The sequence below is a fragment of the Oncorhynchus mykiss genome, chromosome 25 (genome assembly GCF_057628025.1).
Source record: "Oncorhynchus mykiss isolate SJ-2025 chromosome 25, ASM5762802v1, whole genome shotgun sequence".
In the NCBI taxonomy this organism is placed as follows: domain Eukaryota; kingdom Metazoa; phylum Chordata; class Actinopteri; order Salmoniformes; family Salmonidae; genus Oncorhynchus; species Oncorhynchus mykiss.
Window position 1 is genome coordinate 78485911 of NC_143046.1, and position 72089 is coordinate 78557999.

A 72089-nucleotide genomic window follows, 5' to 3' on the forward strand; every position below is an offset into this window, starting at 1 on the left:
ATGAATGCATGTGTGCATGCGAGAGTGCATGTCTGTGCATACGCATTTTCCTGCATTTGTGCATGCCTCTTTGTGTGTGCGCATGTTTTTGTATTACTGCTGATGGGATGTGAAGACAGCCAGACTTGCTCGCAAACAAACTGCGATGATGAAACTGTTAGCGTGTACCATGAAACTGTAAGCGTGTACCATGAAACTGTTAGTGTGTACCATGAAACTGTTAGCGTGTACCATGAAACTGTTAGCCTGTACCATGAAATTGTTAGCGTGTACCATGAAACTGTTCGCGTGTACCATGAAACTGTTAGCGTGTACCATGAAACTGTTAGCGTGTACCATGAAACTGTTAGCATGTACCATGAAACTGTTAGCCTGTACCATGAAATTGTTAGCGTGTACCATGAAACTGTTAGCGTGTACCATGAAACTGTTAGCGTGTACCATGAAACTGTTAGCGTGTACCATGAAACTGTTAGCCTGTACCATGAAATTGTTAGCGTGTACCATGAAACTGTTAGCGTGTACCATGAAACTGTTAGCGTGTACCATGAAACTGTTAGCGTGTACCATGAAACTGTTAGCCTGTACCATGAAATTGTTAGCGTGTACCATGAAACTGTTAGCGTGTACCATGAAACTGTTAGCGTGTACCATGAAACTGTAAGCGTGTACCATGAAACTGTTAGCGTGTACCATGAAACTGTTAGCGTGTACCATGAAACTGTTAGCGTGTACCATGAAACTGTTAGCGTGTACCATGAAACTGTTAGCATGTACCATGAAACTGTTAGCGTGTACCATGAAACACTTAGCGTGTACCATGAAACTGTTAGCGTGTACCATGAAACTGTTAGCGTGTACAGACTCCTGAAACCAATGCTAAATGTAGACAACATGTCTCTAGTTACAACACGGCTCTCAATTTACACCGATCACTGTTGATCGATGTTTTGGGGTCAAGGAACTCCATAGACTATGGGTATCTGTGGCATAATGTGGTGACCGATCTGAATGAACCTTTTCATTACTGTCTATGTCCGCATGTGACACCTGGATGAATGTAATGTGTCTGATAGTAAATAGTGGAGAGATTGATGCTAGATTAATTAAAGGAGTATTGTTATCCCACACGTCTTTCTTCCCTGGTTTCTGTGGGTGTAGGAGACACATCTTCATGTCTGTATCTCATCAACCTCTTGCTTGAACATTTCACGATTCTCTACCTTCCTGTAGTTGTCATTGTCTGACGACAGCGTGTTGTGACACGAGAGAGTCATTTCCCCCCAACACAATCATCCTGAGGGACCATGTGCATTCTTCAGTCAAATCAAGAGGAGAGCAATTAACTAAGAGTATCTTACAGATTTGATTCAATGGCATGCCCCATTTTTTTCCTGAGATCAGGTTTCAGACCAATCTGCAAGCCTGAACAAAGACAAAATATTTACTTTGGGTACCTTATAGACTCTTCAACATTAAATAAATACAAACAACATTAAATTACAATAAATGACATCACAAATCGACAAAGTACAGCTTAGGATAGTAAATGCTGATTCCTAGCGTCATCAATCCTGGGATGAGAAGATTCAAACTTGCTCAAGCCAATCCCCAGGGTTTCTCCACATGTGACAGACAGTTATTGATGGTATGTTGTTCTGGAGGCTTGGGAGTGTTGGACTGAAGACCAGACCCCCCACGGTAGAACCAGGGTTGGACTGAACCAAAGCTGGATGGGCTGGGCTGGGTAGGACAAGGCTGAGAGGCCTGAATATACTCAGCTGGGCTAAACTGGGAGGGCCTGGGTTAGATTCCACTGAACCTAGATTCATGCGGGTGGACTTGGCTGGTGGAGACCAGCCCCTATTGATTTCCTCTCTGAATTCCACAGTGACACTCTCCCCAATCTGGATCCCATCACAACTGTAGCCCACCAGGCTCCTCACAGATGAAACCAGGGACATGTTCTGGAGTCTTCAGCCTGCCCTTGTGGCCCTTCCCCTGGGTATAGAGTCAGCAATCCTCCCCTCTCTCCTCATCTCCATTCCATATGTCTGGATAATCACTGGGGCTGAAAGATGATTCTGACTTTGGCTTCCAAGATGCATATGTGAAATGTCAAGAGTGTATCTAGATTGCTTGGAAATGACAAAAAGAGGCTGTTCAGGCAGAGATCAACAAAGCGTTAACCAAGCCACCTCTGTACATGTCAGAAGTTCTCTGAAGGACAGAGATCACATCTTTACATCACGCTCACCAACACATCGACCACATGACTACATGACCACATCAACCACATGACCACATGACTACATGACCACATAACCACATGACCACATCGACCGCATAACCACATTGCCATCCCCCCCAAACCACTTCAGGGGCAGACAGCTCCAAAGTTGCACTCGTAGAACCACCTAATCACCACGTGTCTTTTTTGGGGGAGAGAGGGACCTGAGGATGAGGGGTTAGGGAGTAGGTCAAGGTCCACTCTCCTCCTCTCTCTCTCTCTCTCCCTCTGTTCCTCCCTCTCTCTCGGTCCCTCTGAGCTCTTATCTGTGATTGGTAATGTCCAGTGAGTGACGTCTTCCTATGTGGCTGGCGAGGTCTGGCAGCCATGCCGACGGGACGCCACCTGACACACAGCAAAACAACCAAGGGAACTAGAAGGCGCCCAAACCAATAATCCTCTCTCTGATATAATTTGTGAATCCCAAATGGCACCCTATTCCCTATATAGTGCACTACTTTTGAACAGTGGGCCTTGTTTTAAAGTACTGGACTTAAAAGGGACAGGGTTCCATTTTGGACAAAGTTATTTTCTCTCTCTCTCTCTCTCTCTCTCTCTCTCTCTCTGCATCTCTCTCTGCCTCTATCTCTCTCTCTGTCGCTCTGGCTCTCTCTCTGCCTCTCTCCCCCTCTGGCTCTCTCCGCCTCTCTCTTTCTCTGCAACTCTCTCTCTCTTGCTCACTCTCTTGCTCTCTCTCTCTTTCTCTCTCTTTCTGTCTACCCAATGACTGACTTTATCTGGTCACTTCTCACCAGCTGCAGTATGGACAGCTGTCCCTCTCCTCTCTTGGTTTGTTTGTTTCAGAGGGAGAGGAGGAGAGGGGGAATACTGTAGGCTTGAGTCGTCAGAGAAGTCCCATTGACGAAGGTTTCCGTAGCTATGACACAGTCCTGTTTAATTTAAATGGAGTAAGTGAGGGGATTGATGGAAGAACCGCCATATTTGTTTATTTTTGTTGCTTTTACGTGTTCAGTGTAAATACTTCACTCTACTTACATTGACAACAAATGACACAGTTATGTCCTCTACTGTCTCTATGTGATTCTCTGACAACGAAAGCAAGGTTATGTCCCAAATGTAACACTGGTACCCTATGGGCCCTGGTCAAAAGTAATGCACTAAATAGGGACTAGGGTAACATTAAGTATGCAGTCTCTGAGACCAAAAGCAATTCTGCAAGGTCTTTTAGATCAGAGCAGGACATCTCCACTACTGTGCATTCTCTTTAATGCTGTCAGCCTCAGCCCAGAGAGATGCTGAAGAGGACATTTGAAGAGGAAAAGTGTTTGCTAATCAGTGTATGGGTCAGCATGTAACAGAATATTTATCCACTGGTTTATTTGGGCAGCTGTATTTTGACCAGTGGGATGGATGGATGACGGATGTGGCTTTGATCAAGAGGACAGATTCTGTTTGAACGAGTCATTTGGCTAAGGACACATGCCGATGCAGGGGGACGCAGGCAGGAGGCAGCAGCCATGGTATGCGTCCCAAATTGCACCCTATTCCATATATAGTGCACTACTTTTGACCAAAAGTAGTGGATACAGTCTCTCGCACAGCTAGATCTGGCACCTGTGGGACTAATGTTGCGATCTACATTTAAGGGGGTTAGTTTGATGTGCAGTCAACGCCTGCCAAGTGCCCGGTATATGTTTTATATATGTTTTATAAGCAAACAATACTGAACAAAAATATATACGCAACATGCATCAATTTCAAATATTTTATTGAGTTACAGTTCATATAAGGAAATCAGTCAATTGGAATGAATTCATTAGGCCCTAATCTACAGTACCATTCAAGAGTTTGGACACACCTACTCATTCAAGGGTCTTTCTTTATTTTACTATTTTCTACATTGTATAAATAATAATGAAGACATCAAAACAATGAAATAAGTCATGTAGTAACCAAAAAAGTGTTAAACAAATCAGAATACGTTTCATATTTCAAATTCTTCAAAGTAGTCACCCTTTGCCTTGATGACAGCTTTACACACTCTTGGCACTCCTGGGCTGGTGTGATTACACGTGATCTGCAGTTGTGAAGTCGGTTGGATGCACTGCCAAATTCTCTAAAATGACGTTGGAGGCGGCTTATGGTAGAGAAATTAACATGACATTTTCTGACAACAGCTCTGGTAGACATTACTGCAGTCAGCATGCCCATTGCAAGCTCCATCAACATTTGACACATCTGTGGTATTGTGTTGAGTGAATACATAGGGAACTCAGAACAAGAACAAATGCTCACAAACAGGTATCTAAACAAATTTGTGCAAAACATTTGAGAGAAATAAGCTTTTTGTGGGTGTGGAACATTTCTGGGATCTTTTATTTCATCTAATGAAACATGGGACCAACACTACATGTTGCATTTATAGTTTTGTTCAGTGTAAATAAACACATGATAAACAAAATATTTTTAATAGCTCCAGAAGTCTACATGCTTTCAACGGTCCCAAGCCATTTAATATATCAAAGAGTCAACAGCACATTGACCCCAGTCTAGGCCCTGGCAACCAATCAAAACGAAAGATTCAGGGCTGGATAGAGGCCACCTGACACAAGTAGAGATTTCTCATTGGTTGGGGAGTTGAGTTAGAACCTCATGTGAACTTCCTTGGTCTGTGTCCCAAATGGCACCCTATATAGTGTACTACTTTTGACCAGGGCCTATCGGTTTCTTGTAAAAAGTTATGCTCTGTGTTGGCAATAGGGTGCCATTGGGGATGTACACTTCCAGGCTGGAACAGAACAGAGCAGCTACTGTCTGAAAATGAGAATTATCTCTGAATGAACCAGCTCCCGTTTCACCCACAAATGTTCAATTTCTTATTTTTTCTTCCACAAAAAGAGAGAGCAATTCTAACAGGTTGTCACTGGTCATTCCAACCATCAGTGTAATTTCAGGTTTCATGAAAGGGTTTTCATTATTAGTCTATTAGCTGCAACAGAAGTTCGTCGTAATCCTGCTGGACACTGATGAACAATTACGTACTCCATTCATTAGATCACTGTGCTACACTCTACCTCACCTCAAAATTAGCCTTTTGCTATTTGTGTATGACACACACACACACAGACAGACACACACTGTCACTGCTTTGCCTGTATGCCTGCCCCCCACTCGGGGAATGAGCAGGAGCATGCAGTCTTTCCCATTAATACGCCACTCATTGAAATGCTACGACAGTTTCTTGGCTGTGGCTCGGGCGAGCCTGACAGTCGTGGTCACCCCATACCAGACCTCACCTCTACTCAGGGCACAGATAAATCCTGCGTGATTGATTGGAGTGGCTTTCTACTCATTCGTTAGCTGGGGCCCTGTCAGGCAGGCCCTGGCAGGTACCTTCATGTAGGCAGCCTTTTCATCCCCATGTGGTCTCGGGCACTCTCTCTCTTTCAGCAGCTTATTAACAATATTTTAGACATTTATATTGCAGGGATTAGGGCTATCCCTTCTCCTTTGTTCTCCTGACAAACCCTAAAGTGTTTTAGAGGATCGCTGTCTCCACTCTTTTTGTGCAAAATCACACAGATTGAATTATCTTCTTTCTGCATTTTTTTGTATACATTTTATTTTTTTCTTCATATTTACACGTCTCCCCCCTCCCTTTCCTCTATTATAACACATCACAGGAGTTGCATCTCTCCCACTTACATTCTATCATTGGTAGTCCTTACATTCCACACCAGACAGGCTAATCTACATTTCCCAATCCAGTGGTGTAGACTAGACAAATGGGTAAGGAGACAGATCAGAACTACAAGTGTGTTACCCATAGATAACCCCAGGTGCCCTCTAAACTTCTCTCTCTCATCCACTCTCCTTCCCCCTACCCCAACCTCTCACCCTTTTTCTCTCCCTTTCTCTCTATCCCTCCTCTCTCCACACTGGCCTGTCGGTTATAGGCATGATGCATTCTCATTTTGAGGCTCCTGTAGTCGGGAGAGCTGTCTGATCCTCCAGGCGTCCGAGGGGAGAATGACAGAGAGAACAACGTAGGACCAGGGACTCTGGAGAGGGAAACAACCCCTGGGTCTGATGCTGACAATTCTGAGACAGGAGAGCAGAGGAGAGGAGCAGATGAGAGCTGATTGGAGGAGCAGAGGAGAGGAGCAGAGGAGATGAGCAGAATAAATGAGCAGTGGAGATGAGCAGAGGAGATGAGCAGAGGTGATGAGCAGTGGAGAGGAACAGAGGAGGAGAGAACCAGAGGTGTGGAGAGGAGGAAAAGAGAGGTGCAGAGGAGAGGTGCAGAGGAAAGGAGCAGAGGAGAGGAGAGGAGAGGAGAGGAGAGGAGAGGAGAGGAGAGGAGAGGAGAGGAGAGGAGAGGAGAGGAGAGGAGAGGAGAGGAGAGGAGAGGAGGATAATAGAGCAGAGGACAGGAGGTGGTTGGAGAAGAGGAGAGGAGAAGAAGAAAGCAGAGGAGAGGAGAGGAGGAGAGGAGGAGAGGAGCAGAGGAGCGGAGGAGGAGAGGAGGAGAGGAGCAGAGGAGAGGAGAAGAAGAAAGCAGAGGAGAGGAGGAGAGGAGCAGAGGAGGAGAGGGGCAGAGGAGAGAAGAGACGAGGAGAGGAGAGGAACAGAGGAGAGGAGCAGAAGAGAGGAGGAGCAGAGAGGAGCAGAGGAGAGAAGATGCCTGATCTGATTCTGTCTTATTGAAAGACAGGGTGGTGATTGGAGGCAGTGTTGAGGCCCTGATCTGTCTCTCAGAGACACATTGCCCAATACAGTTACACCTCACAGTAAAACAATGTGCTGATGCACGTTTTTATGCAAATGTACTAATTTGGTTAGGTGAAACACGCTATACACCTGATACGGTTAACCACGTTCGCCTGGGACCATAAGACTTGCATTAGCTCCCTGAGTGAATGCCTAGTCCTTTAGTTCAGTGGAGTAACACAGTGTAGTGGCATGTGTGTGTGTCTGTATGAAAGCACAATGATGCAGTAGATGTTGTTGGCATGAGTAGTGTGTGTGTGTGTGTGTGTGTGTGTGTGTGTGTGTGTGTGTGTGTGTGTGTGTGTGTGTGTGTTTGTGTGTGTGTGTGTTTACTTGTGTGTGTGAAGTCTTGACACAACAGCCAGTCTGCACGTCTCCTCCACAGTGCTCAGCAAACCTCACTTGAAAACACAGCCTCCGTCTTGAGGAAAGACAGGCCTTTTGTACTGTAGAGCTGATGCCTTCCTAATGCCAACAACTCACCAGCTCTTCGCCGCTCTTCGGGTTACAAACTCCTTAGCCAAAGATTAGTGGCTCTGTTCCAGGTATTCTTCCTTCATAAGGAAATCTTCTCTTTGAGCCAGCACCCCCTCTCCTCCCTCCTCCCTCCTCCCCTCCACCTCTCCTCTCCTCGCTTCTCCTCACTCCCTTTATAGATTACCGGCATGGCAACTTCAAACTGGCGTTAGATCCTCTAGCCATAGTGGGGTTGTGGGGCTGGAATGCGTGTGTCGTTGGCGTGCTGTGGCCCAGGCAGACACCAGAAAATCCAGCCACACACTCAGCAGGTGGTCACAAAGGTACGAGAGATAGGGAGAGATAGAGGAGGAGAGAAGGAGCGAGAGAGAAGGGGAGAAAGAAAAGGATGGAAAGGAGGAAGAAAGAAAGGGATAGAAGGAGGGAGAGAGGGATAGGAATAAAGGGAACCAAAGAGAGAGGAAGAGAAGGAGGTGAACAATCTCACCATCATCTGAAGCCGTTGAACGTGTTCACAAAAACAGGGATACATACAGTAACTCATAATCTTGTACGTGGGGCCTAGGAATTATCTGGCCTGTGTTGCAGCATGGGCCTGCATCCTACAGACCTGTGCCTGTATTTGGGCCTTAGTCAGATGAGGCCTCCCCTTTGAGCAGACCTGGATGCTGGAGCCTCCCCTCAGCCGGCTCCATAGAGCCTAGGTCTATTTAATCCATTGGTACTGTTTTAATGGACTCTTCCTCTGGGGGACTGAGGCCTAGCCTGGCTAAGCTCAGAAATATTATTACACTCTTACATGGTAAACAACACTCCTCCCACGGGACGGGACGGAACAGGAGGATGGAAAGAGTGTGATAATGGGAGGAATGGAGGTATATAGTGGGAGGGATGGAGAGATATGAATGGAAGGAAGGATGGAGGGATATAGAGAGAGGGATGGAGAGATATATAAAGGGAAGGATGGAGGGCTACAGAGGGAGGGATGCAGGGATATATAGAGAGAGGGACTAAGGGTTATAGATGGAAGGATGGAGGGATATAGAGGGAGGGATGAGAGATATATAGAGGGAAGGATGGAGGGCTACAGAGGGAGGGATGGAGGGATATATAGAGGGAGGGACAGAGGGATATAGAGGGAAGGATGGAGGGATATAGAGGGAGGGATGCAGATATATATAGAAGGGGATGTAGGGCTATAAAGAGGGAGAGATAGAGGGATATAGAGAGGAATGGATGAGAGATGGAGTGATATATAGAAGGAGGGATATAGGGATATATAGAGGCAGGGAAATAGGGATATATAGAGGGAGGGATGAGGGATATATACAGGGAGGGATATAGGGATATACAGTGGGACTGTTGGGATATACAGGGAGGGATGTTCGGATATACAGAGGGGATGTGGGGATATACAGGGAGCAATGTGGGGATATACAGGGGGCGTGTGGGGATATACAGGGAGGGATGTGGGGATGTACAGGGAGCGATGTGGGGATATACAGGGAGGGATGTGGGGATATACAGGGAAGGATGTTAGGATGTGGGGATATACAGGGGGGATGTGGGGATATACAGGGAGGGATGTTGGGATATACAGGGGGGATGTGGGGATATATAGATGGGATGTGGGGATATACAGTGGGAATGTGGGGATATACAGGGAGGGATGTGGGGATATACAGGGGGGATGTGGGGATATACAGGGAGGGATGTGGGGATATACAGGGAAGGATGTTAGGATGTGGGGATATACAGGGGGGATGTGGGGATATACAGGGAGGGATGTGGGGATATACAGGGAGGGATGTGGGGATATACAGGGAGGGATATTGGGATATACTGTGGGAATGTGGGTATATACAGGGAGGGATATTGGGATATACCTGGAGGGATGTTGGGATATACAGGGGGGATGTGGGGATAAACAGGGAGGGAAGTTGGGATGTGGGGATATACAGGGGGGATATGGGGAAATACAGGGAGGGATGTGGGGATGTGGGGATATACAGGGAGGGATGTGGGGATGAGGGGATATACAGAGAGGGATTTGGGGATCTAGGGATATACCAGCAGAGATGTTGGGATATACAGGGGGGATGTGGGGATGTGGGGATATACAGGGAGGGAAGTTGGGATGTGGGGATATACAGGGGGGATATGGGGAAATACAGGGAGGGATGTGGGGATGTGGGGATATACAGGGAGGGATGTGGGGATGAGGGGATATACAGAGAGGGATTTGGGGATCTAGGGATATACCAGCAGGGATGTTGGGATATACAGGGGGGATGTGGGGATATACAGTGGGAATGTGGGGATATACAGGGAGGGATGTGGGGATATACAGGGAGGGATATTGGGGTCATACTGTGGGAATGTGGGTATATACAGGGAGGGATGTGGGGATATACAGTGAGGGATGTTGGGATATACAGAGGGGATGTGGGGATATACAGGGAAGGATGTGGGGATAAACAGGGAGGGATGTTGGGATGTGGGATATACAGGGGGGATATGGGGAAATACTTGGAGGGATGAGGGGTTATACAGGGAGGGATGTGGGGATGTGGGGATATACAGGGAGGGATGTGGGGATGAGGGGATATACAGAGAGGGATTTGGGGATCTAGGGATATACCAGGAGGGATTTTGGGATATACAGGGGGGATGTGGGGATATACAGGGAGGGATGTTGGGATATATAGGGGGGATGTGGGGATATACAGTGGGAATGTGGGGATATGCAGTGGGATTGTGGGCATATACAGGGAGGGATGTTGGGATATACAGGGGGGATGTGGGTATATACAGGGGGGATGTGGGGATAAACAGGGGGGATGTGGGGATATACAGGGAGCGATGTGGGGATATACAGGGAGGGATGTTGGGATATACAGGGGGGATGTGGGGATATACCTGGAGGGATGTTGGGATATACGGGGGGGGGGGTGTGGGGATAAACAGGGAGGGATGTGGGGATATACAGGGAGGGATGTTGGGATATACAGTGGGACTGTTGGGATATACAGGGAGGGATGTTCGGATATACAGGGGGGATGTGGGGATATACAGCGAGCAATGTGGGGATATACAGGGGGCGTGTGGGGATATACAGGGAGGGATGTGGGGATATACAGGGAGGGATGTTGGGATATGCAGAGGGGATGTCGGGATATATAGATGGGATGTGGGGATAAACAGGGTGGATGTGGGGATATACAGGGAGCAATGTGGGGATATACAGGGAGGGATGTGGGGATATATAGGGGGGATGTGGGGATATACAGTGGGAATGCGGGGATATACAGGGAGGGATGTGGGGATATACAGGGGGGATGTGGGGATATACAGGGAGGGATGTTGGGATATACTGTGTGAATGTGGGTATATACAGTGGGAATGTGGGGAGATACAGGGAGGGATGTGGGGATATACAGGGAAGGATGTTGGAATGTGGGGATATACAGCGGGGATGTAGGGATATACAGGGGGGATGTGGGGATATACAGGGAGGGATGTGGGGATATACAGGGGGGATGTGGGGATATACAGGGAGGGATGTGGGGATATACAGGGAGGGATGTGGGGATATACAGGGAGGGATATTGGGATATACTGTGGGAATGTGGGTATATACAGGGAGGGATGTGAGGATATATCTGGAGGGATGTTGGGATATACAGGGGGATGTGGGGATATACAGGGAGGGATGTTGGGATGTGGGGATATACAGGGGGGATATGGGGAAATACAAGGAGGGATGTGGGGATGTGGGGATATACAGGGAGGGAAGTTGGGATGTGGGGATATACAGGGGGGATATGGGTAAATACAGGGAGGGATGTGGGGATGTGGGGATATACAGGGAGGGATGTGGGGATGAGGGGATATACAGAGAGGGATTTGGGGATCTAGGGATATACCAGCAGGGATGTTGGGATATACAGGGGGGATGTGGGGATATACAGTGGGAATGTGGGGATATACAGGGAGGGATGTGGGGATATACAGGGAGGGATATTGGGATATACTGTGGGAATGTGGGTATATACAGGGACGGACGTGAGGATATATCTGGACGGATGTTGGGATATACAGGGGGATGTGGGGATATACAGGGAAGGATGTGGGGATAAACAGGGAGGGATGTTGGGATGTGGGGATATACAGGGGGGATATGGGGAAATACAGGGAGGGATGTGGGGTTATACAGGGAGGGATGTGGGGATGTGGGGATATACAGGGAGGGATGTGGGGATGAGGGGATATACAGAGAGGGATTTGTGGATCTAGGGATATACCAGCAGGGATGTTGGGATATACAGGGGGGATGAAGGGAATATACAGTGGGAATGTGGGGATATACAGGGAGGGATGTTGGGATATATAGGGGGGATGTGGGGATATACAGTGGGATTGTGGGGATATACAGGGAGGGATGTTGGGATATACAGGGGGGGTGTGGGTATATACAGGGGGGATGTGGGGATAAACAGGGGGGATGTGGGGATATACAGGGAGCGATGTGGGGATATACAGGGAGGGATGTTGGGATATACAGGGGGGATGAGGGGATATACCTGGAGGGATGTTGGGATATACGGGGGGGGGGGGGGTAAACAGGGGGGATGTGGGGATATACAGGGAGCGATGTGGGGATATACAGGGGGGGTGTGGGTATATACAGGGGGGATGTGGGGATAAACAGGGGGGATGTGGGGATATACAGGGAGCGATGTGGGGATATACAGGGAGGGTTGTTGGGATATACAGGGGGGATGTGGGGATATACAGGGAGGGATGTTGGGATGTGGGGATATACAGGAGGGATGTGGGGATATACGGTGGGAATGTGGGGATATACAGGAAGGGATGTGTGGATATACAGGGGGATGTTGGGATGTGGGGATATACAGGGAGGGATGTGGGGATATATGGGGGGAATGTGGGGATATACGGGGGGATGTGGGGATATACAGGGGGATGTGGGGATATACAGGGAGGGATGTGGGGATATATGGGGGGAATGTGGGGATATACGGGGGGATGTGGGGATATAAAGGGAGGGCTGTGTGGATATATGGGGGGAATGTGGGGATATTCGGGGGGGATGTGGGGATATACAGGGAGGGCTGTGGGGATATACAGGGAGGGATGTGGGGATATACAGGGAGGGATGTGGGGATATACAAGGAGGGATGTGGGGATATACAGGGGGGATGTTTAGATATACAGGGAGGGATGTGGGGATATCCGGGGGGATGTGGGGATATCCAGGGAGGGATGTTGGGATGTTTGGATATACAGGGAGGGATGTGGGGATATACAGGGGGGATGTGGGGATATCCAGGGAGGGATGTTGGGATGTTTGGATATACAGGGAGGGATGTGGGGATATACAGGGGGGATTTGGGGATATACAGGGAGGGATGTGGGGATGTGGGGATATACAGTGAGGGATGGGGGATATACAGGGGGATGTGGGGATATACAGTGGGAATGTGGGGATATACAGGGAGGGATGTGGGGATATACCTGGAGGGATGTTGGGATATACAGGGGGGATGTGGGGATATACAGGGAGGGATGTGGGGATATACAGGGAGGGAAGTTGGGATGTGGGGATATACAGGGGGGATGTGGGTATATACAGGGAGGGATGTGGGAATGTGGGTATATACAGGGAGTGATGTGGGGATACACAGGGGGGATGTGGGGATATGCCGTGGGAATGTGGGGATATACAGGTGGGATGTGGGTATATACAGGGAGGGATGTGGGAATGTGGGTATATACAGGGAGGGATGCGGGGATATACAGGGAGGGATATTGGGATATACTGTGGGAATGTGGGTATATACAGGGAGGGATGTTGGGATATACGGGGGGATGTGAGGATATACAGGGAGGGATGCGGGGATATACAGGGAGGGATATTGGGATATACTGTGGGAATGTGGGTATATACAGGGAGGGATGTTGGGATATACGGGGGGATGTGAGGATATACAGGGAGGGATGTGTGGATATACAGGGAGGGATGTTGGGATATACAGGGAGGGATATTGGGATATACTTTGGGAATGTGGGTATATACCTGGAGGGATGTTGGGATATACAGGGAGGGATGTGGGGATATACAGGGGGAAGTGGGGATATACGGGGGGGATGTGGGGATATACAGGGAGGGATGTGGGGATATACAGGGGGGATGTGGGGGAAATACAGGGAGGGATGTGGGGATATACAGGGAGGGATGTTGGGATGTGGGGATATACAGGGGGGATGTGGGTATATACAGGAAGGGATGTGGGAATGTGGGGATATACAGGGAGTGATGTGGGGATACACAGGGGGGATGTGGGGATATACAGTAGGAATGTGGGGATATACAGGGAGAGTTATTGGGATATACTGTGGGAATGTGGGTATATACAGGGAGGGATGTGGGGATATACCTGGAGGGATGTTGGGATATACGGGGTGGGATGTGGGGATATACAGGTAGGGAAGTGGGGATATACGGGGGGATGTGGGGATATAAAGGGAGGGCTGTGGGGATATACAGGGAGGGCTGTGGGGAAATATGGGGGGAATGTGGGGATATACAGGGGGGATGTGGGGATATACAGGGAGGGCTGTGGGGATATACAGGGAGGGATGTGGGGATATACAGGGAGGGATGTGGGGATATACAAGGAGGGATGTGGGGATATACAGGGGGATGTGGGGATATCCAGGGAGGGATGTTGGGATGTGGGGATATACAGGGGGGATGTGGGGATATACAGTGGGAATGTGGGGATATACAGGGAGGGATGTGGGGTATACCTGGAGGGATGTTGGGATATACAGGGAGGATGTGGGGATATACAGGGAGGGATGTGGGGATATACAGGGAGGGAAGTTGGGATGTGGGGATATACAGGGGGGATGTGGGTATATACAGGGAGGGATGTGGGAATGTGGGTATATACAGGGAGGGATGTGGGGATGTGGGGATATACAGGGAGTGATGTGGGGATACACAGGGGGGATGTGGGGATATGCCCGTGGGAATGTGGGGATATACAGGTGGGATGTGGGTATATACAGGGAGGGATGTGGGAATGTGGGTATATACAGGGAGGGATGCGGGGATATACAGGGAGGGATATTGGGATATACTGTGGGAATGTGGGTATATACAGGGAGGGATGTTGGGATATACGGGGGGATGTGGGGATATACAGGGAGGGATGTGTGAATATACAGGGAGGGATGTTGGGATATACAGGGAGGGATATTGGGATATACTCTGGGAATGTGGGTATATACCTGGAGGGATGTTGGGATATACAGGGAGGGATGTGGGGATATACGGGGGGGATGTGGGGATATACGGGGGGGATGTGGGGATATACAGGGAGGGATGTGGGGATATACAGGGGGGATGTGGGGGAAATACAGGGAGGGATGTGGGGATATACAGGGAGGGATGTTGGGATGTGGGGATATACAGGGGGGATGTGGGTATATACAGGGAGGGATGTGGGAATGTGGGGATATACAGGGAGTGATGTGGGGATACACAGGGGGGATGTGGGGATATACAGTAGGAATGTGGGGATATACAGGGAGAGTTATTGGGATATACTGTGGGAATGTGGGTATATACAGGGAGGGATGTGGGGATATACCTGGAGGGATGTTGGGATATACGGGGTGGGATGTGGGGATATACAGGGAGGGAAGTGGGGATATACGGGGGGATGTGGGGATATAAAGGGAGGGCTGTGGGGATATACAGGGAGGGCTGTGGGGAAATATGGGGGGATGTGGGGATATACAGGGGGGATGTGGGGATATACAGGGAGGGCTGTGGGGATATACAGGGAGGGATGTGGGGATATACAGGGAGGGATGTGGGGATATACAAGGAGGGATGTGGGGATATACAGGGGGATGTGGGGATATCCAGGGAGGGATGTTGGGATGTGGGGATATACAGGGGGGATGTGGGGATATACAGGGAGGGATGTGGAGATATACAGGGAGGATTTGGGGATATACAGGGAGGGATATTGGGATATACTGTGGGAATGTGGGTATATACAGGGAGGGATGTGGGGATATACCTGGAGGGATGTTGGGATATACGGGGGGGATGTGGGGATATACAGGGAGGGATGTTGGGATGTGGGGATATACAGGGAGGGATGCGGGGATATACAGGGAGGGCTGTGGGGAAATATGGGGGGAATGTGGGGATATACTGGGGGGATGTGGGGATATACAGGGAGGGCTGTGGGGATATACAGGGAGGGATGTGGGGATATACAGGGAGGGATGTGGGGATATACAAGGAGGGATGTGGGGATATACTGGGGGGATGTGGGGATATCCAGGGAGGGATGTTGGGATGTGGGGATATACAGGGGGGATGTGGGTATATACAGGGAGGGATGTGGGAATGTGAGGATATACAGGGAGTGATGTGGGGATACACAGGGGGGATGTGGGGATATACAGTAGGAATGTGGGGATATACAGGGAGAGTTATTGGGATATACTGTGGGAATGTGGGTATATACAGGGAGGGATGTGGGGATATACCTGGAGGGATGTTGGGATATACGGGGTGGGATGTGGGGATATACAGGGAGGGAAGTGGGGATATACGGGGGGATGTGGGGATATAAAGGGAGGGCTGTGGGGATATACAGGGAGGGCTGTGGGGAAATATGGGGGGATGTGGGGATATAAAGGGAGGGCTGTGGGGATATACAGGGAGGGCTGTGGGGAAATATGGGGGGAATGTGGGGATATACAGGGGGGATGTGGGGATATACAGGGAGGGCTGTGGGGATATACAGGGAGGGATGTGGGGATATACAGGGAGGGATGTGGGGATATACAAGGAGGGATGTGGGGATATACAGGGGGATGTGGGGATATCCAGGGAGGGATGTTGGGATGTGGGGATATACAGGGGGGATGTGGGGATATACAGTGGGAATGTGGGGATATACAGGGAGGGATGTGGGGATATACCTGGAGGGATGTTGGGATATACAGGGGGGATGTGGGGATATACAGGGAGGGATGTGGGGATATACAGGGAGGGAAGTTGGGATGTGGGGATATACAGGGGGGATGTGGGTATATACAGGGAGGGATGTGGGAATGTGGGTATATACAGGGAGGGATGTGGGGATGTGGGGATATACAGGGAGTGATGTGGGGATACACAGGGGGGATGTGGGGATATGCCCGTGGGAATGTGGGGATATACAGGTGGGATGTGGGTATATACAGGGAGGGATGTGGGAATGTGGGTATATACAGGGAGGGATGCGGGGATATACAGGGAGGGATATTGGGATATACTGTGGGAATGTGGGTATATACAGGGAGGGATGTTGGGATATACGGGGGGATGTGGGGATATACAGGGAGGGATGTGTGAATATACAGGGAGGGATGTTGGGATATACAGGGAGGGATATTGGGATATACTCTGGGAATGTGGGTATATACCTGGAGGGATGTTGGGATATACAGGGAGGGATGTGGGGATATACGGGGGGGATGTGGGGATATACGGGGGGGATGTGGGGATATACAGGGAGGGATGTGGGGATATACAGGGGGGATGTGGGGGAAATACAGGGAGGGATGTGGGGATATACAGGGAGGGATGTTGGGATGTGGGGATATACAGGGGGGATGTGGGTATATACAGGGAGGGATGTGGGAATGTGGGGATATACAGGGAGTGATGTGGGGATACACAGGGGGGATGTGGGGATATACAGTAGGAATGTGGGGATATACAGGGAGAGTTATTGGGATATACTGTGGGAATGTGGGTATATACAGGGAGGGATGTGGGGATATACCTGGAGGGATGTTGGGATATACGGGGTGGGATGTGGGGATATACAGGGAGGGAAGTGGGGATATACGGGGGGATGTGGGGATATAAAGGGAGGGCTGTGGGGATATACAGGGGGGGCTGTGGGGAAATATGGGGGGGATGTGGGGATATACAGGGGGGATGTGGGGATATACAGGGAGGGCTGTGGGGATATACAGGGAGGGATGTGGGGATATACAGGGAGGGATGTGGGGATATACAAGGAGGGATGTGGGGATATACAGGGGGATGTGGGGATATCCAGGGAGGGATGTTGGGATGTGGGGATATACAGGGGGGATGTGGGGATATACAGGGAGGGATGTGGAGATATACAGGGAGGATTTGGGGATATACAGGGAGGGATATTGGGATATACTGTGGGAATGTGGGTATATACAGGGAGGGATGTGGGGATATACCTGGAGGGATGTTGGGATATACGGGGGGGATGTGGGGATATACAGGGAGGGATGTTGGGATGTGGGGATATACAGGGAGGGATGCGGGGATATACAGGGAGGGCTGTGGGGAAATATGGGGGGAATGTGGGGATATACTGGGGGGATGTGGGGATATACAGGGAGGGCTGTGGGGATATACAGGGAGGGATGTGGGGATATACAGGGAGGGATGTGGGGATATACAAGGAGGGATGTGGGGATATACTGGGGGGATGTGGGGATATCCAGGGAGGGATGTTGGGATGTGGGGATATACAGGGGGGATGTGGGTATATACAGGGAGGGATGTGGGAATGTGAGGATATACAGGGAGTGATGTGGGGATACACAGGGGGGATGTGGGGATATACAGTAGGAATGTGGGGATATACAGGGAGAGTTATTGGGATATACTGTGGGAATGTGGGTATATACAGGGAGGGATGTGGGGATATACCTGGAGGGATGTTGGGATATACGGGGTGGGATGTGGGGATATACAGGGAGGGAAGTGGGGATATACGGGGGGATGTGGGGATATAAAGGGAGGGCTGTGGGGATATACAGGGAGGGCTGTGGGGAAATATGGGGGGATGTGGGGATATACAGGGGGGATGTGGGGATATACAGGGAGGGCTGTGGGGATATACAGGGAGGGATGTGGGGATATACAGGGAGGGATGTGGGGATATACAAGGAGGGATGTGGGGATATACAGGGGGATGTGGGGATATCCAGGGAGGGATGTTGGGATGTGGGGATATACAGGGGGGATGTGGGGATATACAGGGAGGGATGTGGAGATATACAGGGAGGATTTGGGGATATACAGGGAGGGATATTGGGATATACTGTGGGAATGTGGGTATATACAGGGAGGGATGTGGGGATATACCTGGAGGGATGTTGGGATATACGGGGGGGATGTGGGGATATACAGGGAGGGATGTTGGGATGTGGGGATATACAGGGAGGGATGCGGGGATATACAGGGAGGGCTGTGGGGAAATATGGGGGGAATGTGGGGATATACTGGGGGGATGTGGGGATATACAGGGAGGGCTGTGGGGATATACAGGGAGGGATGTGGGGATATACAGGGAGGGATGTGGGGATATACAAGGAGGGATGTGGGGATATACAAGGGGGATGTGGGGATATCCAGGGAGGGATGTTGGGATGTGGGGATATACAGGGGGGATGTGGGGATATACAGGGAGGGATGTTGGGATGTGGGGATATACAGGGAGGGATGTGGAGATATACAGGGGGGATTTGGGGATATACAGGGAGGGATATTGGGATATACTGTGGGAATGTGGGTATATACCTGGAGGGATGTTGGGATATACAGGGGGGATGTGGGGATATACAGGTAGGGATGTGGGGATATACGGTTTGGATGTGGGGATATACAGGGAGGGATGTGGGGATATACAGGGAGGGATGTTGGGATGTGGGGATATACAGGGGGGATGTGGGGATATACAGGGAGGGATGTGGGGATATACAGGGAGGGATGTGGGGATATACAGGGAGGGATGTGGGGATGAGGGATATACAGAAAGGGATGTGGGGATGTGGGGATATACCGGGGGGGATGTGTGGATATAGAGGGAGGGATGTTGGGATATAGAGGGAGGGATGTTGGGACATACAGGGGGGATGTGGGGATATACAGGGAGGGATGTTGGGATATATAGGGGGGATGTGGGGATGTGGGGATATACCGGGGGGGATGTGTGGATATAGAGGGAGGGATGTTGGGATATACAGGGGGGATGTGGGGATATACAGGGAGGGATGTTGGGATATATAGGGGGATGTGGGGATATATAGGGGGATGTGGGGATATACAGGGAGCGATGTGGGGATATACAGGGAGGGATGTTGGGATATACAGGGGGGATGTGGGGATATACCTGGAGGGATGTTGGGATATACGGGGGGGTGTGGGGATAAACAGTGAGGGATGTGGGGATATACAGGGAGGGATGTTGGGATATACAGTGGGACTGTTGGGATATACAGGGAGGGATGTTCGGATATACAGGGGGGATGTGGGGATATACAGGGAGCAATGTGGGGATATACAGGGGGCGTGTGGGGATATACAGGGAGGGATGTGGGGATATACAGGGAGGGATGTAGGGATATACAGAGGGGATGTCGGGATATATAGATGGGATGTTGGGATGTGGGGATGTTGGGATATACGGGGGGATGTGGGGATATACAGGGAGGGATGTTGGGATGTGGGGATGTTGGGATATACGGGGGGATGTGGGGATATACAGGGAGGGATGTGGGGATATACAGGGGGGATGTGGGGATATACAGGGAGGGATGTTGGGATATACAGGGAGGGATGTTGGGATATACATGGAGGGATGTGGGGATACACAGGAAGCGATGTTGGGAAATACAGGAATGGATGTTGGGATGTGGGGATATACAGGGGGGATGTAGGGATATACAGGGAGGGATGTGGGGATATACAGGGAGGGATGTGGGGATATACAGGGAGGGATGTGGTGATATACAGGGGGGATGTGGGGATATACAGGGAGGGATGTGGGGATATACAGGGAGGGATGTGGGGATATACAGGGAGGGATATTGGGATATACTGTGGGAATGTGGGTATATACAGGGAGGGATGTGAGGATATATCTGGAGGGATGTTGGGATATACAGGGGGATGTGGGGATATACAGGGAGGGATGTTGGGATGTGGGGATATACAGGGGGGATATGGGGAAATACAAGGAGGGATGTGGGGATGTGGGGATATACAGGGAGGGAAGTTGGGATGTGGGGATATACAGGGGGGATATGGGGAAATACAGGGAGGGATGTGGGGATGTGGGGATATACAGGGAGGGATGTGGGGATGAGGGGATATACAGAGAGGGATTTGGGGATCTAGGGATATACCAGCAGGGATGTTGGGATATACAGGGGGGATGTGGGGATATACAGTGGGAATGTGGGGATATACAGGGAGGGATGTGGGGATATACAGGGAGGGATATTGGGATATACTGTGGGAATGTGGGTATATACAGGGACGGACGTGAGGATATATCTGGACGGATGTTGGGATATACAGGGGGATGTGGGGATATACAGGGAAGGATGTGGGGATAAACAGGGAGGGATGTTGGGATGTAGGGATATACAGGGGGGATGTGGGATATACAGGGACGGATGTTGGGATATACATGGAGGGATGTGGGGATATACAGGAAGGGATGTTGGGATATATGATGGGGGATGTTGTGATGTGGGAATATACAGGGAGGGATGTGGGAATATACGGGGGGATGTGGGGATATACAGGGAGGGATTTTGGGATATACGATGGGGGATGTTGGGATATACAGGAAGGGATGTGGGGATATACAGGAAGGGATGTGGGGATGTACAGGAAGGGATATGGGGATCTACAGGAAGGGATGTGGGGATATACAGGAAGGGATGTGGGGATATACAGGAAAGGATGTGGGAATATACAGGAAGGAATGTGGGGATATACAGGAAGGGATATGGGGATATACAGGAAGGGATGTAGGGATATACATGAAGGGATGTGAGGATATACGGGGGGGGGGGGGGGGTAAACAGGGAGGGATGTGGGGATATACAGGGAGGGATGTTGGGATGTGGGGATATACAGGAGGGATGTGGGGATATACGGTGGGAATGTGGGGATATACAGGAAGGGATGTGTGGATATACAGGGGGATGTTGGGATGTGGGGATATACAGGGAGGGATGTGGGGATATATGGGGGGAATGTGGGGATATACGGGGGGGATGTGGGGATATACAGGGGGATTTGGGGATATACGGGGGGGATGTGGGGATATACATGGAGGGATGTTGGGATGTGGGGATGTTTGGATATACGGGGTGGATGTGGGGATTTACATGGAGGGATGTTGGGATGTGGGGATGTTGGGATATACGGGGGGATGTGGGGATATACAGGGAGGGATGTTGGGATATACAGGGAGGGATGTGGGGATATACAGGGAGGGATGTGGGGATATACAGGGAGGGATGTGGGGATATACAGGGGGGATGTGGGGATATACAGGAAGCGATGTTTGGAAATACAGGAATGGATGTTGGGATATATGATGGGGGATGTTGGGATGTGGGGATATACAGGGGGGATGTGGGGATATCCAGGGAGGGATGTTGGGATGTTTGGATATACAGGGAGGGATGTGGGGATATACAGGGGGGATTTGGGGATATACAGGGAGGGATGTGGGGATGTGGGGATATACAGTGAGGGATGGGGGATATACAGGGGGGATGTGGGGATATACAGGGGGGATGTGGGGATATACAGGGAGGGATGTGGGGATATACCTGGAGGGATGTTGGGATATACAGGGGGGATGTGGGGATATACAGGGAGGGATGTGGGGATATACAGGGAGGGAAGTTGGGATGTGGGGATATACAGGGGGGATGTGGGTATATACAGGGAGGGATGTGGGAATGTGGGTATATACAGGGAGGGATGTGGGGATGTGGGGATATACAGGGAGTGATGTGGGGATACACAGGGGGGATGTGGGGATATGCCGTGGGAATGTGGGGATATACAGGTGGGATGTGGGTATATACAGGAAGGGATGTGGGGATATACAGGGAGGGATGCGGGGATATACAGGGAGGGATATTGGGATATACTGTGGGAATGTGGGTATATACAGGGAGGGATGTTGGGATATACGGGGGGATGTGAGGATATACAGGGAGGGATGTGTGGATATACAGGGAGTGATGTTGGGATATACAGGGAGGGATATTGGGATATACTCTGGGAATGTGGGTATATACCTGGAGGGATGTTGGGATATACAGGGAGGGATGTGGGGATATACGGGGGGATGTGGGGATATACGGGGGGGATGTGGGGATATACAGGGAGGGATGTGGGGATATACAGGGGGGATGTGGGGGAAATACAGGGAGGGATGTGGGGATATACAGGGAGGGATGTTGGGATTTGGGGATATACAGGGGGGATGTGGGTATATACAGGGAGGGATGTGGGAATGTGGGGATATACAGGGAGTGATGTGGGGATACACAGGGGGGATGTGGGGATATACAGTAGGAATGTGGGGATATACAGGGAGAGTTATTGGGATATACTGTGGGAATGTGGGTATATACAGGGAGGGATGTGGGGATATACCTGGAGGGATGTTGGGATATACGGGGTGGGATGTGGGGATATACAGGGAGGGAAGTGGGGATATACGGGGGGATGTGGGGATATAAAGGGAGGGCTGTGGGGATATACAGGGAGGGCTGTGGGGAAATATGGGGGGAATGTGGGGATATACAGGGGGGATGTGGGGATATACAGGGAGGGATGCTGTGATATACGTGGAGGGATGTGGGGATATACAGGGAGGGATGTGGGGATATACAAGGAGGGATGTGGGGATATACAGGGGGATGTGGGGATATCCAGGGAGGGATGTTGGGATGTGGGGATATACAGGGGGATGTGGGGATATACAGGGAGGGATGTGGGGATATACAGGAAGGGATGTGGGGATATACAGGAAAGGGTGTGGGTATATACAGGAAGGAATGTGGGGATATACAGGGAGGGATGTGGGGATATACCTGGAGGGATGTTGGGATATACGGGGGGGGATGTGGGTATATACAGGGAGGGATGTTGGGATGTGGGGATATACAGGGAGGGATGCGGGGATATACAGGGAGGGCTGTGGGGAAATATGGGGGGAATGTGGGGATATACAGGGGGGATGTGGGGATATACAGGGAGGGCTGTGGGGATATACAGGGAGGGATGTGGGGATATACAGGGAGGGATGTGGGGATATACAGGGAGGGATGTGGGGATATACAGGGGGGATGTGGGGATATCCAGGGAGGGATGTTGGGATGTGGGGATATACAGGGGGGATGTGGGGATATACAGGGAGGGATGTTGGGATGTGGGGATATACAGGGAGGGATGTGGAGATATACAGGGGGGATTTGGGGATATACAGGGAGGGATATTGGGATATACTGTGGGAATGTGGGTATATACCTGGAGGGATGTTGGGATATACAGGGGGGATGTGGGGATATACAGGTAGGGATGTGGGGATATACGGGGGGGATGTGGGGATATACAGGGAGGGATGTGGGGATATACAGGGAGGGATGTGGGGATATACAGGGGGGATGTGGGGATATACAGGGAGGGATGTGGGGATATACAGGGAGGGATGTGGGGATATACAGGGAGGGATGTGGGGATGAGGGATATACAGAAAGGGATGTGGGGATGTGGGGATATACCGGGGGGGATGTGTGGATATAGAGGGAGGGATGTTGGGATTTACAGGGGATGTGGGGATATACAGTGGGAATGTGGGGATATACAGGGAGGGATGTTAGGATATACAGGGGGGATGTGGGGATATACAGTGGGAATATGGGAATATACAGTGAGAATGTGAGGCTATACAGTGGGAATGTGGGGATAGACAGGGAGGGATGTTGAGATATACAGGGGGGATGTGGGGATATACAGGGGGCGTGTGGGGATATACAGGGAGGAATGTGGGGATATACAGGGAGCGATGTGGGGATATACAGGGAGGGATGTTGGGATATACAGGGGGGATGTGGGGATATATGGTGGGAATGTGGGGATATATGAGGGGGATGTGGGGATATACATGGAGGGCTGTGGGGATATACAGGAGGGATGTTGGGATATACAGGGAGGGATGTGGGGATATACAGGAAGGGATGTGGGGATGTACAGGAAGGGATATGGGGATCTACAGGAAGGGATGTGGGGATATACAGGGAGGGATGTGGGGATATACAGGGGGGATTTGGGGAGATACAGGGAGGGCTGTGGGGATATACAGGGAGGGATTTGGGGATATACAGGGAGGGAGTTGGGATATACATGGAGGGATGTGGGGATATACAGGAAGGGATGTTGGGATATACAGGAAGGGATGTGAGGATATACAGGAATGGAAGTGGGGATGTACAGGAAGGGATGTGGGGATGTACAGGAAGGGATGTGGGGATATACGGTGGGAATGTGGGGATATACAGGAAGGGATGATGGGATATACGGTGGGAATGTGGGGATATACAGGGAGGGATGTTGGGATGTGGGGATATACATGGTGGATGTGGGGATATACAGGAGGGATGTGGGGATATACAGGGAGGGATTTTGGGATATACGGGGGGGATGTGTGGATATACATGGAGGGATGTTGGGATGTGGGGATGTTGGGATATACGGGGGGGATGTGGGGATTTACATGGAGGGATGTTGGGATGTGGGGATGTTGGGATATACGGGGGGATGTGGGGATATACAGGGAGGGATGTTGGGATATGCATGGAGGTATGTGTGGAAATACAGGAAGGGATGTTGGGATATACAGGGAGGGATGTTGGGATATACATGGAGGGATGTGGGGATACACAGGAAGCGATGTTGGGAAATACAGGAATGGATGTTGGGATATATGATGGGGGATGTTGGGATGTGGGAATATACGGGGGGAATGTGGGGATATACAGGGAGGGATGCTGTGATATACGTGGAGGGATGTGGGGATATACAGGAAGGGATGTTGGGATATATTATTGGGGATGTTGTGATGTGGGAATATACATGGAGGGATGTGGGAATTTTCAAGGAGGGAAGTGGGAATATACGGGGGGATGTGGGGATATACAGGGAGGGATGTTGGGATATACGATGGGGGATGTTGGGATATACAGGAAGGGATGTGGGGATATACAGGAAGGGATGTGGGGATGTACAGGAAGGGATATGAGGATACATAGGAAGGGATGTGGGGGATATACAGGAAAGGGTGTGGGTATATACAGGAAGGAATGTGGGGATATACAGGGAGGGTTGTGGGGATATACATGGAGGGATGTGGGGAAATACAGGAAGGGATGTTGGGATATACAGGGAGGGATGTTGGGATATGCATGGAGGGAAGTGAGGATATACAGAAAGGGATGTGGGTATATACAGGAAGGGATGTGGGGATATACAGGAAGTGGTGTTGGTATATACATGGAGGGATGTGGGGATATACAGGAAGGGATGTTGGGATACACAGGAACGGATGTTGGGATATACAGGAAGGGATGCTGGGATATACATGGAGGGATGTGGGGATATACAGGAAGGGATGTTGGGATATACAGGAAGGGATGTGAGGATATACAGGAAGGGATGTGGGGATATACAGGAAGGGATGTTGGGATATACAGGGAGGGATGTTGGGATATACATGGAGGGAAGTGGGGATATACAGGAAGGGATGTTGGAATATATGATGTGGGATGTTGGGATGTGGGAATATACAGGGAGGGATGTGGGAATTTTCAGGGAGGGATGTGGGAATATACGGGGGGAATATTACAGGGACGGATGTTGGGATATACGTGGAAGGATGTGGTGATATACAGGAAGGGATGTTGGGATATATGATGGGGGATTTTGGGATGTGGGAATATACAGGGAGGGATGTGGGAATTTTCAGGGAGGGTCCTGGGAATATACAGGGGGGATGTGGGATATACAGGGACGGATGTTGGGATATACATGGAGGGATGTGGGGATATACAGGAAGGGATGTTGGGATATATGATGGGGGATGTTGTGATGTGGGAATATACAGGGAGGGATGTGGGAATATACGGGGGGATGTGGGGATATACAGGGAGGGATTTTGGGATATACGATGGGGGATGTTGGGATATACAGGAAGGGATGTGGGGATATACAGGAAGGGATGTGGGGATGTACAGGAAGGGATATGGGGATCTACAGGAAGGGATGTGGGGATATACAGGAAGGGATGTGGGGATATACAGGAAAGGATGTGGGAATATACAGGAAGGAATGTGGGGATATACAGGAAGGGATATGGGGATATACAGGAAGGGATGTAGGGATATACATGAAGGGATGTGAGGATATACAGGAAGGGATCTGGGAATATACAGGAAGGGATGTGAGGATATACAGGAATGGAAGTGGGGATGTACAGGAAGGGATGTGGGGATGTACAGGAAGGGATGTGGGGATATACGGTGGGAATGTGGGGATATACAGGAAGGGATGATGGGATATACGGTGGGAATGTGGGGATATACAGGGAGGGATGTTGGGATGTGGGGATATACATGGTGGATGTGGGGATATACAGGAGGGGTGTGGGGATATACAGGTAGTGATTTGGGGATATACGGGGGGGATGTGTGGATATACATGGAGGGATGTTGGGATGTGGGGATGTTGGGATATACGGGGGGGATGTGGGGATTTACATGGAGGGATGTTGGGATGTGGGGATGTTGGGATATACGGGGGGATGTGGGGATATACAGGGAGGGATGTTGGGATATGCATGGAGGTATGTGTGGAAATACAGGAAGGGATGTTGGGATATACAGGGAGGGATGTTGGGATATACATGGAGGGATGTGGGGATATACAGGAAGCGATGTTTGGAAATACAGGAATGGATGTTGGGATATATGATGGGGGATGTTGGGATGTGGGAATATACGGGGGGAATGTGGGGATATACAGGGAGGGATGCGGTGATATACGTGGAGGGATGTGGGGATATACAGGAAGGGATGTTGGGATATATGATGGGGGATTTTGGGATGTGGGAATATACAGGGAGGGATGTGGGAATTTTCAGGGAGGGTCCTGGGAATATACAGGGGGGATGTGGGGATATACAGGGACGGATGTTGGGATATACATGGAGGGATGTGGGGATATACAGGAAGGGATGTTGGGATATATGATGGGGGATGTTGTGATGTGGGAATATACAGGGAGGGATGTGGGAATATACGGGGGGATGTGGGGATATACAGGGAGGGATTTTGGGATATACGATGGGGGATGTTGGGATATACAGGAAGGGATGTGGGGATATACAGGAAGGGATGTGGGGATGTACAGGAAGGGATATGGGGATCTACAGGAAGGGATGTGGGGATATACAGGAAGGGATGTGGGGATATACAGGAAAGGATGTGGGAATATACAGGAAGGAATGTGGGGATATACAGGAAGGGATATGGGGATATACAGGAAGGGATGTGGGGATATACATGAAGGGATGTGAGGATATACAGGAAGGGATCTGGGAATATACAGGAAGGGATGTGAGGATATACAGGAATGGAAGTGGGGATGTACAGGAAGGGATGTGGGGATGTACAGGAAGGGATGTGGGGATATACGGTGGGAATGTGGGGATATACAGGAAGGGATGATGGGATATACGGTGGGAATGTGGGGATATACAGGGAGGGATGTTGGGATGTGGGGATATACATGGTGGATGTGGGGATATACAGGAGGGATGTGGGGATATACAGGGAGGGATTTGGGGATATACGGGGGGGATGTGTGGATATACATGGAGGGATGTTGGGATGTGGGGATGTTGGGATATACGGGGGGGATGTGGGGATTTACATGGAGGGATGTTGGGATGTGGGGATGATGGGATATACGGGGGGATGTGGGGATATACAGGGAGGGATGTTGGGATATGCATGGAGGTATGTGTGGAAATACAGGAAGGGATGTTGGGATATACAGGGAGGGATTTTGGGATATACATGGAGGGATGTGGGGATATACAGGAAGCGATGTTGGGAAATACAGGAATGGATGTTGGGATATATGATGGGGGATGTTGGGATGTGGGAATATACGGGGGGAATGTGGGGATATACAGGGAGGGATGCTGTGATATACGTGGAGGGATGTGGGGATATACAGGAAGGGATGTTGGGATATATTATGGGGGATGTTGTGATGTGGGAATATACAGGGAGGGATGTGGGAATTTTCAGGGAGGGATTTGGGAATATACAGGGGGATGTGGGGATATACAGGAAGGGATGTGGGGATATACAGGAAGGGATGTGGGGATATACAGGAAAGGGTGTGGGTATATACAGGAAGGAATGTGGGGATATACAGGGAGGGATGTTGGGATGTGGGAATATACAGGGGGGATGTGGGGATATACATGGAGGGATGTTGGGATATACGGTAGGAATGTTGGGATGTGGGAATATACGGGGGGAATGTGGGGATATACAGGGAGGGATGCTGTGATATACGTGGAGGGATGTGGGGATATACAGGAAGGGATGTTGGGATATATTATGGGGGATGTTGTGATGTGGGAATATACAGGGAGGGATGTGGGAATTTTCAGGGAGGGATTTGGGAATATACAGGGGGATGTGGGGATATACAGGAAGGGATGTGGGGATATACAGGAAGGGATGTGGGGATATACAGGAAAGGGTGTGGGTATATACAGGAAGGAATGTGGGGATATACAGGGAGGGATGTTGGGATGTGGGAATATACAGGGGGGATGTGGGGATATACATGGAGGGATGTTGGGATATACGGTAGGAATGTGGGGATATACAGGAAGGATATTGGGATGTGGGAATATACGGGGGGATGTGGGGATATATATGGAGGGATGTTGGGATATACGGGGGGATGTGGGGATATACATGGAGGGATGTTGGGATGTGGGGATGTTTTGGATATACGGGGGGGATGTGGGGATATACAGGGAGGGATGCTGTGATATACGTGGAGGGATGTGGGGATATACAGGAAGGGATGTTGGGATATATTATGGGGGATGTTGTGATGTGGGAATATACAGGGAGGGATGTGGGAATTTTCAGGGAGGGATTTGGGAATATACAGGGGGATGTGGGGATATACAGGAAGGGATGTGGGGATATACAGGAAGGGATGTGGGGATATACAGGAAAGGGTGTGGGTATATACAGGAAGGAATGTGGGGATATACAGGGAGGGATGTTGGGATGTGGGAATATACAGGGGGGATGTGGGGATATACATGGAGCGATGTTGGGATATACGGTAGGAATGTTGGGATGTGGGAATATACGGGGGGAATGTGGGGATATACAGGGAGGGATGCTGTGATATACGTGGAGGGATGTGGGGATATACAGGAAGGGATGTTGGGATATATTATGGGGGATGTTGTGATGTGGGAATATACAGGGAGGGATGTGGGAATTTTCAGGGAGGGATTTGGGAATATACAGGGGGATGTGGGGATATACAGGAAGGGATGTGGGGATATACAGGAAGGGATGTGGGGATATACAGGAAAGGGTGTGGGTATATACAGGAAGGAATGTGGGGATATACAGGGAGGGATGTTGGGATGTGGGAATATACAGGGGGGATGTGGGGATATACATGGAGGGATGTTGGGATATACGGTAGGAATGTGGGGATATACAGGAAGGATGTTGGGATGTGGGAATATACGGGGGGATGTGGGGATATATATGGAGGGATATTGGGATATACGGGGGGATGTGGGGATATACATGGAGGGATGTTGGGATGTGGGGATGTTTTGGATATACGGGGGGGATGTGGGGATATACAGGGAGGGTTGTGGGGATATACGGGGGGATGTGGGGATATACAGGGAGGGATGTTGGGATATGCATGGAGGGATGTGGGGATATACAGGAAGGGATGTGGGGATATACAGGAAGGGGTGTTGGGATACACATCGAGGGATGTGGGGATATACAGGAAGGGATATGGGGATATACAGGAAGGGATGTGGGGATATACAGGAAGGGATGTGGGGATATACAGGAAGGGATGTGGGAATATACACGAAGGGATGTGGGAATATACAGGAATGGATGTGGGGATATACAGGGGGATGTGGGGATATCCAGGGAGGGATGTTGGGATGTGGGGATATACAGGGGGGATGTGGGGATATACAGGGAGGGATGTGGAGATATACAGGGGGGATTTGGGGATATACAGGGAGGGATATTGGGATATACTGTGGGAATGTGGGTATATACAGGGAGGGATGTGGGGATATACCTGGAGGGATGTTGGGATATACGGGGGGGATGTGGGGATATACAGGGAGGGATGTTGGGATGTGGGGATATACAGGGAGGGATGCGGGGATATACAGGGAGGGCTGTGGGGAAATATGGGGGGAATGTGGGGATATACAGGGGGGATGTGGGGATATACAGGGAGGGCTGTGGGGATATACAGGGAGGGATGTGGGGATATACAGGGAGGGATGTGGGGATATACAAGGAGGGATGTGGGGATATACAAGGGGGATGTGGGGATATCCAGGGAGGGATGTTGGGATGTGGGGATATACAGGGGGGATGTGGGGATATACAGGGAGGGATGTTGGGATGTGGGGATATACAGGGAGGGATGTGGAGATATACAGGGGGGATTTGGGGATATACAGGGAGGGATATTGGGATATACTGTGGGAATGTGGGTATATACCTGGAGGGATGTTGGGATATACAGGGGGGATGTGGGGATATACAGGTAGGGATGTGGGGATATACGGGGGGGATGTGGGGATATACAGGGAGGGATGTGGGGATATACAGGGAGGGATGTTGGGATGTGGGGATATACAGGGGGGATGTGGGGATATACAGGGAGGGATGTGGGGATATACAGGGAGGGATGTGGGGATATACAGGGAGGGATGTGGGGATGAGGGATATACAGAAAGGGATGTGGGGATGTGGGGATATACCGGGGGGGATGTGTGGATATAGAGGGAGGGATGTTGGGATTTACAGGGGATGTGGGGATATACAGTGGGAATGTGGGGATATACAGGGAGGGATGTTAGGATATACAGGGGGGATGTGGGGATATACAGTGGGAATATGGGAATATACAGTGAGAATGTGAGGCTATACAGTGGGAATGTGGGGATAGACAGGGAGGGATGTTGAGATATACAGGGGGGATGTGGGGATATACAGGGGGCGTGTGGGGATATACAGGGAGGAATGTGGGGATATACAGGGAGCGATGTGGGGATATACAGGGAGGGATGTTGGGATATACAGGGGGGATGTGGGGATATATGGTGGGAATGTGGGGATATACGAGGGGGATGTGGGGATATACATGGAGGGCTGTGGGGATATACAGGAGGGATGTTTGGATATACAGGGAGGGATGTGGGGATATACGGGGGGATGTGGGGATATCCAGGGAGGGATGTTGGGATGTGGGGATATACAGGGGGGATGTGGGGATATACAGGGAGGGATGTGGGGATATACAGGGGGGATTTGGGGAGATACAGGGAGGGCTGTGGGGATATACAGGGAGGGATTTGGGGATATACAGGGAGGGAGTTGGGATATACATGGAGGGATGTGGGGATATACAGGAAGGGATGTTGGGATATACAGGAAGGGATGTGAGGATATACAGGAATGGAAGTGGGGATGTACAGGAAGGGATGTGGGGATGTACAGGAAGGGATGTGGGGATATACGGTGGGAATGTGGGGATATACAGGAAGGGATGATGGGATATACGATGGGAATGTGGGGATATACAGGGAGGGATGTTGGGATGTGGGGATATACATGGTGGATGTGGGGATATACATGGAGGGATGTTGGGATGTGGGGATATACAGGAGGGATGTGGGGATATACAGGGAGGGATTTTGGGATATACGGGGGGGATGTGTGGATATACATGGAGGGATGTTGGGATGTGGGGATGTTGGGATATACGGGGGGATGTGGGGATTTACATGGAGGGATGTTGGGATGTGGGGATGTTGGGATATACGGGGGGATGTGGGGATATACAGGGAGGGATGTTGGGATATGCATGGAGGTATGTGTGGAAATACAGGAAGGGATGTTGGGATATACAGGGAGGGATGTTGGGATATACATGGAGGGATGTGGGGATACACAGGAAGCGATGTTGGGAAATACAGGAATGGATGTTGGGATATATGATGGGGGATGTTGGGATGTGGGAATATACGGGGGGAATGTGGGGATATACAGGGAGGGATGCTGTGATATACGTGGAGGGATGTGGGGATATACAGGAAGGGATGTTGGGATATATTATTGGGGATGTTGTGATGTGGGAATATACATGGAGGGATGTGGGAATTTTCAAGGAGGGAAGTGGGAATATACGGGGGTATGTGGGGATATACAGGGAGGGATGTTGGGATATACGATGGGGGATGTTGGGATATACAGGAAGGGATGTGGGGATATACAGGAAGGGATGTGGGGATGTACAGGAAGGGATGTGGGTATATACAGGAAGGGATGTGGGGATATACAGGAAGTGGTGTTGGTATATACATGGAGGGATGTGGGGATATACAGGAAGGGATGTTGGGATACACAGGAACGGATGTTGGGATATACAGGAAGGGATGCTGGGATATACATGGAGGGATGTGGGGATATACAGGAAGGGATGTTGGAATATATGATGTGGGATGTTGGGATGTGGGAATATACAGGGAGGGATGTGGGAATTTTCAGGGAGGGATGTGGGAATATACGGGGGGAATGTTACAGGGACGGATGTTGGGATATACGTGGAAGGATGTGGTGATATACAGGAAGGGATGTTGGGATATATGATGGGGGATTTTGGGATGTGGGAATATACAGGGAGGGATGTGGGAATTTTCAGGGAGGGTCCTGGGAATATACAGGGGGGATGTGGGATATACAGGGACGGATGTTGGGATATACATGGAGGGATGTGGGGATATACAGGAAGGGATGTTGGGATATATGATGGGGGATGTTGTGATGTGGGAATATACAGGGAGGGATGTGGGAATATACGGGGGGATGTGGGGATATACAGGGAGGGATTTTGGGATATACGATGGGGGATGTTGGGATATACAGGAAGGGATGTGGGGATATACAGGAAGGGATGTGGGGATGTACAGGAAGGGATATGGGGATCTACAGGAAGGGATGTGGGGATATACAGGAAGGGATGTGGGGATATACAGGAAAGGATGTGGGAATATACAGGAAGGAATGTGGGGATATACAGGAAGGGATATGGGGATATACAGGAAGGGATGTAGGGATATACATGAAGGGATGTGAGGATATACAGGAAGGGATCTGGGAATATACAGGAAGGGATGTGAGGATATACAGGAATGGAAGTGGGGATGTACAGGAAGGGATGTGGGGATGTACAGGAAGGGATGTGGGGATATACGGTGGGAATGTGGGGATATACAGGAAGGGATGATGGGATATACGGTGGGAATGTGGGGATATACAGGGAGGGATGTTGGGATGTGGGGATATACATGGTGGATGTGGGGATATACAGGAGGGGTGTGGGGATATACAGGTAGTGATTTGGGGATATACGGGGGGGATGTGTGGATATACATGGAGGGATGTTGGGATGTGGGGATGTTGGGATATACGGGGGGGATGTGGGGATTTACATGGAGGGATGTTGGGATGTGGGGATGTTGGGATATACGGGGGGATGTGGGGATATACAGGGAGGGATGTTGGGATATGCATGGAGGTATGTGTGGAAATACAGGAAGGGATGTTGGGATATACAGGGAGGGATGTTGGGATATACATGGAGGGATGTGGGGATATACAGGAAGCGATGTTTGGAAATACAGGAATGGATGTTGGGATATATGATGGGGGATGTTGGGATGTGGGAATATACGGGGGGAATGTGGGGATATACAGGGAGGGATGCGGTGATATACGTGGAGGGATGTGGGGATATACAGGAAGGGATGTTGGGATATATGATGGGGGATTTTGGGATGTGGGAATATACAGGGAGGGATGTGGGAATTTTCAGGGAGGGTCCTGGGAATATACAGGGGGGATGTGGGGATATACAGGGACGGATGTTGGGATATACATGGAGGGATGTGGGGATATACAGGAAGGGATGTTGGGATATATGATGGGGGATGTTGTGATGTGGGAATATACAGGGAGGGATGTGGGAATATACGGGGGGATGTGGGGATATACAGGGAGGGATTTTGGGATATACGATGGGGGATGTTGGGATATACAGGAAGGGATGTGGGGATATACAGGAAGGGATGTGGGGATGTACAGGAAGGGATATGGGGATCTACAGGAAGGGATGTGGGGATATACAGGAAGGGATGTGGGGATATACAGGAAAGGATGTGGGAATATACAGGAAGGAATGTGGGGATATACAGGAAGGGATATGGGGATATACAGGAAGGGATGTGGGGATATACATGAAGGGATGTGAGGATATACAGGAAGGGATCTGGGAATATACAGGAAGGGATGTGAGGATATACAGGAATGGAAGTGGGGATGTACAGGAAGGGATGTGGGGATGTACAGGAAGGGATGTGGGGATATACGGTGGGAATGTGGGGATATACAGGAAGGGATGATGGGATATACGGTGGGAATGTGGGGATATACAGGGAGGGATGTTGGGATGTGGGGATATACATGGTGGATGTGGGGATATACAGGAGGGATGTGGGGATATACAGGGAGGGATTTGGGGATATACGGGGGGGATGTGTGGATATACATGGAGGGATGTTGGGATGTGGGGATGTTGGGATATACGGGGGGGATGTGGGGATTTACATGGAGGGATGTTGGGATGTGGGGATGTTGGGATATACGGGGGGATGTGGGGATATACAGGGAGGGATGTTGGGATATGCATGGAGGTATGTGTGGAAATACAGGAAGGGATGTTGGGATATACAGGGAGGGATTTTGGGATATACATGGAGGGATGTGGGGATATACAGGAAGCGATGTTGGGAAATACAGGAATGGATGTTGGGATATATGATGGGGGATGTTGGGATGTGGGAATATACGGGGGGAATGTGGGGATATACAGGGAGGGATGCTGTGATATACGTGGAGGGATGTGGGGATATACAGGAAGGGATGTTGGGATATATTATGGGGGATGTTGTGATGTGGGAATATACAGGGAGGGATGTGGGAATTTTCAGGGAGGGATTTGGGAATATACAGGGGGATGTGGGGATATACAGGAAGGGATGTGGGGATATACAGGAAGGGATGTGGGGATATACAGGAAAGGGTGTGGGTATATACAGGAAGGAATGTGGGGATATACAGGGAGGGATGTTGGGATGTGGGAATATACAGGGGGGATGTGGGGATATACATGGAGGGATGTTGGGATATACGGTAGGAATGTTGGGATGTGGGAATATACGGGGGGAATGTGGGGATATACAGGGAGGGATGTTGGGATATACATGGAGGGATGTGGGGATACACAGGAAGCGATGTTGGGAAATACAGGAATGGATGTTGGGATATATGATGGGGGATGTTGGGATGTGGGAATATACGGGGGGAATGTGGGGATATACAGGGAGGGATGCTGTGATATACGTGGAGGGATGTGGGGATATACAGGAAGGGATGTTGGGATATATTATTGGGGATGTTGTGATGTGGGAATATACATGGAGGGATGTGGGAATTTTCAAGGAGGGAAGTGGGAATATACGGGGGTATGTGGGGATATACAGGGAGGGATGTTGGGATATACGATGGGGGATGTTGGGATATACAGGAAGGGATGTGGGGATATACAGGAAGGGATGTGGGGATGTACAGGAAGGGATGTGGGTATATACAGGAAGGGATGTGGGGATATACAGGAAGTGGTGTTGGTATATACATGGAGGGATGTGGGGATATACAGGAAGGGATGTTGGGATACACAGGAACGGATGTTGGGATATACAGGAAGGGATGCTGGGATATACATGGAGGGATGTGGGGATATACAGGAAGGGATGTTGGAATATATGATGTGGGATGTTGGGATGTGGGAATATACAGGGAGGGATGTGGGAATTTTCAGGGAGGGATGTGGGAATATACGGGGGGAATGTTACAGGGACGGATGTTGGGATATACGTGGAAGGATGTGGTGATATACAGGAAGGGATGTTGGGATATATGATGGGGGATTTTGGGATGTGGGAATATACAGGGAGGGATGTGGGAATTTTCAGGGAGGGTCCTGGGAATATACAGGGGGGATGTGGGATATACAGGGACGGATGTTGGGATATACATGGAGGGATGTGGGGATATACAGGAAGGGATGTTGGGATATATGATGGGGGATGTTGTGATGTGGGAATATACAGGGAGGGATGTGGGAATATACGGGGGGATATGGGGATATACAGGGAGGGATTTTGGGATATACGATGGGGGATGTTGGGATATACAGGAAGGGATGTGGGGATATACAGGAAGGGATGTGGGGATGTACAGGAAGGGATATGGGGATCTACAGGAAGGGATGTGGGGATATACAGGAAGGGATGTGGGGATATACAGGAAAGGATGTGGGAATATACAGGAAGGAATGTGGGGATATACAGGAAGGGATATGGGGATATACAGGAAGGGATGTAGGGATATACATGAAGGGATGTGAGGATATACAGGAAGGGATCTGGGAATATACAGGAAGGGATGTGAGGATATACAGGAATGGAAGTGGGGATGTACAGGAAGGGATGTGGGGATGTACAGGAAGGGATGTGGGGATATACGGTGGGAATGTGGGGATATACAGGAAGGGATGATGGGATATACGGTGGGAATGTGGGGATATACAGGGAGGGATGTTGGGATGTGGGGATATACATGGTGGATGTGGGGATATACAGGAGGGGTGTGGGGATATACAGGTAGTGATTTGGGGATATACGGGGGGGATGTGTGGATATACATGGAGGGATGTTGGGATGTGGGGATGTTGGGATATACGGGGGGGATGTGGGGATTTACATGGAGGGATGTTGGGATGTGGGGATGTTGGGATATACGGGGGGATGTGGGGATATACAGGGAGGGATGTTGGGATATGCATGGAGGTATGTGTGGAAATACAGGAAGGGATGTTGGGATATACAGGGAGGGATGTTGGGATATACATGGAGGGATGTGGGGATATACAGGAAGCGATGTTTGGAAATACAGGAATGGATGTTGGGATATATGATGGGGGATGTTGGGATGTGGGAATATACGGGGGGAATGTGGGGATATACAGGGAGGGATGCGGTGATATACGTGGAGGGATGTGGGGATATACAGGAAGGGATGTTGGGATATATGATGGGGGATTTTGGGATGTGGGAATATACAGGGAGGGATGTGGGAATTTTCAGGGAGGGTCCTGGGAATATACAGGGGGGATGTGGGGATATACAGGGACGGATGTTGGGATATACATGGAGGGATGTGGGGATATACAGGAAGGGATGTTGGGATATATGATGGGGGATGTTGTGATGTGGGAATATACAGGGAGGGATGTGGGAATATACGGGGGGATGTGGGGATATACAGGGAGGGATTTTGGGATATACGATGGGGGATGTTGGGATATACAGGAAGGGATGTGGGGATATACAGGAAGGGATGTGGGGATGTACAGGAAGGGATATGGGGATCTACAGGAAGGGATGTGGGGATATACAGGAAGGGATGTGGGGATATACAGGAAAGGATGTGGGAATATACAGGAAGGAATGTGGGGATATACAGGAAGGGATATGGGGATATACAGGAAGGGATGTGGGGATATACATGAAGGGATGTGAGGATATACAGGAAGGGATCTGGGAATATACAGGAAGGGATGTGAGGATATACAGGAATGGAAGTGGGGATGTACAGGAAGGGATGTGGGGATGTACAGGAAGGGATGTGGGGATATACGGTGGGAATGTGGGGATATACAGGAAGGGATGATGGGATATACGGTGGGAATGTGGGGATATACAGGGAGGGATGTTGGGATGTGGGGATATACATGGTGGATGTGGGGATATACAGGAGGGATGTGGGGATATACAGGGAGGGATTTGGGGATATACGGGGGGGATGTGTGGATATACATGGAGGGATGTTGGGATGTGGGGATGTTGGGATATACGGGGGGGATGTGGGGATTTACATGGAGGGATGTTGGGATGTGGGGATGTTGGGATATACGGGGGGATGTGGGGATATACAGGGAGGGATGTTGGGATATGCATGGAGGTATGTGTGGAAATACAGGAAGGGATGTTGGGATATACAGGGAGGGATTTTGGGATATACATGGAGGGATGTGGGGATATACAGGAAGCGATGTTGGGAAATACAGGAATGGATGTTGGGATATATGATGGGGGATGTTGGGATGTGGGAATATACGGGGGGAATGTGGGGATATACAGGGAGGGATGCTGTGATATACGTGGAGGGATGTGGGGATATACAGGAAGGGATGTTGGGATATATTATGGGGGATGTTGTGATGTGGGAATATACAGGGAGGGATGTGGGAATTTTCAGGGAGGGATTTGGGAATATACAGGGGGATGTGGGGATATACAGGAAGGGATGTGGGGATATACAGGAAGGGATGTGGGGATATACAGGAAAGGGTGTGGGTATATACAGGAAGGAATGTGGGGATATACAGGGAGGGATGTTGGGATGTGGGAATATACAGGGGGGATGTGGGGATATACATGGAGGGATGTTGGGATATACGGTAGGAATGTTGGGATGTGGGAATATACGGGGGGAATGTGGGGATATACAGGGAGGGATGCTGTGATATACGTGGAGGGATGTGGGGATATACAGGAAGGGATGTTGGGATATATTATGGGGGATGTTGTGATGTGGGAATATACAGGGAGGGATGTGGGAATTTTCAGGGAGGGATTTGGGAATATACAGGGGGATGTGGGGATATACAGGAAGGGATGTGGGGATATACAGGAAGGGATGTGGGGATATACAGGAAAGGGTGTGGGTATATACAGGAAGGAATGTGGGGATATACAGGGAGGGATGTTGGGATGTGGGAATATACAGGGGGGATGTGGGGATATACATGGAGGGATGTTGGGATATACGGTAGGAATGTGGGGATATACAGGAAGGATGTTGGGATGTGGGAATATACGGGGGGATGTGGGGATATATATGGAGGGATGTTGGGATATACGGGGGGATGTGGGGATATACATGGAGGGATGTTGGGATGTGGGGATGTTTTGGATATACGGGGGGGATGTGGGGATATACAGGGAGGGATGCTGTGATATACGTGGAGGGATGTGGGGATATACAGGAAGGGATGTTGGGATATATTATGGGGGATGTTGTGATGTGGGAATATACAGGGAGGGATGTGGGAATTTTCAGGGAGGGATTTGGGAATATACAGGGGGATGTGGGGATATACAGGAAGGGATGTGGGGATATACAGGAAGGGATGTGGGGATATACAGGAAAGGGTGTGGGTATATACAGGAAGGAATGTGGGGATATACAGGGAGGGATGTTGGGATGTGGGAATATACAGGGGGGATGTGGGGATATACATGGAGCGATGTTGGGATATACGGTAGGAATGTTGGGATGTGGGAATATACGGGGGGAATGTGGGGATATACAGGGAGGGATGCTGTGATATACGTGGAGGGATGTGGGGATATACAGGAAGGGATGTTGGGATATATTATGGGGGATGTTGTGATGTGGGAATATACAGGGAGGGATGTGGGAATTTTCAGGGAGGGATTTGGGAATATACAGGGGGATGTGGGGATATACAGGAAGGGATGTGGGGATATACAGGAAGGGATGTGGGGATATACAGGAAAGGGTGTGGGTATATACAGGAAGGAATGTGGGGATATACAGGGAGGGATGTTGGGATGTGGGAATATACAGGGGGGATGTGGGGATATACATGGAGGGATGTTGGGATATACGGTAGGAATGTGGGGATATACAGGAAGGATGTTGGGATGTGGGAATATACGGGGGGATGTGGGGATATATATGGAGGGATGTTGGGATATACGGGGGGATGTGGGGATATACATGGAGGGATGTTGGGATGTGGGGATGTTTTGGATATACGGGGGGGATGTGGGGATATACAGGGAGGGTTGTGGGGATATACGGGGGGATGTGGGGATATACAGGGAGGGATGTTGGGATATGCATGGAGGGATGTGGGGATATACAGGAAGGGATGTGGGGATATACAGGAAGGGGTGTTGGGATACACATCGAGGGATGTGGGGATATACAGGAAGGGATATGGGGATATACAGGAAGGGATGTGGGGATATACAGGAAGGGATGTGGGGATATACAGGAAGGGATGTGGGAATATACACGAAGGGATGTGGGAATATACAGGAATGGATGTGGGGATATACAGGAATGGATGTGGGAATATACAGGAAGGGATGTTGGGATATACCTGGAGGGATGTGGGGATGTGGGGATATCCAGGGAGGGATGTGGGTATATGACAGTTATGACTGTTTGATATCAATCGCTACAGGTTAAAACTGTAAAACTGTACTTAGTTTTGGACTAGATATGGATGCAACGTTATGAATCTGACAAGGACGTATGTGAGAAATGCGTTCAACTCCTTTAACCCTTGTGTGGTGTTGTTGTTTTTGTTATTCATCCAATGTTCGTGGGTCTGATGGACCCACAACATAATTGGGTTTTTAAAACAATACAGCCATAACAATTTATGTAGAAATGCTTAATACTTTACAAGCATTATAGACAGCATACATGGGTAATATTTGCCATTTTACCTCTGCTCGATCACATTTATCAATAAAAGCGCTATTAGTTTTTTCAAATTAAATGTGATTTTTATAAGCAAATTGTCACGACTTCCGCCGAAGTCGGCTCCTCTCCTTGTTCGGGCGGCGTTCGGCGGTCGACGTCACCGGTCTTCTAGCCGTTGCCGCTCCACTTGTCATTGTTCCATTTGTTTTGTCTTGGGTACAGTGTTGAACCCGAGTGTGTTTATTGTTTGCTTATGCAGTATTGTGACATTTGTCCCGCTTTGCACTTTTGCCATTTGGCAGGAGGTTTTTGACGCAGTTGCGTCCGTCTGTTGTTACTTGTGCCAATTAAAGTGTCTGATCACCACTCTCCGCTCTCCTGCACCTGACTTCTTACCAGTAGCACACAACCTGACACAAATATCTATTATAATCAAGACATGGGTGGAATAAATCATGTTTATCTTGAACAAATATAAATTAAAGGTATTGATAAATGTTTTCATCAATATTGATGTTTATTGCTTTGAACTGAACAAATTTTACATACAGTAATTTATGGAAATGATAAATGAGCCCCATTGAACACAAATTAGGGACGGTATACACACCACATGAGGGACAGAGTTCTACTGTGTGTGTGTTGCAAATGTATTTACAGTGCCTTGCGAAAGTATTCGGCCCCCTTGAACTTTGCGACCTTTTGCCACATTTCAGGCTTCAAACATAAAGATATAAAACTGTATTTTTTTGTGAAGAATCAACAACAAGTGGGACACAGTCATGAAGTGGAACGACATTTATTGCATATTTCAAACTTTTTTTAACAAAACAAAAACTGAAAAATTGGGCGTGCAAAATTATTCAGCCCCCTTAATTTAATACTTTGTAGCGCCACCTTTTGCTGCGATTACAGCTGTAAGTCGCTTGGGGTATGTCTCTATCAGTTTTGCACATCGAGAGACTGAAATTTTTTCCCATTCCTCCTTGCAAAACAGCTCGAGCTCAGTGAGGTTGGATGGAGAGCATTTGTGAACAGCAGTTTTCAGTTTTTTCCACAGATTCTCGATTGGATTCAGGTCTGGACTTTGACTTGGCCATTCTAAAACCTGGATATGTTTATTTTTGAACCATTCCATTGTAGATTTTGCTTTATGTTTTGGATCATTGTCTTGTTGGAAGACAAATCTCCGTCCCAGTCTCAGGTCTTTTGCAGACTCCATCAGGTTTTCTTCCAGAATGGTCCTGTATTTGGCTCCATCCATCTTCAATCAAATCAAATTTATTTTATATAGCCCTTCGTACATCAGCTGATATCTCAAAGTGCTGTACAGAAACCCAGCCTAAAACCCCAAACAGCAAGCAATGCAGGTGAAGAAGCACGGTGGCTAGGAAAAACTCCCTAGAAAGGCCAACACCTAGGAAGAAACCTAGAGAGGAACCAGGCTATGTGGGGTGGCCAGTCCTCTTCTGGCTGTGCCGGGTGGAGATTATAACAAAACATGGTCAAGATGTTCAAATGTTCATAAATGACCAGCATGGTCGAATAATAATAAGGCAGAATAGTTGAAACTGGAGCAGCAGCACAGTCAGGTGGACTGGGGACAGCAAGGAGTCATCATGTCAGGTATTCCTGGGGCATGGTCCTAGGGCTCAGGTCCTCCGAGAGAGAGAAAGAAAGAGAGAATTAGAGAGAGCATATGTGGGATGGCCAGTCCTCTTCTGGCTGTGCCGGGTGGAGATTATAACAGAACATGGCCAAGATGTTCAAATGTTCATAAATGATCAGCATGGTCGAATAATAATAAGGCAGAACAGTTGAAACTGGAGCAGCAGCACAGCCAGGTGGACTGGGGACAGCAAGGAGTCATCATGTCAGGTAGTCCTGGGGCATGGTCCTAGGGCTCAGGTCCTCCGAGAGAGAGAAAGAGAGAAGGAGAGAATTAGAGAACGCACACTTAGATTCACACAGGACACCGAATAGGACAGGAGAAGTACTCCAGATATAACAAACTGACCCTAGCCCCCCGACACATAAACTACTGCAGCATAAATACTGGAGGCTGAGACAGGAGGGGTCAGGAGACACTGTGGCCCACTCCGAGGACACCCCCGGACAGGGCCAAACAGGAAGGATATAACCCCACCCACTTTGCCAAAGCACAGCCCCCACACCACTAGAGGGATATCTTCAACCACCAACTTACCATCCTGAGACAAGGCTGAGTATAGCCCACAAAGACCTCCGCCACGGCACAACTTAAGGGGGGGGGGCGCCAACCCAGACAGGATGACCACATCAGTGACTCAACCCACTCAGGTGACGCACCTCCTCCAGGGACGGCATGAGAGAGCCCCAGTAAAGCCAGTGACTCAGCCCCTGTAATAGGGTTAGAGGCAGAGAATCCCAGTGGAAAGAGGGGAACCGGCCAGGCAGAGACAGCAAGGGTGGTTCGTTGCTCCAGAGCCTTTCCGTTCACCCTCCCACTCCTGGGCCAGACTACACTCAATCATATGACCCACTGAAGAGATGAGTCTTCAGTAGAGACTTAAAGGTTGAGACCGAGTTTGCGTCTCTGACATGGGTAGGCAGACCGTTCCATAAAAATGGAGCTCTATAGGAGAAAGCCCTGCCTCCAGCTGTTTGCTTAAAAATTCTAGGGACAATTAGGAGGCCTGCGTCTTGTGACCGTAGCGTACGTGTAGGTATGTACGGCAGGACCAAATCAGAGAGATAGATAGGAGCAAGCCCATGTAATGCTTTGTAGGTTAGCAGTAAAACCTTGAAATCAGCCCTTGCTTTGACAGGAAGCCAGTGTAGAGAGGCTAGCACTGGAGTAATATGATCAAATTTTTTGGTTCTAGTCAGGATTCTAGCAGCCGTATTTAGCACTAACTGAAGTTTATTTAGTGCTTTATCCGGGTAGCCGGAAAGTAGAGCATTGCAGTAGTCTAACCTGGAAGTGACAAAAGCATGGATTAATTTTTCTGCATCATTTTTGGACAGAAAGTTCCTGATTTTTGCAATGTTACGTAGATGGAAAAAAGCTGTCCTTGAAATGGTCTTGATATGTTCTTCAAAAGAGAGATCAGGGTCCAGAGTAACGCCGAGGTCCTTCACAGTTTTATTTGAGACGACTGTACAACCATTAAGATTAATTGTCAGATTCAACAGAAGATCTCTTTGTTTCTTGGGACCTAGAACAAGCATCTCTGTTTTGTCCGAGTTTAAAAGTAGAAAGTTTGCAGCCATCCACTTCCTTATGTCTGAAACACATTCTTCTAGCAAGGGCAATTTTGGGGCTTCACCATGTTTAATTGAAATGTACAGCTGTGTGTCATCTGCATAGCAGTGAAAGTTAACATTATGTTTTCGAATAACATCCCCAAGAGGTAAAATATATAGTGAAAACAATAGTGGTCCTAAAACGGAACCTTGAGGAACACCGAAATTTACAGTTGATTTGTCAGAGGACAGACCATTCACAGAGACAAACTGATATCTTTCCGACAGATAAGATCTAAACCAGGCCAGAACTTGTCCGTGTAGACCAATTTGGGTTTCCAATCTCTCCAAAAGAATGTGGTGATCGATGGTATCAAAAGCAGCACTAAGGTCTAGGAGCACGAGGACAGATGCAGAGCCTCGGTCCGATGCCATTAAAATGTCATTTACCACCTTCACAAGTGCCGTCTCAGTGCTATGATGGGGTCTAAAACCAGACTGAAGCATTTCGTATACATTGTTTGTCTTCAGGAAGGCAGTGAGTTGTTGCGCAACAGCCTTTTCTAAAATTTTTGAGAGGAATGGAAGATTCGATATAGGCCGATAGTTTTTTATATTTTCTGGGTCAAGGTTTGGCTTTTTCAAGAGAGGCTTTATTACTGCCACTTTTAGTGAGTTTGGTACACATCCGGTGGATAGAGAGCCGTTTATTATGTTCAACATAGTAGGGCCAAGCACAGGAAGCAGCTCTTTCAGTAGTTTAGTTGGAATAGGGTCCAGTATGCAGCTTGAAGGTTTAGAGGCCATGATTATTTTCATCATTGTGTCAAGAGATATAGTACTAAAACACTTGAGTGTCTCTCTTGATCCTAGGTCCTGGCAGAGTTGTGCAGACTCAGGACAACTGAGCTTTGAAGGAATACGCAGATTTAAGGAAGAGTCCGTAATTTGCTTTCTAATAATCATAATCTTTTCCTCAAAGAAGTTCATGAATTTATCACTGCTAAAGTGAAAGTCATCCTCTCTTGGGGAATGCTGCTTTTTAGTTAGCTTTGCGACAGTATCAAAAAGGAATTTTGGATTGTTCTTATTTTCCTCAATTAAGTTAGAAAAATAGGATGATCGAGCAGCAGTAAGGGCTCTTCGGTACTGCACAGTACTGTCTTTCCAAGCTAGTCGGAAGACTTCCAGTTTGGTGTGGCGCCATTTCCGTTCCAATTTTCTGGAAACTTGCTTCAGAGCTCGGGTATTTTCTGTGTACCAGGGAGCTAGTTTCTTATGAGAAATGTTTTTAGTTTTTAGGGGTGCAACTGCATCTAGGGTATTGCGCAAGGTTAAGTTGAGTTCCTCAGTTAGGTGGTTAACTGATTTTTGTCCTCTGGCATCCTTGGGTAGGCAGAAGGAGTCTGGAAGGACATCAAGGAATCTTTGTGTTGTCTGTGAATTTATAGCACGACTTTTGATGATCCTTGGTTGGGGTCTGAGCAGATTATTTGTTGCAATTGCAAACGTAATAAAATGGTGGTCCGATAGTCCAGGATTATGAGGAAAAACATTAAGATCCACAACATTTATTCCATGGGACAAAACTAGGTCCAGCGTATGACTGTGACAGTGAGTGGGTCCAGAGACATGTTGGACAAAACCCACTGAGTCGATGATGGCTCCGAAAGCCTTTTGGAGTGGGTCTGTGGACTTTTCCATGTGAATATTAAAGTCACCAAAGATTAGAATATTATCCGCTATGACTACAAGGTCCGATAGGAATTCAGGGAACTCAGTGAGGAACGCTGTATATGGCCCAGGAGGCCTGTAAACAGTAGCTATAAAAAGTGATTGAGTAGGCTGCATAGATTTCATGACTAGAAGCTCAAAAGACGAAAACGACATTTTTTTTTTTGTAAATTGAAATTTGCTATCGTAAATGTTAGCAACACCTCCGCCTTTGCGGGATGCACGGGGGATATGGTCACTAGTGTAGCCAGGAGGTGAGGCCTCATTTAACACAGTAAATTCATCAGGCTTAAGCCATGTTTCAGTCAGGCCAATCACATCAAGATTATGATCAGTGATTAGTTCATTGACTATAATTGCCTTTGAAGTAAGGGATCTAACATTAAGTAGCCCTATTTTGAGATGTGAGGTATCATGATCTCTTTCAATAATGACAGGAATGGAGGTGGTCTTTATCCTAGTGAGATTGCTAAGGCGAACACCGCCATGTTTAGTTTTGCCCAACCTAGGTCGAGGCACAGACACGGTCTCAATGGTGATAGCTGAGCTGACTACACTGACTGTGCTAGTGGCAGACTCCACTATGCTGGCAGGCTGGCTAACAGCCTGCTGCCTGGCCTGCACCCTATTTCATTGTGGAGCTAGAGGAGTTAGAGCCCTGTCTATGTTGGTAGATAAAATGAGAGCACCCCTCCAGCTAGGATGGAGTCCGTCACTCCTCAGCAGGTCAGGCTTGGTCCTGTTTGTGGGCGAGTCCCAGAAAGAGGGCCAATTATCTACAAATTCTATCTTTTGGGAGGGGCAGAAAACAGTTTTCAACCAGCGATTGAGTTGTGAGACTCTGCTGTAGAGCTCATCACTCCCCCTAACTGGGAGGGGGCCAGAGACAATTACTCGATGCCGACACATCTTTCTAGCTGATTTACACGCAGCTAGATTCCCATCAATTTTAACCATCTTCCCTGATGCTGCCACCACCATGTTTGACAGTGGGGATGGTGTGTTCAGGGTGACGTGCTGTGTTGCTTTTACGCCAAACATAACGTTTTGCATTGTTGCCAAAAAGTTCAATTTTGGTTTCATCTGACCAGAGCACCTTCTTCCACATGTTTGGTGCGCCTCCCAGGTGGCTTGTGGTAAACTTTAAACTACACTTTTTATGGATATCTTTAAGAATAACACTTCCGGCGCCGACAGAGATGGCCGCCTCGCTTCGCGTTCCTAGGAAACTATGCAGTGTTTTGTTTTTTTACGTGTTATTTCTTACATTAGTGCCCCAGGTCATCTTAGGTTTCATTACATACAGTCGAGAAGAACTACTGAATATAAATCAGCGTCAACTCACCATCAGTACGACCAAGAATATGTTTTTCGCGACGCGGATCCTGTGTTCTGCCTTTCACCCAGGACAACGGAATGGATCCCATGCAGCGACCCAAAAAAACGACTCCGAAAAAGAGGGAAACGAGGCGGTCTTCTGGTCAGACTCCGGAGACGGGCACATCGTGCACCACTCCCTAGCATCCTTCTCGCCAATGTCCAGTCTCTTGACAACAAGGTTGATGAAATCCGAGCAAGGGTAGCATTCCAGAGGGACATCAGAGACTGTAACGTTCTTTGCTTCACGGAAACATGGCTCACTGGAGAGACGCTATCGGGGGCGGTGCAGCCAGCGGGCTTCTCCACGCATCGCGCCGACAGAAACAAACATCTTTCTGGTAAGAAGAGGGGCGGGGGCGTATGCCTTATGACTAACGAGACATGGTGTGATGAAATAAACATACAGGAACTCAAATCCTTCTGTTCACCTGATTTAGAATTCCTCACAATCAAATATAGACCGCATTATCTACCAAGAGAATTATCTTTGATTATAATCACAGCTGTATATACCCCCCCCCCCCCCCCCAAGCAGACACATTGATGGCTCTGAACAAACTTTATTTGACTCTTTGCAAACTGGAATCCATTTATCCGGAGGCTGCATTCATTGTTGCTGGGGATTTTAACAAGGCTAATCTGAAAACAACACTCCCTAAATTTTATCAGCATATCGATTGCGCAACCAGGGGTGGAAAAACCTTGGATAATTGTTACTCTAACTTCCGCGATGCATATAAGGCCCTGCCCCGCCCTCCTTTCGGAAAAGCTGACCACGACTCCATTTTGTTGATCCCTGCCTACAGACAGAAACTAAAACAAGAGGCTCCCACGCTGAGGTCTGTCCAACGCTGGTCCGACCAAGCTGACTCCACACTCCAAGACTGCTTCCATCACGTGGACTGGGACATGTTTCGTATTGCGTCAGATGACAATATTGACAAATACGCTGATTCGGTGTGCGAGTTCATTAGAACGTGCTTTGAAGATATCGTTCCCATAGCAACGATTAAAACATTCCCTAACCAGAAACCGTGGATTGATGGCAGCATTCGCGTGAAACTGAAAGCGCGAACCACTGCTTTTAATCAGGGCAAGGTGACTGGTAACATGACCGAATACAAACAGTGCAGCTATTCCCTCCGCAAGGCTATCAAACAAGCTAAGCGTCAGTACAGAGACAAATTAGAATCTCAATTCAACGGCTCAGACACAAGAGGCATGTGGCAGGGTCTACAGTGAATCACGGACTACAAGAAGAAATCCAGCCCAGTCACGGACCAGGATGTCCTGCTCCGAGGCAGACTAAATAACTTTTTTGCCCGCTTTGAGGACAATACAGTGCCACTGACACGGCCTGCAACGAAAACATGCGGACTCTCCTTCACTGCAGCCGAGGTGAGTAAGACATTTAAACGTGTTAACCCTCGCAAGGCTGCAGGCCCAGACGGCATCCCCAGCCGCGCCCTCAGAGCATGCGCAGACCAGCTGGCCGGTGTGTTTACGGACATATTCAATCAATCCCTATACCAGTCTGCTGTTCCCACATGCTTCAAGAGGGCCACCATTGTTCCTGTTCCCAAGAAAGCTAAGGTAACTGAGCTAAACGACTAAACGTAGCACTCACTTCCGTCATCATGAAGTGCTTTGAGAGACTAGTCAAGGACCATATCACATCCACCCTACCCGACACCCTAGACCCACTCCAATTTGCTTACCGCCCAAATAGTTCCACAGACGATGCAATCTCAACCACACTGCACACTGCCCTAACCCATCTGGGTAAGAGGAATATCTATGTGAGAATGCTGTTCATCGACTACAGCTCGGCATTCAACACCATAGTACCCTCCAATCTCGTCATCAAGCTCGAGACCCTGGGTCTCGACCCCGCCCTGTGCAACTGGGTACTGGACTTCCTGACGGGCCACCCCCAGGTGGTGAGGGTAGGCAACAACATCTCCACCCCGCTGATCCTCAACATTGGGGCCCCACAAGGGTGCGTTCTGAGCCCTCTCCTGTACTCCCTGTTCACCCACGACTGCGTGGCCACGCACGCCTCCAACTCAATCATCAAGTTTGCGGACAACACAACAGTGGTAGGCTTGATTACCAACAACGACGAGACGGCCTACAGGGAGGAGGTGAGGGCCCTCGGAGTGTGGTGTCAGGAAAATAACCTCACACTCAACGTCAACAAAACTAAGGAGATGATTGTGGACTTCAGGAAACAGCAGAGGGAACACCCCCCTATCCACATCGATGGAACAGTAGTGGAGAGGGTAGCAAGTTTTAAGTTCCTTGGCATACACATCACAGACAAACTGAGTTGGTCCACTCACACAGACAGCATTGTGAAGAAGGCGCAGCAGCGCCTCTTCAACCTCAGGAGGCTGAAGAAATTTGGTTTGTCACCAAAAGCACTCACAAACTTCTACAGATGCACAATCGAGAGCATCCTGGCGGGCTGTATCACCGCCTGGTACGGCAACTGCTCCGCCCACAACCGTAAGGCTCTCCAGAGGGTAGTGAGGTCTGCACAACGCATCACCGGGGGCAAACTACCTGCCCTCCAGGACACCTACACCACCCGATGTTACAGGAAGGCCATAAAGATCATCAAGGACATCAACCACCCGAGCCACTGCCTGTTCACCCCGCTATCATCCAGAAGGCGAGGTCAGTACAGGAGCATCAAAGCTGGGACCAAGAGACTGAAAAACAGCTTCTATCTCAAGGCCATCAGACTGTTAAACAGCCACCACTAACATTGAGTGGCTGCTGCCAACACACTGACCCTGACACTGACTCAACTCCAGCCACTTTAAAAATGGGAATTGATGGGAAATGATGTAAATATATCTCTAGCCACTTTAAACAATGCTACCTTATATAATGTTACTTACCCTACATTATTCATCTCATATGCATACGTATATACTGTACTCTATATCATCGACTGCATCCTTATGTAATACATGTATCACTAGCCACTTTAACTATGCCACTTTGTTTACATACTCACCTCATATATATACTGTACTCGATACCATCTAGTGTATCCTGCCTAAGCTGCTCTGTACCATCACTCATTCATATATCCTTATGTACATATTCTTTATCCTCTTATACTGTGTATGAGACAGTAGTTTTGGAATTGTTAGTTAGATTACTTGTTGGTTATTACTGCATTGTCGGAACTAGAAGCACAAGCATTTCGCTACACTCGCATTAACATCTGGTAACCATGTGTATGTGACAAATAAAATTTGATTTGATTTGATTTGATTTGAAATGGCTTTCTTCTTGCCACTCTTCCATAAATGCCAGATTTGTGCAATATACGACTGATTGTTGTCCTATGGACAGAGTCTCCCACCTCAGCTGTAGGTCTCTGCAGTTCATCCAGAGTGATCATGGGCCTCTTGGCTGCATCTCTGATCAGTCTTCTCCTTGTATGAGCTGAAAGTTTAGAGGGACAGCCAGGTCTTGATAGATTTGCAGTGGTCTGATACTCCTTCCATTTCAATATTATCGCTTGATCGATTTTTCAGTTTTTGATTTGTTAAAAAAGTTTGAAATATCCAATAAATGTCGTTCCACTTCATGATTGTGTCCCACTTGTTGTTGATTCTTCACCAGAAAATCAGTTTTATATGTTTATGTTTGAAGCCTGAAATGTGGCAAAAGGCTACAAAGTTCAAGGGGACCGAATACTTTCGCAAGGCACTGTATTGCACTTGATGTATGTGTTCTGTGTCTTCCTGTCCTTCTTGGTTGCACACACATCGCAGTGCTTCTTCTTGTTGCTACCGGCTGCAATCTAGAATGATGAAAACACTTAGTTCAGGAATTTTACTAGCATCTCGCTCACTCACATATATAGTTACAGCAGACAAAGGTAGGAGAGTCAGACACACACACATGCAACATCACTCACACTTACTTCTGGTATTGGAGTTGTTGGTTCTGTGGGTCAGGCGGATGGGGCACCAGCATCCTCCTCCTGAATCCTCCTCACAATGGCTTCAGAAGCTGGGGTCCTTGGGATATGTTGACTCCTCTAGATTTGATGTCTTACCAATGCCTTGCCCAGCTCCTCAAGAAAGATCCGTCTCCTCTGGAGCTTCCCTCTGTTTCAATCTGGGTTCAACGCCATACGGATGACAAACACATTGTACGTCGAGATATCCAAGATGTTGGAGAATATCACAAGTGGCCAGGGTTCTTACTTAGCAGCTGTAGCCAGTCACAAGCTTGTTGAAATTGTCCACCCCTCCTTTTGTGGCTTTGTAATCCATTATGATTTCTGGTTTTTGATGTTCCTGGCCACAGATTCTCCCATCCTTATGCAGCGTACTCATGAGTACCACCTTTTTGCCTTCTTTGTCACGTAGGAAACTATGGCCGTGTCGGCAGTGAACACAAACTTAGAGGAATTGAAGTGGGAGCTCTGGCTTGTTTTTTGTTCTGTTCCTACCATCTTCAGCTTCCTCTAGTAGGAGCTCCTGTTCCAGCATGTGCAAAGTAAAAAAGGTTATTGCATGTGACGTTGTGGACATGGAGTCCCTGTGTCATGTCCAGGACAACCCGCATCCCTTGGTTCTTTTTAGTGGATCCTCCAACTGGCTTCCCCGTATACACTTGCAAGTTCCACACATATGATGAAGCATCATCACAGGCAGCCCAGATCTTGATTCTATATTTTGCGAGTTTAGACGGTATGTACTGCCTAAAGGGGCTGGGCCCAGGGTTGTAAAACAGGGGAAGGCGGTCCACCACTTGTCCCACACTGACCTGACCACACTTTCTCTCTGCCGCCGAGCTGGACTGTTGTCTCATTTATCAAAGCGGATAATCCCGCAAATAATGTTGATGTTTTCCAGAGACATTGTTGCAAGGAACATTTCTCTGCCATTTTTTGCATCCCACAGGGATTCTGTGGATTCCCCATTGGATCTGAAAACACCAGCAAGGATAAGAACACCAAAGTATGCAAGTAAATTCATTTGTCCATCTCCTTCCATCTCTCTCCAAAAACATGCCTTCCCTCCAAATTAGTGCAGAATTACTTTCTGGATGGTGTCTGGGATGAACAGTTCAAAAGAAGGCTTTATGTCCTCACATGAGTAACCACCATCCGCGTCGGCCCTGGTTTCATCCGTATCACATTGGCAGCCATGCGGGGTGGCTCATTCTCTGGGCAAGAAGATCATTCAATTTCACAATTTTTTGACACCCATATTTCTCCTCCTGCAGGCTGCTGATGAGCTGGTTGCTGACGGGCTGGTCCTGGGGCTGGCTGAGGGTCAATCTCATCCTCTTCTTCCAACTCACTGTCAGACTCTGAATTGACAGAGACACGATCCTCATATTCTGAAAATTATTCATCTTCCAAAATGGAAGACAGTCCTTCCACACTAGCTTCTCTCTCTGCAAAAATGCCCTCTGAGCAAAAATGATATTTGCCATACTGATTGATTGTGGTAAGGAGCCACACATTGTTGTTTCCCTCCCAATTTGCACCTGGCTGGGGTAGAGTGTGGGAAAATACTGCATTTTCTACAATGTATCAAAGTAATGTATCAAAATTATGTATTGTACTAACATTGTGCAGGTTCCCACTAGACATTGTGTAGTTTCACACACTACAAATTGTAAATTGTGTAAGTAAAGCAGGAGACAGGCAGACAGGCAGGGAGACATACAGGTTATTGGTGCTGTGTTGAAACAGCAGGGCCAGTGAGGAGGAATACAGAGTGAAGGCACACAGCAAACCTTTTTGTTTCATTTTTACTTGTTTTCAAATACACACAGTTTTCCACACTTTCATTACCCTCGGGTCCCGAACACCACATATGTAATATAAATGTGTAGGGGCTGCACAGTGTGCACTCCATAAAAATGTGTTATTTTACATGTTCTTCACAGAAAATGAGCAAAGCCTCAGGGTTTAATTTTTTTTAAATGTATCATTTTTCTTTTAGTAAACATTGAAAATGGGCCCCACAGACCAGAATACCACACAAGGGTTAACCTTCACTGTTACGCCCAGTTAGCTTTTGTTCACAAATCTCAATGCACGTCTGTGTATACAACAGTCTCTCCAAGACCTTGGCATATGTTCCCATGTCCTATGTCAAACAACTGACAAAAATAGCAGACCAACAGCAACTAAAAAACAGTTTACTCTCTGCTATCCCCCACACCCACATAGACCAAACATGCAGATGCTCTGTCACATTCAGTTGTCCAGCCGCCGTGCAGGTGACCTTCAAAGTAAATACCTTGGCAGCCAATGGAACTCTGAGAATGGAACACAAAACATTCCAGAACAAAGCTCTGCCTTCCACACAACAAGTCTGCGTTCCCACTGTGGCTCAAGAATATAGCGTCTGCTGGAATATAGAAAACATGTAGGCAGTGACAATGGTTACGGGTTCAATGTCTCAGAACAGGAAAACATGTAGCAAAGATGTGTTTGTACCGTTAATTTTCTTTAGAGTACCTGACAAATTTAGCTAGGCAAGGCTAGAATATGATGTTTTGGAACCCTGGTGTTAACATTATTCAAATCAAATCAAATTTATTCATATAGCCCTTCGTACATCAGCTGATATCTCAAAGTGCTGTACAGAAACCCAGCCTAAAACCCCAAACAGCAAGCAATGCAGGTGTTGAAGCACGTTGGCTAGGAAAAACTCATTAGAAAGGCAAAAACCTAGGAAGAAACCAGGATATTTAAAACAATAATTTATTTTATTTATTTATTTATTTAGGCAAGTCAGTTCAGAAAAAAATCTTATTTTCAATGACGGCCTAGGAACAGTGGGTTAACTGCCTGTTCAGGGGCAGAACAACAGATTTTTACCTTGTCAGCTTGGGGATTTGAACTTGCAACCTTTCGGTTACTAATCCAACGCTCTAAACACTAGGCTAGCCTGCCACCCTAAGAGGGGTGGCCAGTCCTCTTCTGGATGTGCCAGGTGGAGATTATAACAGAACATGGCCAAGATGTTCAAATGTTCATAAATGACCAGCATCGCCAAATAATAGGTCTGGGACAGGTAGTACGTCCGTTGAACAAGTTAGGATTCCATAGCCGCAGGCAGAACAGTCGAAACTGGAGCAGCAGCACGGCCAGGTGGACTGGGGACAGCAAGGACTCAACATGCCAGGTAGTCCTGAGGCATGGTCCTAGGGCTCAGGTCCTCCGAGAGAGAGAAAGAAAGAGAGAAAGAGAGAATTAGAGAGAGCATACTTAAATTCACACGGAACACCGGATAAGACAGGAGAAGTACTCCAGATATAACAAACTGACCCTAGCCCCCCGACACATAAACTACTGCAGCATAAATACTGGAGGCTGAGACAAGAGGGGTCAGGAGACACTGTGGCCCCATCCGATGATACCCCCGGACAGGGCCAAACAGGAAGGATATAACCCCACCCACTTTGCCAAAGCACAGCCCCCACACCACTAGAGGGATATCTTCAACCACCAACTTACCATCCTGATACAAGGCTGAGTATAGGCCACAAAGATCTCCGCCACGGCACAACCCGCATCATTTTTTAACAGAAAGTTTCTGATTTTTGCAATGTTACATAGATGGAAAAAAGCAGCCTTGAAACAGTCCTTGTCCTGTCCTTGAAACAGTCTTGATATGTTCATGAAAAGAGAGATCAGGGTCCAGAGTAATGCCGAGGTCCTTCACAGTTTTATTTGAGACGACTGTACAACCATTAAGATTAATTGTCAGATTCAACAGAAGATCTCTTTGTTTCTTGGGACCTAGAAGAAGCATCTCTGTTTTCTCAGAGTTTAAAATCGAACGTTTGCACCCATCCACTTCCTTATGTCTGAAACACAGGCTTCTAGCGAGGGCAATTTTGGGAAACCATGTTTCATTGAAATGTACAGCTGTGTGTCATCCGCATAGCAGTGAAAGTTAACATTATGTTTTCAAATGACATCCCCAAGAGGTAAAATATATAGTGAAAACAATAGTGGTCCTAAAACGGAACCTTGAGGAACACCGAAATTTACAGTTGATTTGTTAGAGGACAAACCATTCACAGAGACAAACTGATATCTTTCCGACAGATAAGATCTAAACCAGGCCAGAACTTGTCCATGTAGACCAATTTGGGTTTCCAATCTCTCCAAAAGAATGTGGTGATCGATGGTATCAAAAGCAGCACTAAGGTCTAGGAGCACGAGGACAGATGCAGGGCCTCGGTCTGATGCCATTAAAAGGTAATTTACCACCTTCACAAGTGCAGTCTCAGTGCTACGATTGGGGTCTAAAACCAGACTGAAGCATTTCGTATACATTGTTTGTCTTCAGGAAGGCAGTGAGTTGCTGCGCAACAGCCTTTTCTAAAAATTTTGAGAGGAATGTAAGATTCGATATAGGCCGATAGTTTTTTATATTTTCTGGGTCACGGTTTGGCTTTTTCAAGAGAGGCTTTATTACTGCCACTTTTAGTGAGCTTGGTACACATCCGGTGGATAGAGAGCCGTTTATTATGTTCAACATAGGAGGGCCAAGCACAAGAAGCAACTCTTTCAGTAGTTCAGTTGGGCCGTGATTATTTTCATCATTGTGTCAAGAGACATAGTTGTCATTGTGTCAAGAGATATAGTACTAAAACACTTGAGTGTCTCTCTTGATCCTAGGTCCTGGCAGAGTTGTGCAGACTCAGGACAACTGAGCTTTGAAGGAATACGCAGATTTAAAGAGGAGTCCGTAGTTTGCTTTCTAATAATCATGATCTTTTCCTCAAAGAAGTTCATGAATTTATTACTGCTGAAGTGAAAGCCATCCTCACTTGGGGAATGCTGCTTTTTAGTTAGCTTTTAGGATTGTTATTTCTTTCCTCAATTAAGTTGGAAAAATAGGATGATGGAGCAGCAGTAAGGGCTCCTAGATACTGCACGGTACTGTCTTTCCAAGCTCGTCGGAAGACTTCCAGTTTGTCAAGGACGTTAGTCAAGGATATGATGTTTTAGACCCTGGTTTTAACATTAGTCTAGAATATGTTTTGGACCGTGGGGTTAACATTTGTCTAGAAAATGTGGTTTTGTCCCCTGGGGTTAATATTAGTCTTGAATATTATATTTTGGACCCTGGTGTTAACATTAGTCGAGAAAAAGATCTGGCAAGATATAATGTGTACTCTAGTATGGTAACGTATAGGAATAGATCCACAGCTGGACATAAACACAAAGGCATTGAAGAGGACTTGGAGGCGCTAAAATGAATACAGCATAGTAGGCTCGAGCTGCATTACACATAGACAGTGAAGAAACTATAGTATGTTCCATATGATACAGCTTTCCATGGGCAGAAAGCACCAAGCTGTGTCTCTGATTCCAGACAGCCCGGATGGGGCTCGCTGACCACATCTCAGTGTCCGGCAGACAACAGCTACTGCATGCTCTGCTCGACACGAAACAACCACAACATAATTGTGCCAAGGCAGCGACAGCAGCAAGGTGGCCTGTTGTGATACAAAAGCTGCATTTGGCCGTCTGTCTGAACACAAAATGGTCACAGAGCTGTCACTCAACTACACACACACACACACACACACACACACACACACACACACACACACACACACACACACACACACACACACACACACACACACACACACACACACACACACACACACAGAGAGACACACAAGCATGCCAGTAAAGCCACACACACCCGGGCACATGCACACACACACATACACACAAACACACACACGCTGAGCATCAGCTGTTCCGGACGACTGTGTGATCACGTTCTCCGCAGCCGATGTAAGTAAGACCTTTAACCTGTTTGGGGTAGGGGGCAGCATTTTCACTTTTGGTTAAATAGCGTGCCCAAACTGAACTGCCTCATACTCTGTCCCAGATCCTAATATATGCATATTATTATTAGTATTGGATAGAGAACACTGTGAAGTTTCTAAAACTGTTTGAATAATGTCTGTGAGTATAACAGAACTTATTTAATTAACAGGCGAAACCCCGAGGACAAACGATTCAGATTTGTTTTTGAAGTCACTGTCTTTTCAATATGTTTTCATGGGGAATCCAGAATTCCAATCGACTTTCCTGCAATTGATTGAGGTTTTTCCTTTGTGTAATGAAGAAGTACCATAGCTCAGAACGAACGTCACTTCTTGTGTACCTTTTGATAGAAGCGCGTAACCAGAAAAGTAGCGTCAGTTTGTTTTACTCCTGTATTGAACACAGATCATCCCGTCTTCAATTTGATCAATTATATAAGTTTAGAAACACCTAAAGTTGTATTACAAAAGTAGTTTGAAATGTTTTTGCAAAGTTTACAGGTAACTTTTGAGATATTTTGTAGCGACGTTGCGTAAGTTGGAAGCTGTGTTTTTCTGGATCAAACGCGCCAAATAAAGGGACATTTTGGATATATATGTACGGAATTAATCGAACAACAGGACCATTTGTGATGTTTATGGGACATATAGGAGTGCCAGCAAAAGAAGCTCGTCAAAGGTAAGGCATGATTTATATTTTATTTCTACGTTTTTTTGTCGCGCCTGCAGAGTTGAAATATGCTACTCTCATTGTTTACTGTTGTGCTATCATCAGATAGCATCTTATGCTTTCGCCGAAAAGCTTTTTTAAAATCTGACATGTTGGCTGGAAGTAGCTTTAATTTGTTATCTCGCATGTGTAATTTAATGAAATTTAGATTTTTATAGAAATGTATTTGAATTTGGCGCTCTGCATTTTCCCTGGCTTTTGGCCATGTGGGATGCAAGCGTCCCGCCTACGCCAGAGAGGTTAAACAGGTCAAATTTCACAAGGCCACTGGGCCAGACGGATTACATGGACGTGTACTCCGTCTGTAGCCATGGAGTGCTTTGAAAGGCTGGTCATGGCTCACATCAACACCATCATCCGATAATCCCTAGACCAACTCCAATTTGCATACATCACCAACAGATCCACAGATGATGCAATCTCTATTGCTCTCCACGATGCCCTATCCCACATGGACAAAAGGAACACCTATGTGAGAATGCCATTCATTGACTACAGCTCAGTGTTCAACATCATAGTGTCCTCAAAGCTCATCAATAATCTAAGGACCCTGGGACTTAACATCTCCCTCTGCAACTGGATCCTAGACTTCCTGACGGGCCGCCCCCAGGTGGCAAGGGTAGGTAACAACACATCCACCACGCTGATCCTCAACACGGGGTCTCTCAGGGGTACGTGCTCAGTCCCCTCCTGTAGTCCCTGTTCACTCATGACTGCATGGCCGGGCACAACTCCAACACCATCATTAAGTTTGCTGATGACACAACAGTGAATTTGAAATACATTTGATTTGATTTGATTTGGTAGGCCTGATCACTGACAACGATGAGACAGCCTATAGGGAGGAGGTCAGAGACCTGATCATTTTGTGCAAGGACAACAACTTCTCCCTCAACGTGATGAAGACAAAGGAGATGAGTGGGGACTACAGGAAAAGGAGGACAGAGCACGACCCCATTCTCATCGATGGGGCTGCAGTGGAGCAGGTTGAGAGCTTCAAGTTCCTTGGTGTCCACATCACCAACAAATTAACATGGTCCAAGCACACCAAGGCAGTTGTGAAGAGGGCACGACAAAACCTATCTCAGGAGACTGAAAAGATTTGGGAACGGTCCTCAGATCCTCAAAAGGTTTAACAGCTGCACCATCGAGTTCATCCTGACGGGTTGTATCACTGCCTGGTATGGCAACTGCTCGACCTCCGACCACAAAGCATTACAGAGGGTAATGCGTACGGCCCAGTACATCACCGGGGCCAAGCTTCCTGCCATCCAGGATCTCTATACCAGGCGGTGTCAGAGGAAGGCCCTAAAAAATGGTCAGACTCCAGCCACCCTAGTCATAGACTGTTCTCTCTGCTACCGCACGGAAAGCAGTACCGGAGCGCCAGGTCCAAGAGGCTTCTGAACAGCTTCTACCCCCAAGCCATAAGACTCCTGAACAACTAACCAAATGGCTACCCAGACTACCCCCCCCCCCCCCCCCACACACACACACACACACACTGCTGCTACTCTCTGTTATTATCTATGCATAGTCACTTTAATAACTCTACCTACATATACATAATTACCTCAACTACCTCGACACCGGTGCCCCCGCACATTGACACATTGACTCTGTACCTGTACCCCCTGTATATAGCCCCACTATTGTTATTTACTGCTGCTCTTTATTTGTTATTCTTATCTCTTATTTTGGGGGGATTTTCTTAAAACTGCATTGTTGGTTAAGGGCTTGTAAGTAATCACATGTAACATATAACATTTGATTTGATTTGATTTGACAGGTATTGGCACAAACACCTACATGTAACCCCATGGGTGGTAAGACAGTAGTCTGCCCTGGATCACACAAGGCCTCTGCAGTTGGCAGACCGAGGGACTACGAGGGAGAAAGAGAGCGATGGAATGAGAGAGAGAGAGAGAGAGAGAGAGAGAGAGAGAGAGAGAGAGAGAGAGGGCTGTCTGTCTGGCGGAGGCGGGGTCTCACATGCAGGACAAGCTGCTCCTGTGGGTATTATTGTGTGCTCGTGCACTCAGCTTGGCCGGCCAACCCGTTTCATGCATAGCCCGGAGCTGCCCCGGGCAGTGAGGATGTTGTCAAATGGGCCTCATGTTCTTTTGAGTATGAAAGATGAAGAAAAAAAAGCCACATCTGTGGTGGCCGCTTATCGATGAGATGTAAACAAGAGAAGGAGAGGGAGAGGAGAGGAAGATAAAGGGAAAAGGGCATAGAGGATGAACACATAGCAACAGCTATGTGAAATAGTGGAGCCGGTCTGCCTTGGTTTTAACATGACTGACAAACACACACACACATACACACATACATGTACATACATACACACACATACACACATCCTGGGGCTTTAAGTGTTACATTATAATCTGTTACAGTGCAGTGGGATCAGTGAGAGACTGAGAGACAGATCCTATAGTGTGGTCGATGAAGGGAGCAGGGAAGTCTTTCTCTTTCTTTTGAATGACTACCTCATCTCTGTACCCCATACATACAGTTCATTGTAAGGTTCCTCAGTCGAGCAGTGAATCTCAAACACAGATTCAACCACAAAGACCAGGGAGGTTTTCCAAAGAAGGGCACCTGTTGGTAAAATTTTAAAAAAGCAGGCAATGGAATATCACTATGAGTTATTAATTACACTTTAGATCGTATATTAATACACATAGTCATTACAAAGAAACAGGCGTCCTTCCTAACTCAGTTGTCGGAGAGGAAGGAAACCACTCAGGGATTTCACCATGAGGCCACAGAGTTTATTAATGTCTGTGATAGGATAAAACTGATAGTGAATCAACAGCATTGTAGGTACTCCATATTAATAACCAAAATGATAAAGTGAAAAGGAGGAACCCTGTACAGAAAATTCAAAAGAACAGCAAAAAATGTGGCAAAGAAACTCACTTTTTGTCCTGAATACAAAGCGTTATGTTTGTGGCAAATCCAAAACAAGACATCACTGAGTACCACTCTGTAAGTGGTGTGTAACTGGTGGCAGGAAAGTCAGACGTAGGAGAGCAGAACTAGGTAATAGCCAGAGCAGTTTAATTCCAAAACCAACGGCATCAAGAAAATAACAACTTGGGTACAAAACCCGTCGCGCACCAGTCAACATGTGCACAAACAATACTACACAAAGACATGGGTGGAAACAGAAGGTTAAATACACAACACTTAATGAGGGAATGAAAACCAGGTGTGTGGGAAAACAAGACAAAACAAATGGAAAATGAAAAATGGATCGGCGATGGCTAGTAGACCGGTGACGTCGACCGCCAAACACTGCCCGAACAAGGAGAGGAACCGACTTCGGCAGAAGTCGTGACACACTCTTCATATTTTCAAGCAGGGTGGTGGTTGCATCATGTTATGCCTATGCTTGTCAATGGCACGGATGAAGGAGTTTTTTGGGATAAAAATAAACTGAATCAAGGTAAGCATAGGCAAAATTCTAGAGGAAAACCTTGTTCAGTCTGCTTTCCAACAGACACTGGGAGATGAATTCACCTTTCAGCAGGACAACAACCTAAAACACAAGACCAAATATACATTTGAGTTGCTTACCAAGACAACGTTGAATGCTCCTGAGTGGCCTAGTTACAGTTATGACTTAAATCGGCTTGAAAATCTATGGCAACACTTGAAAATGGCAGTCTAGCAATAATACACAACTAACTTAAAGAAATTTTTTACAATTTAGGTTTGCAAAGCTCTTAGAGACTTACCTAGAGAGCTGCCAAAAGGTGATTCTAACAGTGGTGTGAATAGCTAGGTCAATTAAATATTTCTGTATTTCATTTTCAATGCATTGCAAAAATGTAAAAAAATACATTTTCACTTTATGGGGTATTATGGGGTATTTTGTGTAGATGGGAGAGATTTGTATTTCATGTTATCCATCGATTTCAGGCTGTAACACAACCAAATGTGAAATGGGTCAAGAGCAATGAATACTTTCTTAAAGCAGTCAGGCCTAGGTATACACTTGTTGGGCCAAGCAAAAATGTCAGTGTGGAAGACCAGAAAACACTTGATTCAGGGGGCGGATTGTACGGACCCCAGAGCTGTGCTGCTATGGCTGGTACACACTGGAGCATGTATATGGGGGGCTATTCAACTGTCTCTAGGATTTTGTAGGGGTGTGGGTGAGGAAGGGGGATTGTACAATGGATAATAAAGGGGAGTTTGTTTTTATATTTTCTAGGTCTGTTAAAATTAAGTTACATTTGTACTTTTAATTATATGCATTGCCTTCGGAAAGTATTCAGACCCCTTGACTTTTTCAACATTTTGTTAAGTTACAGCCTTATTCTAAGAAAAATATTCCCACCTTAATCTACACACATTACCCCATAATGACAAAGCAAAAAAGCGTTTATTTAAATATTTTTGCTTCTTAAAAAATAAAATAATAATAATAATATTACATTTACATAAGTATTCAGACCATTTACTCTGGACTTTGTTGAAGCACCTTTGGCAGCGATTACGGCGCTGCCAAAGTGATTATGGAAGACACTACAAGCATGGCACACTTGCATTTGGGGAGATTCTCTTATTCCTCTCTTTAGATAATCTCAAGCTTTGTCAGGTTGAATGGGGAGCGTTGCTGCACAGCTATGTTCAGGTCTCTCTAGAGATGTTCAATCAGGTTTAAGTCCAGGTTCTGGCTGGGCCACTCAAGGACATTCAGAGACTTGTCTTGGCTGTGTGTTTAGGGTTGTTGTCCTGTTGGAAGGTGAACCTTTGCCTAGTCTGAGGTCCTGAGCCTTCTGGAGCAGGTTTTCATCGAGGATCTCACTGTACTTTGGTCCGTTCACCTTTACCTTTATCCTGACTAGTCTAACAGTCCCTGCCGCTGAAAAACATCCTCACAGCACGATTCTGCCACCACCATGCATCAGTGCAGTGGATGGTGCCAGGTTTCCTTCAGACGTGACGCTTAGCATTCAGGCCAAAGAGTTCAATCAGTCCAGAGAATCTTGTTTCTCATGAGAGAGTCTTTAGGTGCCTTTCGGCAAACTCCAAGTGGGCTGTCATGTGCCTTTTACTGAGGAGGGGCTTCTGTCTGGCCACTCTACCATAAAGGCCCGATTGGAGAGCTGCAGAGATGGTTGTCCATCTGGAAGATTCTACCATCTCCACAGAAGAACCCTTGATGTCTGTCAGAGTGACCATTGGGTTCTATGTCACCTCCCTGACCATGGCCATTCTTCCCTATTTCTCAGTTTTTGCCGGGCGGCCAGCTCTAGGAAGAGTCTTGGTGGTTTCAAACTTTTTCAATGTAAGAATGACGGAGGCCCCCTAAGGGCGCTGTACTGCAGCGCCAGCTGTGCCATCAGAGTTCCTGGGTTCGCGCCCAGGCTCTGTCGTAACCGGCCGCGACCGGGAGGTCCGTGGGGCGACGCACAATTGGCCTAGCGTCGCCCGGGTTAGGGAGGGCTTGGTCGGTAGGGGTGTCCTTGTCTCATCTCGCACCAGCGACTCCTGTGGCGGGCTGGGCGCAGTGTGCGCTAACCAAGGTGGCCAGGTGCACGGTGTTTCCTCCGGTGCATTGGTGTGGCTGGCTTCCGGGTTGGATGCACGCTGTGTTAAGAAGCAGTGCGGCTTGGTTGGGTTGTGTATCGGGGAGGACGCATGACTTTCAACCTTCGTCTCCCCCGAGCCCGTACGGGAGTTGTAGCGATGAGACAAGATAGTAGCTACAACAACAATTGGATACCACGAAATTGGGGAGAAAAAGGGGTAAAAATTCAAAAAAATAAATAAAAAAAAATAAAAATAAAAAAAAGAATGACGGAGGCCCATGTGTTCTTGGGGACCTTCAATGCTGCACAAATGTTTTGGTACCCTTCCCCAAATCTGTGCCTCGACACAATCCTGTCTTGGAGCTCTACGGACAATTCCTTCAACCTCATGGCTTGGTTTTTGCTCTGACATGCACTGTCAACTGTGGGACCTTATATAGACAGGTGTGTGCCTTTACAAATCATGTCCAATCAACTGACTTGACCACATGTGGGCTCCAAACAACTTGTAGAAACATCTCAAGGATGATCAATGGAAACAGGATGCACCTGAGCTCAATTTCGAGTCTCATAGCAATACTTATGTAAATAAGGTATTTCTGGTTTGAATTTGTAATGCATTTGCAAAAATGTCAAGAAACCTGTTTCCGCTTTGTAATTATGGTGTGAAAGGTGTCAGCACATTAACGGTGGGAATTAGCTCGCTGTGGACTACTGTACTCTACGCTACACATACACACACAAACATGCACACACACACATGTAGACTCTCACACACACACACACAGACACACACGCACACAGACAGACAAGCATGTACGCACACACAAACAGACACAGTCAGGCCATGCAGTGGCATGATACATTACTGTGTAATAAAAGATATTGAAAAATACATGCTATTCAAAACTGCTCAACTCTAACTTAGAAAACATAATCAATACCTATATCACGATTCAGGATATGACCCAGATGCAGACACAGGAGGCGGATAAAGGGCAGGTCACAGGGGCAGGTAAAGGGCAGGTCACAGGGGCAGGTCACAGGGGCAGGTAAAGGGCAGGTAACCGTGGCAGGTAAAGGGCAGGTCGAGGGCAGCCAGTGGTTCGTAATCCAAGGCAGGGTTAAACAGGGACAGAACGGCAGGCAGGCTCAGGGTCAGGGCAGGCAGTAAGGTTAGATCCGGGAGACTGAAAAACGAACTTGAAAGCAGGAGAAACGGGAAACACTCTGGAAAGACCTGACAAGACATGACGAACTGGCAACAGACAAACAGAAAACGCAGGTATAAATACACAGTGGATAATGTGGAAAAATAGGAGACACTTGGTGGGCGGTGGAGACCCAAGACAGGTGAAACAGATTAGAGTGTGACAACCTAAGCTTATAAAAGCTTGAAAAATGTGTAAGTTATGCATATCCAAATGTATAAACTATGTGTATTTATATTACTGTACACAAGGTTTGTGTAATTCCTCAAACACAAGGTAAGCTAACTCAGAATACGTATGTAGGGCATACTGTACACGTATGTATACTGTACATACTCATAAAACATAAGCCATATCTATACAACACATTAACATACGTGAGAACAATGAGAGGTTCCATAATGTGGTCCCTCGCCTTTTTCTCTCACCCTCTTCATCATACGTCCCTCTCGTCCCTCACTTCATTCTATTCTTCTCTCTCTCCCAGACCTTTCTGTGCAACACACCTGTGCCTCCCTTCTGTCTCCGATGGAGAGTGTCGGAGCTCGCCATAGGTGGGAGCCAAGCATTGGTGCGGTTTGGGCGTCGATGTCACATTTGCGCGTGAGAATACGTTGGGATCGGGGTTGTGGAGAGGGGTGTGGAAGGGGGTGTGGGGAGAGGTGTGATCACGGTGGAGAAGACAGGAAAAGCATTCTCTATCACCTATTAAAGCCTCAGGTAGGGGGCCTAGATGAGGTAATAGATATCATTTCCATTCTGTGATTAATCCGCATCACAAAAAACACCCTATTCCCTATTCAGTGCATTACTTTTGAACAGGACCCATAGGGCACTAGTAAAAAGTAGTGCACTAAATATAGCTTAGGATGCCATTTGGTACGAAATCCTCATGTGACCCTGGTTCACTACCAGTGTTTATGCAATCCCAATGACAATTACTTCAAATTTAACAAAGAGATTCGATTTGACAGGTCAAAGATGAGACGTCATTACAAATGTTCTCTGGGAAAATGTTATTGTACTTTGAGTTCATGATTACTTTGTTCTGTGATGATTCTGGGGTTGTGAGGAGGCAGAGGGTGGAATCCTAACACGTGATAACATAATACAATTTTTTGGTCCTGAACTGTGTCAAATAATGACTATAAATGGAAGTGCATTAACACAGATATGGCATAGAGGAGAGAGTGACAAAGAAACAGGAAGAGTGAGGAAGAAAGAAATTGATTCAGAGATAGAGACAGAGAGAAAGAGGGAGCTATAGAACATCAAAGAGATGCAGTAAGTACAAGCCTTTATGCTGGAAGAGGAGCAGGAGAAGCAGGAGAGGCCTCCATTGATGGCACCACTTGCTCCAGGGAGATATGGGTGGGGTCCTGTAATCTTTCCAGTTCAAGCAAACAATTAGCATATGTTCGTAGATTAGAAGCCCCCCCCCCCCTTACACAGGCCATTACACAGGCCAGCATATGCACCACAATTTTAGAAAGCAACCCCCCCCCCCCCCCAGACCTCCAATCCCTACGTTGTCGTGGGGAGACCCCCAGCCCAGCCACCCATGTTTCTGTGGTGGTGGGGTTTGTTCAGTCAGTCAGCCAGTCAGTCACCTGGGTCCGGGAGGACAGCTGCGGATGATGAATTGTTCATTTGTTCTGTCCTCGCAGGGGAGAGACCCCCAGGCCATTATACAGGCCAGCATATGCACTACAATTTTAGAAAGCAACCCCCCCCCCCCCCCCTCCCTTCAACCATCTCCTATTCACATCATACAAACCATAGAGCAATGGAGGCATGGGAAAGCAGGGGGAGGCAGGGATCCCAGACCCCATATTTGATGTGCGTCAGGGGGGTCACAGAAGGTCATGTTTGGGGGTCTGGAGAGAGGAGGAGAATGGAGACATAGCCCCAAAACCTAACCCTGGGGTAGAGGACTGACTGTCTACGCACCCAACAGACACGCACACACACACACACAAAGACATATAGAGAAACACAAACACACACAAAGACATATGGAGACACACACACACACACAAACCCATTGCTCACAGACAAATAGATTCTGCGCTAGGATGCACTCGTGACCACGGGATGAAATTCCTATTAAAGATAGCGATCACAAGCCGAAAGCTTACAGGCTACATTCACCTTGAAGCTAACACTACCACAGCACTGGCATTCAAAATACAGTCTCAGTGACTTCATAACACATATTGATTCAACTCCCACTTTATGCTCACTGATTGTTGTTGGTATAAATGTATTTCTGGGGAAAAAGGCAAAGGGCCATGATATCAAATCGTCACATTAAACACATTCACCGCTTTCCAGGGGAGTGGAGGGGCGCCTTTGTCCAAAATGGCACCCTATTCCCTATAGGCTCTGGTCAAATGTAGTGCACTATATAGTGAATAGGGTACAATTTGTGAAGTGTGTGAAGACATGTGGTGGAAGCTCGAGATGGGCAGTGGTGTATAAATATGTAGTGAAGACCAGGGAGAGTAGAGGCCTTTTTCTAAATCAGCTGGATTTATGAAAGCAGATTGATCTGGGTGCCTTTGAAAATGACCTTCTCTTAACTAGCCCCTGCAGATGGATTTGTAATCCTTTCCTGATCACTAAAGACCCCTGTAACTATATCTCGTTTCAGTCATAGTAAACACACTATTCTATACCCCTGTGATCACTCCATTCCACTCCTGGCTAAAATGTTGCCTCTGGAGACAAAACCTCTCTCATCATCACTCGATGCCTAGGCTTACTGTACTCCACTGTACTCACATCCTACCATAACCTTGTCTGTACATTATGATTTGAATCTATTCTTCCGTGCCAAGAAACCTGCTCCTTTTACTCTCTGTTCCAAAAGCACTAGACTACCAGTTCTTTTAGCATTCAGCCGTACTCTTATCCTACTCTTCCTCTGTTCCTCTGGTGATGTAGAGGTTAACCTCCTATAGCACAACACATATTACTCATATGTACACTGCAAGGCTGTGACAACATTTTGGAATAATGGTCATTTGTCAGTCAAATGACCACAGTCACCATTATAATCATTCTCCTCTCCTCTTCTCCTGACTGTCAGAGTGTGTCCTGTTTTTGGTAAGCAATTGGGTGCATGTATTTCATGATACTGAAGTGTGGATGAGTCTGTTTGACTCTTTACAACGTGAAGAAACTTTGTTGCTCCTTGTTTCAGCAAGGTTTTGTAGCAAACAAGGTTCCAAAATTAGAAAACTGTCTAGTTTGGCTCCTCGTCTGTCCGTATATTGGCTGCTAGGTATGATCCAAGCTACTTCACTGCTTGGTTTTGGGTAAAGTTAGTCGTTTTTAAAAGTTAATTTAAAAAAAAGTTTATGACGGTTATTCTATTTTCCTGACGGTCTTAATCCATAATCGTTGGTTCATACAATTACTGTGCCATGCCAACTCATATAATTCCTAAATATAGTGTACCTCATTATTTTACTAACACAGCATGGCTTTACCTCCCTTAATACTTTTATTCCCTTTAACACTTAATAAATATGACAAAACCAGTTTTTAGGCCCCTGTTCCGGCTTGATCCAGGTTGTCTCAGGTTGCTCCAAGTTGTTCCAGGTTGTTCCAGGTTGTCCCAGGTTGCTCAAGGTTTTTCCGGACTGATTTGAGTCATTACAGGGATGATTCATTCCTTGTGTGTTTGTGTGTGTGTGTGTGTGTGTGTGTGGGGGGGGGGGGCTGTCTGGGAGGGGGGGGGATAAACAGTGTCATTTCATATTTTGGCATCATCAACCTATCATTTCTGTCATTTGATGTGAAGCTAAGCCATGCTAATAAAGTTCTGAACTTTAAGAAGAGGAAGGATAAGAACATTCAAAAATTATGAAAACAAATAATCAGTATTAATTCACCTTTGACTCTGTAATTCGGATGGGACCAGGCTCACGTCTGTAAACAACCACAATAAACAGGTATATGAGAGAAAGAATGAAAGAAACAGAAAAAAGACATGAAGTAGAAGATGAGATTAATATTTCCATGGCTGATCTGCTGGAGCAGTTTTCAGGAGGTTAAGGCGAAGAGCAATCCAGCAGTATAGTCCTGGATCAAAGTCTTTGAGATATGGATCCTGGGGCTCTCCCTCTCTCAGTACCCAGCTTAGCTATCATACCCGTGGACAGACAGATCAATACACCTTCTTTCTTTCCCTCCGTCTTCAAGGAGAGTTTTTGGCAGAGCTTTCATGGGGTCCTCGTGCTCTGCCCTAATGACATGGTGGGAGCCTGATCAGTTAGACTCCGGGGTTAGCTCCCACAGCACCACATTTTGATGGATTTAATGTGGTGAATATTTTGTATATATGTGAGTATGGTCTGGGTTATTAAAATTATCTTTGTGAATACATATACCGTACATTATAGATTAGCATGGGTATTATGGAGAATGAATGGAGAAATTATAAGTAGTTGATATTTAGTTTGGAAGGGGATGTTGGATGTTGGTGTAGTCACGCTTATATTTACAGACTCAATTATTTTCTGTTGGCACAGGTGATTGCTTATTTCTCTTAGAAATCTGTAAGGAAAACAAAGCAAGCAACATAATATTAATTTCAGGAATAAAGTCTGCTTTGTAGTGAATTGGACTTCGATGTTCAACCGGATGCATTAATGTACTGATCGATACCATTAACGTTGAAGAAAAAAAACTTGGGCCTGGAACCTGGACTCTCCCTTTTGAAAAACATTAGACCCACCAACCAGCTCTGTCTGTGTCTAAAATGGCACCATATTCCCTACATACAGTGGCTTGCGAAAGTATTCACTCTGTCACGTTCTGACCTTTATTTCCTTTGTTTTGTATTCATTTAGTATGGTCAGGGCGTGAGTTCGGTGGGCAGTCTATGTTTGTTTTTCTATGTTTTGGGGTATTTCTATGTTTATGTATGGTTCTCAATCAGAGGCAAGTGTCATTAGTTGTCTCTGATTGAGAATCATACTTAGGTAGCCTGGGTTTCACTGTGTGTTTGTGGGTGATTGTTCCTGTCTCTGTGTTTTGCACCAGACAGGGCTGTTTTTGGTTTTCCACGTTTTTTGTTTTGTAGTGTTTGTGTTTATCCTTTTGTTATTAAACATGAATCAATATAATCACGCTGCTTTTTGGTCCGCCTCTACTTCACCACAAGAAGACCGTTACACACTCCCTTTGCATTTTTCCTATTTTGTTGCCTTACAACCTGGAATTAAAAGGGATTTTGGGGGGGGGGGGGGTTGAATCATTTGATTTACACAACATGCCGACCACTTTGAAGATGCAAAATATATTTTATTGTGACACAAACAAGAAATAACACAAAAAAAACTGAACTTGAGCGTGCACAACTATTCACCCCCCGAAGTCAATACCTTGTAGAGTCACCTTTTGCAGTAATTACGGCTGCTAGTCTCTTGGGGTATGTCTCTATAAGCACATCTGGCCGCTGGGATTAATGCCCATTCTTCAAAGCAAAACTGCTACAGCTCTTTCAAGTTGGACGGGTTCTGCTGGTGTACAGCAATTTAAGTCATACTACAGATGTTCAATTGGATTGAGGTCTGGGATTTGACTAGGCCATTCCAAGACATTTAAATGTTTCCCCTTAAACCACTCAAACGTTGCTTTAGCAGTATGCTTAGGTTCATTGTCCTACTGGAAGGTGAACCTCAGTCTGAAACAGGTTTCCCTCAAGAAATTCCCTGTATTTAGCGCCATCCATCATTCCTTCAATTCTGACAAGTTTCCCAGTCTCTGCCGAAGAATAACATCCCCACAGCATGATGCTGCCACCACCATGCTTCACTGTGGGGATGGTGTTCTCGGGGTGAGGTGTTGGGTTTGCACCATACAAAACATTTTCCTTGATGGCCAAAAAGCTCTGTTTTAGTCTCATCTGACCAGAGTACCTTCCTATGTATGGGGAGTCTCCCTACATTACTTTTGGTGAACACCCAAAGTGTTTGCTTATTTCTTTCCGTAAGCAATGGCTTTTTTTCTGGCCACTCTTCTTTAAAGCCCAGCTCTATGGAGTGTACGGCTTAAAGTGGTCCTATGGACAGATACTCCAATCTCCGCTGTGGAGCTTTGCAGCTCCTTCAGGGTTATCTTTGGTCTCGTTTTGTTGCCCTAACTGATTAATGTCCTCCTTGCCTAGTCCGTGAGTTTGGTGGGCGGCCCTCACTTGGCAGGTTTGGTGTGGTGCCATATTCTTTCATTTTTTTTAAACAATAGATTTAATGCTGCTCTGTGGGATCTTCAAAGTTTCTGATATGTTTTTATAACTCAACACTGATCTGTACTTCTACACAACTTTGTCCCTGACCTATTTGGAGAGCTCCTTGGTTTTCATGGTGCCGCTTGCTTGGTGGTGCCCCTTGCTTAGTGGTGTTGCAGACTCTTGGGCCTTTCAGAACAGGTGTATATATACTGAGATCATGTGAAACTTAGATTGCACACAGGTGGTCTTTATTTAACTAATTATGTGACTTCTGAGGGTAATTGGTTGCACCATATCTTATTTAGGTGCTTCATAGCAAAGGGGGTGAATACATACAGTGGGGCAAAAAAGTATTTAGTCAGCCACCAATTGTGCAAGTTCTCTCACTTAAAAAGATGAGAGAGGCCTGTAATTTTCATCATAGGTACATTTCAACTATGACAGACAAAATGAGAAAAAAAATCCAGAAAATCACATTGTAGGATTTTTTATGAATTTATTTGCAAATTACGGTGGAAAAAAAGTATTTGGTCAATAACAAAAGTTTATCAATAACAAAAGTATATGCATGCACCACAAGTCATTTTTTTCATTTCACTTCACCAATTTGGACTATTTTGTGTATGTCTGTTACATGAAGTCCAAATAAAAATGCATTTAAATTACAAGTTGT